Raw genomic sequence first — 62,936 nt, forward strand, 5'->3', positions numbered from 1 at the left:
CTTGTGACTAGACAAAATAAATAATAACCAAACTCTAGGAAATTGTGGCCATTTGAACTATGACTTTATCCCCATTAGATTTTGTTTGGAAGCCGAATGTTTTACGCAGATACTTTAAGTTTGATAATTCTGTTGAGGCATCTTGTGCTGAGACGAGATTATTACTTGATCTTGACTGTTATCATGGCCCTACGAATTCCAGTTTATAAGCGTGTTTTAATGTCGTTTTCAGGAGAAAAATCTCAATTCGTTGCACAGCGACACATAAAACTGAGTTAGCGGGCTTAAATAATATCTAATTTGTTCTAATACCTTTATAAATATTTCCATCTTTCTTATTGAACAGGGTAATTTTCTGTACAAGAACGTCATTTAAACTTGTTTTCACTCTTGGAGTTTGTGGTCCTGTGGTCCTGTGTTCCGGTGGTCCACGTCGAAAACGATTCGGTAACTGCCAGACAACAACTACCTCGGGCGGATCCAGGATTTAGTCAAGGGGGGTACGGAGAATTGTTCCCCTTCTGAAGGGTCCAAGATTTTGAAAATTAGGTCTTCGGAAACATAATTTCCAGCGTTCTGAGGGATAGTTTAGGGGGTCCGACCGTACCACTCGAACCACTCCTGGATCCGCCCCAGACATACGATCATGTTAGAAAAAGAACGAAAATAAACTCGTTGACAAAAACATAACAATGGAAAATTTTTCAAAAGTAAAAGTTCACTTTGTTTGGGCAACATAACTTAAGTGATTTGTGAGAGCTTTGAAATCGCTTGCGTGTCTTTTCTTTTATCCAACAACAACAACAACAACTTTATTACCCCATAATTTAGGAATTACAGTCATTTGTAAAAACTGATTTGATAAGCTTGTTTAAGGGTTACCAGCTCCCTGAAATAACTAAGTAGCTAAAAATACCAGAGAGCTGGTAAGTAAGAATCTATTTAAACTAACGTGCCGAATATACGGCCACCTCACAGTGATTAAGCTCATTGCCAATGAAAACTGCGAAGTCTCTTTTTGGCAAAACTTCCCACAAACTTCAAAACTTGAAATTAAGCCAAAAAAACATGAATTTACGCCTCCCTACTTAAAATTCCTCACACACACACACAAAAAAAAGAATGAATAAAAATACTGACGTTTTCAGCCTGACAGCCATGTAAAGCTTTTCCTAAATATCTTTAACGCCCATTCATCAAGGATTCCTCCTCAAGACTCAAGTCCTTTTAATTTAGTCCTTTTATAATTCACCGCCATGAGGAAAATTTCTCTCCCCACCAAACATTCACTCGCCTCCGGCTTGACAATATAATACATTTGAATAAATTCTTGTTCTAAGAGTTAAAGAATGCGTTGGTTTAAGATTCCACATTTTTCCTGGGAGGTGGGGCATGCCCCAGACCCCACCCTTGAGGGAAACAAGCAAAGCTTGTTCCACGAAAGAGCTTTGCTCATTCAGACTGCCTCTCCTGCTACTTCTTCCCATTCTCCTGCTACTCTGATTCTTAATGGAAACCCTGATAGCCCCCCTTAATACTCTGTTGGCGACGACTGATCCCCCCAATCGTATCCTCCTCCCTCCCCCCCCCCCCCGGTGATAAATGACGACTGTAGCGGCCGCCTTTACCGATTAGTAAAGGGACGCGAGAAAACTGTAGAGGAGCAACCACAAGTCTAACAAAATCAGGCTGGTCCGTTTATTTAAGGCTTGATAGACGGTAACTTGATAAACACGAACTAAAGATTAAAAACAGTTCGATCGAAATTCAACCATACTGACCGTTAAAGACTGTTAGGTTCCAACACAAAACACGAGCGTGTTACTCCTTAAATTCCAACTTCATAAAGATTTTTTTCACGTTCCTAAAGCGGTTCAGGGTCCACGTGCGAATCCAAAATACCCGTATAAAGAGATCACGTGACGTAACAAAACGAAAGCTGAGAAGGCGTTACAAAGACCGCTCCCTCAGATTTTTTTTCAATGATTTTCCCTTTTCCATTCTTAATCTACCTGAAAGCGCTGCTCCTGTTACTTTCCGTTTAAGGAGGGTGAAAATATAGCGTCTTCCCTTAAAAATCCTACAGCTCTTTCCTTTGCTCGCGCTCTGAACAATGTTTGAAGATAAAATACAGGGTTGTGAATGGACTAGAATTTGAAGGCCCATTATTTCTTTGGGCACTTCACTTTTTCCCTGCAGCCCACGCGGTTTTTGCGTGACACAAACCACTCATGCGCAGTTTTTCGGCATCACAAACAATAAACGGTTGTTTTAGTTGGCAATTCGTGATGGAGTCGCTTCTTAAAAACCTCAAAGAACATGTAACATGCTCGATTTGTTTGGATACTTACACCAAACCCAAGACCATTGCTTGTCTTCATACATTCTGCTGTGGATGCCTGGAGAGACATGCACTAAAGAGACAAAATCAAGGGCTTTATCCATGCCCCGAGTGTCAGGCAGAAATTCGCATCCCTGAAGGGAATCGTTTTGATAATCTGCCGAGCAGTTTTCTGCACAACAGTTTATTGAGTCTTCTTGCCGTTCGACGCAGTGGCGAAGGAAATGAGATCAGCTGTAGTACATGCCAGAAGAATAGCGCTGAGATCAACTACTGCTTTGATTGCGAGAAGTTTATCTGCCCCGACTGTGTGAAAGCACACGACGTATTTCGAAATACAATGTTTGAAGGGCACAAAGTCACACCGGTGCGACAGTTTGAAGCGGCAGACTACGAGGCCTTGTTGAAACGGCAATCATTTTGCTCAGAGAAGTACCACAAAAAAGATGTGATTCGTTTTTTTTGCGTTGACTGTCAAAGATGTGTTTGTCCAGCTTGCATCGCCACTAATCACAAAGGCCACGATGTTGTTCTGATTGAAAATGCAGCGGATGATGAGAAAGCAAAGATCCTCGCTCGAACAGAGCAGGTGAGAGAGAAGAAAATGGTTTGCCGAGATGTTATTCGTGAATTTGAGAACACAGAGGTTGAGTTGGAAGCGAACATTACCACTGCTAAAGGCAAAGTTTCTCAAGCGGTCGAACAAATGATTAGAAAGCTTAAGCAACTGGAGGGTGAAGCCATTACTGCCCTCGAGGAGGCTCGCGTGTCGAGGATTGAGAAATTACTTTCTGGAAAAGCATCGGTTGTCTCTTTGGAAAAGCAACTTGAGCAAGCAGTCGAGTTCAGTAACAATCTGGTTGAGAGAAGCTCAAGCTCAGACATAATGCAAAACAAGAAGAGTGTGGAAGAACGAATCGAAGACCTCATTAAGACTACAGTGCCAGTACTTCCGGTTAACTCGTTCGTGGAGTTTGTGTCGACGTGTGAACCAGAGAGTTTGAGTCTGGGATCTATGAACTTCAGCGAAACAAAAGTGTGGGAATCGACCGTGGAAGGACTGGATCAGAATTTCCAAGCTGGTGTGGAAGCAGAGCTGTTGATTTGTCCCAAATCAAGCGAAGGAGAAATCAGAAACACTCAGCGCACAGATCGTGTTGAAGTACACATAGACCCCGCTGATCAGGTGAGAAGTTTGGTGACAATTGAGAAAGAAGACGGACATTTCCTGGTAAAATTCATGGCGAAAGTACCAGGCGTTTGTAAAATGGAAGTAAAAATCAATGGACTTAAACTTGCCAAGAGTCCGTTTTCTCTACCGGTTAAAGCACGAGAGTTTAATGTTATAGGCAAGTTGGACTTTCAGGGGGAACTTTCCCAGGGTCCAACTGGCATTGCAGTGAACAGTAAAGGTGTTATCGCTGTGGCTGATAATAAAGGTCACTGTATCCTGGTATTCGATGAGACAGAAAAATTTGTGCGAAAACTTGGTTCCTATGGAGACAAGGATGGGCAGTTTAACAGACCAGCCGACGTCACATTCCTAAAGGATGACGAGATTCTGGTGGCAGATGAATTCAATCACCGAGTACAGCGGTTGAATGTACAGACAGGGAACTTTGTGAAAAGCTTTGGAAAGAGAGGAATTGGATACGGAGAGTTACACAATCCCACTAGTGTGTCTATTACAAGTGATGGACGTTTTATCGTTGTAGCGGATTTTAATAACAGCAGAATTCAGATGTTTACAATGGATGGTAAACCTGAGTTGAAGTTTGGAGACAAAGGTTCAAATAGGCTAGATCATCCAAACGACTGCGCTTTGTACATGGACAAGTTCATTGTAACTGACAAGAATAATGATTGTGTAAAAGTGTTTGATAGGAAAGGAAAGTTTTTGCGAAAGTTTGGAGGAAAAGGAAACGGTGATGGAGAATTGAATCGGCCGTATGACTTTTGTATGGACAAGTTTGGCAACGTGTTAGTATGTGACGCGTTGAATCATCGCATTCAACTGTTTACATTGGAAGGAACTTTCATTGGAAAGACAGCTACTGATCTAAATCTGGGATGGCCCTGGGGTGTTACCACAATGCCAGATGATCGGATTTTGGTCACAGACTACAACAGGAAAGAAGTTTACATTCTGAAATAAATGCACATTTATCAAATTAACAACGAATTCTTCGTAAGCAAAACTGAAGAGAATGTCCTCAAGCGTTGTAAGTAAAGCTTTATTCACACAGGGTAACCCATTAAGCTCTAAGGCTGGTATCCATAGGGACCCTGTTTCTTAAAAATAATTTACATCAAGATTTTCAATCATATATTATATTATATATATTATATATATGACTAGAATTTTAAAACTACATTTACAGCCTAAGACTACAAAGCCAAAACACAATTAATACCTAAAATAGTAGATAAAATATCAAAGTTAAGATAAAAAGAAATGTCTTGCTCGGCGGCAGAACGTTTGAATGTTACTAATTTTAACTCATGTGTTGTAAAAAACTCGAAGAATCGACAGATTGCGTTAAATTCCAGAGGAAAGTCTAAATATTTCTGTGGATTCATTACTTAATGACAGAAATTAATCACAGAATCGAAGCCCTGAAATGGGCTATGATCTGTTCGGCCCTCTTCACAGCCCAGCAATCAATTAGTCGTCATGTCTTGATTAATTCAAAAGAACATATTTTAAGCGCAGATTAATCGGATCGCTGGGCGTAAGAGAGTGACTGTACATGTCTGAATATTAATCAAACTTGAAATAAACATGAGATGTTACATAAATCATACAGGTGAACAGACCTCAGAAGAAAAAAATTTCACTTTTTAAGAGATGAAACATGTCAACTGCTCTAAACCCTAGGAGTATTGTGATGGCAAAATAGGTATTTTTCCTGCAAAATAACTATACGGTGGCGCTGATTAGTGTAAATTGTTGTAAATAGTTTTTACTAATCAACTTTACAGTTCTTTGAGCATGTTTAAGTAGAGCATATTTTGATAGTCCTTTTCTAAGTTTGACAACAGTCTGCTATTCGCTCGTTAGCTGGAGCATGTTTTTATATCAACACATTAAATTAAGACTTTGACAATTGTTAGCTCTATAAAAATGTAAACGCTTTGGCAACTGTGTAGTTCTAATTTGGTTGTGAAGGAATCACACTTAAAATGTGATCGTTAGAAATCGTCTTAAGACTGTGGAGTGTTTGAATGTAAGAAGGTTACCTATGTAGCTTTTGTACACTAGTGTAAATTGTTTTTAAGTAATCAAGTTTTTCAACAATTATTTAAATCAGATATTTTCGTGGATTTTTTTTGATATTTGATTACTGTGTCTAATCCTAATTCCATGAAACGAGAGAGAGTCTTATCTGAGCTCATTATAGACAACTTCACACATTTGATTATTATGAGTATTGTAGAATCCTTTAAGCCGAGTATTCGGTGAATTTAATCTAATGGTAATATGTTGGAGGTTATCCTTTCGATTTCGTTGTCATGAAAAAATGAGTTACTGTCTCTCCAAGAAGAATGCAATTAACTGTGAGAAAAAAATTTTAAAGGAGCTTTTAGCCTTCCGCTATTCTGCCCTGCATTGTAACAGCAGAGAGCATATTGTGTTTTGGCTGTCGGGTGAATTCACCACCTTTCCCTCCATGAAGAATGTCAAAGATGCTGTTATTTTCTTTAAACCAGAGTTCTTAAGGGTTAGCATTGTTCGAGACTTTAAACTATTTTCCATACCTCTGGTTAGACCTTGTGTAAATAACCGGCCCATTGTGTCGTGTTTTTGTGTTAATTCACCACCTTTTCCTACACGAAAGAGGACGTGTTTCTTTAAATCAGAGTTCTTAACGATCAACATTGTTCCAGACGTTAAACTATTTCCCGTTCCCCTGTTCTTCGTGTTTCTTCACCGTTTGCTGCTCTCATGTTCGAGTGTAGGAGATAAGATGGATCATGAACGGGGAAGGAAGAACAGTAGTTGATGCAATGAAGAGAAAATGACGTAGATTATCCTTTTGCTTACGTTTATAGCATGTTTTATTAGGTGACACAGAGTCGAGAACAACACATTCGTCACGCTCTAAAATCTGCATAATCACTCAGTGAGAGAGAAATCAGACAATAAAATGATTGATAAATTGTCACAACAAAGTTGTCTAACTCTGCGCAAAGATCACGCCATCCTAAACAGATCTAATTCACCGCTTTAAATAGAATGCTAATTTAATTTCGCTTTCTCGGAATCACAAGCAACTTCCGAGTGTGTTTTAGTCGGCAATTCGTGATTAAGTCACTTCTAAAAAACCTCAAAAAAACACGTAACATGTTCGATTTGTTTGGATACTTACACCAAACCCAAGACCATCGCTTGTCTTCATACGTTCTGCTGTGAATCTCTGGAGAGACATGCACTAAAAAGACAAAAATAAGGGTTTTATCCATGCCCAGAGTGTCAGGCACAAATTCGCCTCCCCGAAGGAAATTGTTTTGATAATCTGCCGATAATCTCGTCAAGAAATACGTCGTAAACTTTTATATTTATTTATTTACTGTGTACTGGAGTGGAGCATTACACGTTAGGACTCTATCGCATGCGACAAGCTTACCCCATGATTACAAATACAAAATACAAACAACGAGTAAAAATACTCAGCGATACTACACAACAAACCGTGTAATAAGAGATTTATTATCCAACACGTCAAATTGTTATTTCAGTGCAGACGAATCTCGCGGATATTTCTGGAGTACAACTATCGCGTGATATTTGTACTCTACGAAGCACAGTTGAATAATAAAACACCAATATCTAGCAGTCCAATCATAAGACATGTTCAGAATTCTGTTAAGAATAGTCCTTGTGATAATGTTTTAAACTGTTGAAGTCATTTTGAATTGAGTGTCGAAAGTAGTCATGGACTGCGTTGGTTTAGTCTGTTATTGGTCTGGAAAGATTACGCGGCCCTCTTGAACAAGATGAGTCTTATCAAGACCAGCACTTTTTCCAGTGCATCAGACGTTGTGCCAGTTTTTGCGTTAGTTTCTCTTATGCTTCTTGTGATATTTTCCTTTGTTTGAGCAGTTTCCAACTGTGTATCGAAAGTGGTGCAGGATTGCTTTGGACTCGCCTTTCTTCGTTCTGTGACTGGTCCAGAAAACTCGCGTCGCCATCTCAACCAATCAAATACAGAACTAAAACTAATCACGACTTGGTCGCCCTGCGTTTTTCCGCGCTTCAAGCAGGTTGCCCGTTTCTACTTTGAGCTCTTATTGGCCGATGATGATAGTTACCTTTCTGCGCTCTATGAGGAAACAGTGTTTTATATCCGAGCGTACTCATAATATAAAGTTACTAAGACCGTGTCAGAACTGATAGTAGATTAATAAACTATTTTTACCAACATTTCTCCATGTTTGTGCAGAGAATTTGTTTTATATTTAGTCGGAAGTTTAAGTGGCTTTTCTGCGAGCTTACTTAATCTGTTCTTTGCATTGGATGCTCTGAAAATATGTTTGAAAACTGTCTTTGATCTAAATGCGTAATTAGTAATTATTATAGAATAAACAGGGCATTACTTTTCCGTTAGTGGATACGAGTTTATAACATCTCTCACGAGTGTAAAGAGGCAACGAGTGAGAGATATTATCATTGATTAACACTCAACGGTGAAATTCGTAGTTACGCGCAGTTAGGTAATTCCTTCTCACGATTGGCAAAAGGTTTTGAGCAACCAGGCTGTGATACAAAGCAGGCGGCACTAAAAAGTGTTATTTCCACCAATGTCTGACGCTTTCATGCTAAAAATACGAGCCACAGGCATTCGGAATAGCTGGCACCATTTTTTAGAGTAGATGCTGAAATTTGCAGGTTGCCGACCTATTGTCACAGCCCTGTCTCCCTTAGAAAACCTCAACTAGAATTACTTCTGGTTTTACTTTTCACGTCAAGCTTTTGAAACGCCGAACAACGATATACAGGGAGTGAACTGCGCATGAGTGATTTGCGTCACGCAAAACTGCGTGAGCTGCGAGGAAAAAGCGTACTATCCCAAGATACAACGGGCTTTCAAATTCTAGGCCATTCACAGACTTGTAGTTTATTTTCAAGCATCTTCGAGCGCGAGGCAAAGAAAGAGCCGCAGGGTATTTAAAGAACACGAACTCTATCTAACCAGTTACTGACAGAAGGGGAGCTCACACCCGCTTCTGACCCTCTGATAGGCTGTTACCGAACGCTTCAAAAGAGAAAAGCTTAGTTAAGAGGGCGACTCGTCCATCTTCTACTACACGAGAGAAGTGCTCAATACAATTTGGAGTTCCAATGCCAAGAAGCCGCTTCGCCTTGAGTTATGGCGTAGACTGACTGAGTTGCAAGCTTCGCAACGGAATCCAACACACCGGGGTCGTCGAGGAGGACAACGCAAGCTGAAGCCAATCAAGGTCTGTATGGGTGGAGGGGTTCGGAAGAGCGAGCACCTTAAATGGCTTCAAGAACTCAGAACTTCAAGAAGATGATTTGCGTAATCAAGCTTGCTTTCATTAATATTCAAACAGACACCCCTGTCAGGAGCAGACCAAACAATCGCATAGTGATCGATAGTTGCGTTCGTAGAACGCAGTCATAATGCGGTCTTGATTTGAGTTTTATGGGAGTGACGTCATGGTAGGTTGCATTGAAGTTGCGCACCGACTTGGCCACCCTGCAGCAGGGGCGAAACGAATGGCATGATTGCATATGCTGTACGATTCTTTGGAGTGCGTTGTCTACGGGTCTTCATTTGGGCGATTACTGGCCAACGAATTAATGAATGCCAACTTGACTCAAAGTAACGTTTATGTATCTGCCGTCGCGCCTTGTGTTATGAACATCAATTTATTTCATGAGGCTATTGTTAGTTCGATGGGTAAGTTGAGAGCTGATAAAGCCTCTGGGCCCGAGAGAGTTGCTCCAAAACTTTTAAAGTTTGCCGGTGACTCAATTATTCCACCTTTGTTGTCTGTGTTTCAAATAAGCGCCACCTGCAACAGTGTACCGGCTACTTGGAAGGCTGCAAACATCTCAGCTCTCTATAAAAGTGACGATGAAACTCTTAAGCAAAATTACAGGCCTATTTCGCTATTAAGTGTACCGGGAAAACTGATGGAGTCTATGGTGGCGTCAACTATTACCATGCTTGTCACTGAACAAGGACTTGGGAACCCTCACCAGTGGGCGTATAAAAAAGGTCATTCCACCGAGCTGTTGTTAGTGAAGATAACAGATGACTGGAGACAAGCGATCGACAAGAAACATGTTGTAGGCGTGGTTTTTGTAGACTTTCTTGAGGCATTTTGACGCGATTCCACACTCCATTCTGCTCCTAGAACCTCAGAGTCTTGGTGTAGCTGGGGACTTATGGTGTTGGATACCCTAAGTCTCTGGAAGAACGCAAGTAACGACGATTAATGGGTGTCAATCGCAAGCTATGCCAGTTACCTTTGGTTACTCAAGCTTGTCTCCCTCTTAAACAGTAAAGTAACACTCAACGCAAAATCTACCAAATCGCTCAAATTCGCCATTTAGAACCACAGAAACGACAATACACAGCAAGTGAGGTAGGTTTACATTTATTTTGAGCCTTAACATAGACATTCCTTGATATAAGTTTACGATATTACGACTCTTCAATACTCTCCCATACATTTCTTTATATTTCGAACAAACGACCAGACACGCCGCTTGTGTGGGCCCCGTGTGCTGCGTCATTCATATTACTGAGTCTGATTTTAATAAACCTGATGGTACAATTATTTATCCTGCATCAGCTACATATCCTTTAAATATACCTCTACACCTTTCTAATAGATTACAATCTCAACCTAGCCTGAACACCTTTACATGAACGCATTCATAATCTATGATTACCTCTAGTATTAATACTACTCGAGTCACCAATCCTGTGTGGACGCCCAAAGTACCCACAATCATGCTGGCAAATATCATGTCTCTAGTTCCTAAAATGGATGAAGTCAGCAAACTTATTCTTTGCCGTAACACCAATTTAGCGTTTATTACAGAGACATGGCTGAAGGACTCTGTGTCAGATGGCGTTGTACAAATTTCCGGGTTCGCTTTGGTGCGAAAGGACTGGAAAGTAACTGATCACGGAGGTGTGTGTGCTTATATCTAAGAAGAAAATTGCAGATACAAGCAGCTAAAAGATCTTAATTGCTGGGAAGATCACGAATCCCTGTGGCTCTATCTAAGATCGAATCGTCTTCCGCGCGGGTTCTCCTGTATTATTGCGGGTATAATATATTATCCCCCAAAGGCTGACGGACCATTATTTCGCGATCATTTATTCCGGTCCCTCGCCTTAACGGAAGCACCTTATCCTAACTGTGGCCTCTTGGTAACCGGGGATTTTAACCATCTAAACATCGACAGTTTGCTAAACCACTTTCGACTGAAGCAAATAGTCAAGAAAGAAATCGAAAGCTACGCTGGACCTAATATTCACTAACATGCATGAGCATTATAGCCTCCCACAAGCGTACCCACCGTTCGGACTTGCCGATTACAACGTCGTTGTGGCAACCCCTAGGGACGGAAAGCGTGACATCAACTACAAAAAAGTTACCATGAGGCGTGACTTGCGAACAAGCAACAAGGCGGCGTTGGGTAGATATCTTACGCAGATAAACTGCCCTCTGTTTTTCACTCCTCTGGTGAGCTGTGAAGAGAAATGGCAAGTCTTCCAAGACGTCATACATTCAGGCCTTGATACCATCATGCCTGTCAAACTGGTCAAGATCTGCACGGCCGACGTTCCATGGATGAACGAGAGTTTAAAATCTCTTATTATGAAGAGACAAAAGGCCATGCATTGGCCATGACTCAGCTCAATTTAAATACTTACGTAACCCTGTCAACCGATAGAGGAAGATCTGCAGAGGGACTGATACTATGAGTCAAGGATCCAGTACCTAAAAGAGAAAACCCGAAAAGGTGGTGGGACGAAACAAAACGCCTGTGCGGCCTAAAGACCTTCCACAGTGATTTAACTAACCAGATTAACTTCGAAGGATTATCAGAACTGCCTTTCAAAGAGCAAGCCAATACCATCAATGCCGCTCTTCTCAAACCACTGGAGGAGAAACCAGTGGTCGACATCCAAAAGGAATTGAGACCGATATCCCTGACCCCCTGTATTTCTTAAGTGGCGGAAGAGCTCGTCGTGGATGGTTTCGTAAAACCTACGGTCATGAACATCCTCCATGACAACCAGTGCGGAGCAATCCCAAATTCCTCAGCTACGGTTGCTCTAATTAATATGCTGCGCAGCTGGTCCTTGGGTACGGATGGAAACGGAGCCACCGTAAGAACATTGTTATTGGACTACCGTAAAGCGTTTGATTTGATAGATCATACTATACTCGTTAGAAAGTTGCATAACCAGTATAAATTACCAGCTAGCATTATCAACTGGATAATAGATTTTTTTATCGGACAGATCTTAGCGGATTAAACTTGCGTCAGAGTGTTTTCTGAATGGGACCCAGTCTCCGCCGCGTACCACAGGGTACCAAGCTAGGCCCGTGGTTGTTCGTCCTAATGATTAACGACCTTGATACGAACGCACAGCAAGGGAAATATGTGGTCGACACTACGGTGTCTGAGGCAGTAGTTAAGGGCGGAGAAAGTCACGCGCAAGCAATAGCTAACCGAGTAATTGAGTGGTCTTTGGAGAACAGGGTCTAATTAAACGCCGATAAGTACGGAGAATTCAGGATCTCCTTTGCTAAAGAGCAAAGAGTCTTTGATTCCGTCATCTTAGAAGGAAAGGAGGTAGAGTTAGTTACTAGTACAAAGCTACCAGGCCTTACAATAGCGAACGCTCTAACATGGAACGACCATGTAACTGAGATAACTAAAAAGGCTAGCAAGAGACTCTACTTCCTAACTCAGTTAAAGAGAGCGAGAGTCCCAAAAAAAGATCTAGCACCGTTCTACCGATCGTGCGTGAGATCTTTTATTGATTATGCACCACCTGTCTTTTTTAACGGTCTCCCCCAGTACTTAAAGAAAGAGCTGGTACGGCTCGAGAAAAGAGCGATATCAATAATAACCTCAGGAAAGTGCAACTCGGCATCAGAGGTGGGGTTAAGACCCATTTTGGAGCATTATTATGTACTATGTAGCAGGCTTTTTGATAACATTGTCTGTGATCGAAACCACAAATTGAAGGCGCTCCTTCCACCAGACCATGTCAACTCACGCTATACAACCTAAGACAGCGCCTTTCTAGTATGCCAAAGCTTTGCACGAACAGAACGTTTATATATGCGTTGTCGAAACAGTCCGGGCTGTAGTATTATCCCACTTATATTCATGCTTTATATTTTTAAATATTTATATGAATACGTTGTATAGAATTTTCTAATATTATCGTAAAAAATCACTTTTCGATTTATTATCTAGGATTCATTTGTAATTTTCAAGTATTGTAAATTTTTTGTAAATAATTGCGTAATTCAGCCTTTGGCTGCGATGCAGTTTTAATAAACTATCTACCTATCTATCTATCTATCTATCTATCTATCTATCTATCCTTTCAATAGCGTAACTTTTTTCACCCTTCTCCCCCTCCGCTCCGTTTAGATTTACTGAGCCGGAGGGCTGATGTTTGAAAGTTGCAAGGTTATAAGAATAAACTGTGTGGCGCAGAAGGGTTGCAATCGAGCGTTTTTTTTTTTCTTTTTCCACTTTAACGTACATTTATTTACACGTTTACTGCAACAACTGGTTGCCTATAGCTATCTGAGCAACTGCGCACCTACCCATCTCTTAACCCAGCATCAGCCTTACAGCTCTGACATTGATCCTAGTCCCCAATCCACACCAAATGCAATACGCAAACGAACCAATATAGGTTATAACCTTTAGAGAGCTAGTGTCCGTTCTTATAGGAAAGCAGATTTTACTTTTCGTCAATCCTGATACGGATTTTCTTATCATGACAACACGTGAAAACCAAAACTGAACTCCAAAACTGAAGCTATTACATACAGCTTAAGAGAACACGAAATCTCTTCTGAAGAGATATGATTGGCCGCTTTTAATTGGATACTGATTATTTTTTGCAATAAGACAAGTTTCTCGGAATACCAAATTCGCTACACAGCAGTAAATGTAGAGAAGAGAAAATGAGGTAGGTAATCTGTTCCCAAACATTCGTAGCATGCTCTATTTCAGTGACAGACTCGAGAACGGCGTACTAGATCACGCCATGAAATCTATCTAATTACTCAGGGACAGAGAAAGAAGAGAATAAGACAATAAAGTTTTATTAATGCAAATTGGTCAACTTCCTTGCGAAGATCACGCAATCCTAGAGAGACCTGCTTCGCTGCTTAAAATAGAATGTTTCTTTTAGTTCAGTTTCTCGGAATCATAGTCACCAATTCGTGAGCGACACATTCGGTCACGCTATGAAACTCATAGAATTAATTACTGAAAGACACAGAAATCAGACAAAAAAGTCAAATAAAACTGTGAATTTATAAGGTGGTAAATTATCAATGCAAAGTTGTCAAACTCCACGCGAATATCGCGTGATCCTAAAGAGATCTGATTCACTGCTCAGATAGAATGCAAATTTCAATTTATGTTCCTCTAAAGAAACAATACGTGGAAGGTGTGTTTTTGTCTACAATTCGTTATAGAGTCGCTTCTTAAAAACCTCAAAGAACATGTAACATGTTCGATTTGTTTGGATACTTACACCAAACCCAAGACCATTGCTTGTCTTCATACGTTCTGTTGCGAATGCCTGGAGAGACATGCAGTAACGAGACAAAAACAAGGGCTTTATCCATGCCCCGGGTGTCAGGCACAAATTCGCATCCCTGATGGAAAAAGTTTTGATAATTTGCCAAGCAGTTTTCTACACAACAGTTTATTGAGTCTTCTTACGATTCGACGCGGTGGCGAAGGAGATGAAATCAGCTGTAGTACCTGCCAGAAGAAGAGCACTGAGATCAACTACTGCCTTGATTGCGAGAATTCTATGTGCCCTGACTGTATGAAAGCACACGAAGTGTTTCGAGATACTTTGTTTGAGGGACACAAAGTTACACCAGCGCGACAGCTTGAAGACACAGACTACGAGGCCTTGTTGAAAAGGCAATCATTTTGCTCCGTTAAGTATCACGAGAAAGAAGTAACAAAGTTTTTCTGTGTTGTTTGCCAAAGTTGTATTTGTCAAGTTTGCATCGTCACAGATCACAAAAGCCATGATGTTGTTCCGCTTGAAAAGGCAGCGGATGATGAGAAAGCAAACATCATTATCCGAGCCGAGCTAGTTAAGCAGAAGAAAGAGGTCTGCCGAGATGTTATTCGTGAATTTGAGAAGACGGAACTTGAGTTGGAAGCGAACATTACCACCGCTGAATTCCAAGTTTCCCAAGTAGTCGAACAGATGATAAGAAAGCTACGCCAATTGGAAAATGAAACCATAACTGCCTTCGAGAAGTCTCGCGCGTCGAGGATTGAGAAATTACATTCTGGAAAAGAATCGCTTGTCTCTTTGGAAAAGCAACTTGACCAAGTATTTGAGTTCAGTAACAACCTGGTTGAGAGAAGCTCGAGCTCAGACATAATGCAAAACAAGAAGAATGTGGAAGAACGAATCGAAGTCCTCATCAAGACTACAGTGCCAGCACTTCCGGTTAGCTCATTCGTGGAGTTTGTGTCGACATGTGAACCAGAGAGTTTGAGTCTTGGATTTACGAAATTCTGCGAAACAGATGTGCCAGCATCGACCGTGGAAGGACTGGATCAGAATTTTCAAGCTGGTGTAGAAGCAGAACTATTGATTTTTCCCAAATCAAGCGAAGGAGAAACCAAAGACAGTCAGCACACAGATCGTGTTGAAGTACACATAGAACCTGCGGATCGGGTGAGCAATTTGCTGATGAGTGAAAAAGAAGACGATAGTTTTATAGTAAAATTTGTAGCGAAAGTACCAGGTACTTATGAAATGGAAGTTAAGATAAATGGACAGGAACTTGAATTTTTGATTCCAGTTAAGGCACGACAATTACACTTTGCAGGCAAGTTAGACTTTCAGGGAGCAGTGTCCCCGGGTACAGCCGGGGTTGCAGTGAACAGTAAAGGTGTTATTGCTGTGGCTGGGTGTAAAGGTCACTGTATCCTGGTATTTGATGAGGCAGGAAAATTTGTACGAAAACCTGGTTGTCATGGAGACCAGGATGGGCAATTTAATCGGCCAATCGACGTCACATTCATAAACGATGACGAGATTCTGGTGGCGGATAATTGTAATCACCGAATACAGCGGTTGAATGTACAAACAGGGAACTTTGTGAAAAAGTTTGGAAAAGAGGGAAATGGAGACGGAGAGTTAAAGAATCCTGCTAGTGTTTGTATTACAAGCGATGGACGTTTTATTGTTGTTGCGGAGTTTGTTAACAGCAGAATTCAGGTGTTTACAATGGATGGTGAACCTGTGTTGAAGTTTGGAGACAGTGGCTCAGAGAGGCTTGATCACCCGGTCGGTTGCATTTGTTACGAGGACAATTTCATCGTAACTGACAAGAATAATAACTGTGTCAAAGAAAAAGGAAACGGTGATGGACGATTGGATTGGCCGTGTGGGTTAAGTGTTGACAAGTGTGGCAACGTTTTCTTATGCGACAGGTTGAATAATCGCATTCAACAGTTTACATTGGAAGGAACTTTCATTGGAAAGACAAGTACTGATCTGAAACTAGAACAGCCCTGGGGTATTACCACAATTTCAGATGATCGGATTTTGATTACAGAGTTCGACGGAAAAGAAGTTATCATTCTGAAATGAATGCATATTTATGAAATTAGCAATCAAACCTTCTCAAAGAAAACTTAAAAAATGAAGACATTCTCATCAGTTTTGTTTTAAGAAGATTTAATTATTAGTATTATTTTATTAAGTTACGGACATTCTTGACACACTTTATGTGAAGCAAAATAATTTGAAAGAAAAAAGCTAGAATCTGAGTTGCTCTCAAAATTCACGAAAAGAGTCCAATTGTTTTCTGTGATTCAGTAGTAGAGTGGTGTGATTGTTTTGCAGTAAAATGACTAAAAAATTCGATCACAAAAATCCCTCGGATAATCTGCCTTCAGCTTGATAAAAAGTGTTTGCTGGTAAAACGAAAAGTATTTTTACGTCGAAGAGCAGTTTGAATGCAAAAAGACATTCCCGAGGGCAAAAAAACCATTGTACACTAGCACCGATAAGTATAAATTGTTGCTGATGTGAGGCCAACTTGAAACATGCATTTTTATCAGCATACATGCATCTTAAGATGCCTTTTGTTCTTGTTTGATAACAGTCATTCACTCGCCCAGCGGAACCGTATTTTTATTTCGAATTGTCAAATATAAACATATAGACAGTAGCTAATAGGAATGAGACTTAAAAGTTATGGAAATTGCCTAGTAACTCTCTAGTATGCTTTTATCAGCATCGTAATTTCAACAAAGACTGTGTAACGATGAATTTAAGGAGAGAAGTATTTAGGTCAGTGGTTCGAGTCCCGTACAGGCTTGATTTTTTTCAAGTCTGATTTTCGCTATTGCTTAAATAGCGCTATCTACTGCGAGGATCGTGCATCATACGTATCAAATACCGCAGTTCAAAATATATGATTTTCATATATTTATTCTATCTCATTTATCACTTTCACGGGTTCATTACGAATCAACTTAACGGCCTGCTCTCAGTTGGCTTGTTAGCTCAATTGGTAAGAGCGCTGCACTAGTATCGCAGAGGTCAGTGGTTCGAGTCCCGTACAGGCCTGATTTTTTTCAGGTCTGATTTTCGCTATTGCTTAAATAGCGCTATCTACTGCGAGGATCGTGCATCATACGTACTTCCCACAAACTTCAAAACTTGAAATTAAGCCAAAAAAAACATGAATTTACGCCTCCCTACTTAAAATTCCTCACACAAAAAAAAAAAGAATGAATAAAAATACTGAAGTTTTCAGCCTGACAGCCATGTAAAGCTTTTCATAAATATCTTTAACGCCCATTCATCAAGGATTCCTCCTCAAGACTCAAGTCCTTTTAATTCACCGCCATGAGGAAAGTTTCTCTCCCCACCAAACATTCACTCGCCTCCGGCTTGACAATATACTACATTTGAATAAAGGCTGATAGTTTCTAAAGAAACTGTTCGGGGCTGCGTCGGTGGGGGTAACGAAATAATTTGAATATATCAACAAAGTTGAAATGGTAAATTGGCCACCGTTACGATTATAAAAGCTGACGTTTCAAGCGTTAGCCCTTCGACGAGGGGCTAACGCTCGAAACGTAAGCTTTTATAATCGTAACGGTGGCCAATTTACCATTTCAATTTTGTTGATATATTCAAAATATAATACATTGATAAGTTTAACCTTTAAAAGTGTTCCAAGGAAGATCTATTACGGTCGATGTAGCATTCTTTCATCTTAATAAGTGTACGTGCTGTGATAAAACAACAACTACAAGTTGTAAACTCCTTCCCAGCCTTACCCCGTGTCTGTCGAGAAAATAATTTGGCCAGCTGTCATCAGTTCTTGGTGGGTCTTCAATAAAAAACAATTGTTAGGTGCTCCAGGCCATCTTTGACTGTTAGAAATTACTAATTTACGAGCTTTTAAGGTCTTTCAGTGAAGTGAAGCTGTCAGATCACAAGGAACACCAAGATGTAAATCAACCGAGGGATTCACACGTGTTCTCTCCCCACGACTTAAAACTTAGGAACGAGGTCAGAATAAATTCACGCAGCAAGGTTCTAGAAGTTGACACTGAATTTCAATAAAGTTTTTGTAGTTTATAGTCTTACCAACTACCTGCCAGATTTTCATAATAAATATATATTTTGTTTTGCCTTTAGAAGAAATTCACTACCTACGTATTTTTTTTGCGCATCAAAAACTTCAATTCGAAAGGGAAAAAAAAGAAAGCTCTAGTAGAGAATCTAGGGTTCAAACATACTTCCTTAATTTTCTCTCATAAGTTTTTGCAGCATGCAGTGAAGAGGTTATGCTCTGCGCAAATATCAGAAAACATAAAATCAACTCAAGGTAAAGTATAAACAGCGTTCTGGGACGTTCTCTATTCTAAGTAACAAGTTCTCAAGGGGTTTGACAGAGGAATGTGTGGATGACGGCGCGGGAATTTTCTCTATTTTTGTGTCTTACAGAGGTGTCCTTCGAGAGAGACTTTTGTAGTAGAGTTGAATTCTACAGCAGGCATATAAACTTACAAACAATGTGAAGTTTGTGGTCAAAAATATATTTCATTAAATAACATCATTGTCCTTAAGAGTTCCTCTCAACAAAGACCTCTCTGAACGCCAAACAATTACCTTTGTCCACCATATTTACAATTAAGCATACTTCGATACAAAAAAATAAATTATTCTCTTTTTAAATATGTAAAATTCATCTTTCTCTGAGTCTTTCCGTCACAAGTCTTCTGTCAGCTCTTGAAAGGTCACTTGCGATAGAAAGCTACAATAGATCAAGAAAGAAAGTTGTTAAAATGATGGCGAAACTGAGGTGGCTGGGCGTAATTCTAGAGTCTTAGTGGCTGATTGCCGGGCGTTACTAGCTATTTGTTCACCATGGTTCCTCACAGAGATCTCGTGATTTGCCTGACATAGCCGTAAGTATAATTTGGTTTTATAACCCTGAGTTCATAATGGAAACTGGCCCCCATAAAACAGATTTCCGCACGGAACTCTGGGAGTGAGGTGCACGAGAAATGGAATTTTTGACGTTTGAGTGACATGGGAACGAATTAGTCTGAAATTTCTGTTTCAGAAGTTTGCGTGGTATCGTGAAAGTTTCCGATTATTTGAGTATTTCGCGGGAAAATTAAGTCTATCTTGGTCGGTCAGTCGCATGTTTGACCACTTTATTTTTTTGTGTTTGTTGTAATTTTCGTTTTCGACCTCCCTGTAAAATATCATTACAATCACTGAGTTTTTCTGGTGAAAAGTAGTGTAACGAGGTTAGTTTACCCTTTCCTTGGGGCACTGTGCTGCTGCGTTGGATGAGGAATACGTTTCCACATATTTTTTGGCCAAATCTAAAAAGTGGCCGGTTTTTAGTGATTTTTCGTATCTGGCGTAGCAAAGGTTCTTTTCGTAGAACCCTTAGCTTCACTGAACACAAGTTGAGATTGTGTCAGGATGTGTATATTGCAAGACTGACTGACTCATTCTAAATAACTTTTTCACATCGAATGTCTCACGTGAGTGTACTAAGAATATAGTACTTTTCCGATGCGCCTCACCAAAGTTATCAACTTACCCTCTCAAATGTCACATGGTCAGGAGGTAAATAACACTCCAAATGGTGGTAATGCTTCTGCCTGTACTGACGATATCCATGATCGGTGAACGAAAGAACCCACCTTAGAGTCCTGTGATTAAGACACATAGGGCCAGTTATTTACACGAGGTCGAACCCAAACCGCGGTCTTACGCAAGCAGTGGGCCATAAGTATTCTCTGTAAGAGGATGTTTTCATTAAATAAATGTCCTTCCACTGTTAGCTTTCGGCTTTCGGGCGTGAAAGGACCTCAATAGGGTAAACTGATAGCCGTTAAATGGCCTAAAACGTGAGCCGTCTGGCGTACAAATTGACAAGTTTTAATCGTTATGCGAAAGAAAAGTTAACCGTAAAAATAATTTCTGGTGACAGCCGTAAATTTGCGAAAATTTTAACCATTAGCCATAAAAGCCACCATTGAGACCCTCGTGTAATGGACCAGGCGGGTGGGGGAGGGGAAGGGGGAGCTGGTACATATTCTTAGGAACAACAAATTACCTGTTTGGAATGAGGCTGCCGCAAGTTCTGCATTGTGCTCGACCACTACGCGCATGCTCGACACCATAAGAATAATCAAAGTAGTCAGACTCCTTGAACAAAGAAGTGAAAAACAATTACATCACCCATATTCTGATTTTCAAAATAAAAATATGATCGTGTAGTCTGATGGTCATGCAAATGACTATTGTTGGTAGCGGAAGTCAACATCAAAGCCATTCAACGCTCACTGCGACTTACGCTCAGATCGTGGAAACGTCAGTCATTACCAACTACAACAGTCTTTATCTGGACTTCTCCCCCCGGGATGATCAGACCACACGATCAAACAATTTCCTGGCAAAATACGCGTAACTAATCATATTTTCACTTCAGAAAACGCACAGTACCCCAAATCAACAACTATGCAGCAAGTTATTTTTTCAGTGTGACAAAAGAAAGAACTTAGTGTACAAAAACACTTTCTGTCTCTTCTAAACAGCAAGCAGCCTACGTAACAATTCTAGTAACGTTTAGCTCTAAATACCCTTGCTGAGATATTTCGGCCCTTTCCCCAGATCCAGTCACAGTCCCTCTCGGTCTAACGACTTGTACAGAGTGGGGCTGAGAGGAGATATGAAGGATGGACTTTGACAGTTGTGTAAGATTACCAAATAGTCCAAATACAGGATGACAAAAACAACTTGAATCAACAGTACCTCTTCTGAATAATTCTCACTGTCACTACCTTCTTGATCAGATTCACTATCACTAAATTGAAAAAAGAATCAAAGCAAATTTTAAATGAAGAAATTTATGATCTATCTTACGTTTAGACAAAAAGTTGCCTTTACGAGAAAAACACAACTGAACCATGCAGCCCTGACCTGGTTGATGAGGCAGGCACAACTTTCTTTTGAGTTTTCTCTTTTGCTTCTTTGCTCATCTCCTATAAAGGAAAGTGAAATAACATTAAAAAGTACTACTGGTTAATTTTTTTCTTTTAATTTTCTTGCCAAGATCTTTGAAGATCTTTTATTTTCTTGCCAATATCTCCAAGGATCTTTCACTTTCTTGCCAAAATCTTTAAGAATCTTCTATTTTCTTGTAAAGATCTTCAAGGATCTTTTATTTTCATGCCAACATCTTTAAAGGATCTTTGAAATTCTTGACAAGACTTTTTGGAGATCCTTGAAGATCCATAGAAGAACCTCAAAGATCTTGACAAGAAAATGAAAGATCCTTGAAGATCTTGGCAAGAAAATGCAAGATCCTTGAAGATCTTGGCAAGAAATTGCCAGATCTTTGAAGATTTTGGCAAGAAAATGCAAGATCCTTGAGGATCTTTAAACAAGCATTGTGAAGATCCTCAAAGAATTCTTAGGGATATTCATGAAGAAACACAAGAGAACCTCAAAGGTCCTCATGAAGATCTTTACTGATCCTTAAATATCCTCCAAAGATTTCCACCAGGGACCCACCATTGTTCTGTTCCACTAAGGTAAATAATTGTAAGTGTATTTGCTTTACCTTTGTTTGAAAGAGAAGAAAAATGCTACAAGAAAGACATGTTTCATTTCATCAGAATTTGTCAAAGATCAAATACAAAACTTAACCTGGACAGCAAAAGTTGAAGATTTTGTTTCAAATAACGTACTGCTTACCTGAATTTTTAGATGCCTCTCTCCCAGTTCCTCTGGAGAAAGAACTTCTTCTGCTACTTTGTTTATTGTATTGTCTAGCACCTGGAGGGTCAAACAGAAAGCTCAACAATTACCCATTGTCATAACAACTAAACTCTTGTTTCTGGTCAGCAAAGTACTGGAAAGGTCACAGAAATAGAAAAAAATACTGTTTGTGTACATGTGAATAAGAATTAAGTGCAGCTCAGCATATTGAACTCACATAGAATCCCTAAGACCATGCACAAACAGAGTAGTCTTGACAGATGAGCATAAAGATCAGAAACAGTATTTTAAAAACTGCACCCCTATTCCGTGATGTCACACTTTGTCAAAACATTAAGGCTGACCGTGAGAATGTCTAATAGGATACAAGTACAACTCACTTAGACTTTCACTTAATGAGAATGTCTTATAAGATACAAGTACAATTCACTTAGACTTTCACTAGTTGGGCAAGCAAAACTGTTAAGAGAAAAAAAGGCCTGACTGACTTATGATAGACTACAAGGTTCTCCTTCCAAATTGTCATGTATTACCTGACAAAAAATAAAAAGAGAGAGAAGTTGGTGTTCCATCAAAAATAACCTTAGGGGTCTAATCTACACCTCTTTAACTGTTACCTCACCTTCACTGGTACAGCAGACTTGAGTTGAGCCTTTGCTCTACAGTTTGGACAGTCTTTTGAATGACTAACAAGAAACAGGAAAAATAACTTCAACACTTTATGGTCCCTAAACAAAATTCTAAAATGTGATTGGTTAGCACCTCAATTAAAGCACTGAACTGGGCAGTTCACACATCATGCCTTTGCAACTGAAGAGAACACAAAAACTGTGCCTTGGTTCTTTTCCTCACAGAAAACAAGTAAACAATTAAGTTTTCATGACTGACTCTGTTTTATAGCCTATGATTATTTTTATACTTCTGAATAAAAAATTTCTACTCTTACCATGCAGCGAGTGATAAAATAATGTATTGTAAAATAATTTGACATGACTACTGTAAATGGTTTACCTTAACCCTAACATCAGTGCATATTCTCCATAGATACTGCTCTCAATACATTACCTAAGGTGCTGATAAGGAGAATTTGTTCAACATTGAAGAGCTTATATCTTTTGTTTGTGATCATTTTCCTAATTCTCCTGACATTTATGTGTGATACAGGGATGATATTGTATGGAGAAAATAGATGTTAGTCACTCTTGGGGATAAAGGGTTGAGATGAATTTTGAACTGAAACCAAAAATGTTCTGTAACATGTCTTACCAAAGCCAGTCCCTGATACAACCAAAACAGAACGTGTGCGAGCAAGGCAAAGTGTGTGCCAATACCATGAGTTCATGACAGATACAGCAAAGTAACTCCTCATTTAAAGCTTTCAGGCACTTCTTTGATCTGCTGTCATCTACCAGTTAAAAGGGAAATTTAACATGAGCCCTGTTAATGCCATAAACAATTCTCCCTGTGTGTTATTTTAGAGGAATACTTGGCAATTTGGATGGAGAATATAGCATTCTATCAGAACTGAGGGGAGAATTTAACATGAGCCCTGGCTAAACAACTACTAATATATATATCCTATAATCAAGCGCAAGGGCCATACTGGGAGAATATTGGCCCGAGGTCTTGACAGTACCGACCGAGCGCAGCGAGGTCCGTACAAAAAAGACAGAGGGCCGATATTCTTCCAGTACGGTCCCAAGCAAGCTTGGTTAATAAGAGATTTATTATACAACTGAAGTTCAGAGGGACACAAGTGCAGTATCATTCGGGACCATTCAGGACAGTGCCCGGTCCAATACTGAGAGAATGTTGACCGGCAACTAGAGCATTTTGATTGGCCGTATTTAGTTATTGGCCCTCTGACTGCCCGAGTCGTGTAATAAGATGCCATAACCATTTCTCCCTGTGTTCAATTTGAGAAACACTGAGGTATCAATTTTAATGGAGAATATAGCTTTCTATCAGAACTGAGAGGAGAATGACTGAGTACTGAAGAGTTAACAGGGAAGTGTGATGAAATGCTGGGGGATAACTTTGCACTGGACTAGCATCCCATCCAGGGGGGAGTAGTGATACTCCTAGTTGCGTCATGCTAAGGAAACCACGATAATCTCCCACTGGGTGGGCCACTTGGCTCCAGTACAGACTTAATCTACCTTTTTTTACCATAAATGACACTAAGGGCTTTTTTCCACATATTCCTTCATTATACAGAATGCCTTCTGAGGAGAGTTGCATTATACATCATGAAGTTGTGTTTAATTCACCTCTTGGAGTTCAATGTACCTTTGTCCATTTTAACTTCTTCCTGTGGATCAGCCTTTTGATCACCTTCCAAAACCTGAAAAATATATCAATGATCATGATAGTCACCAAAAACACTGTGCAGTATAAACAGATACCTTAAAGAATGAATAATTTTAATTAATAAATGTACAATTTATCTCTTTTAAAGGAGAAGAATGCTCCTCAAACCACATATCTCTACCATAAAGGTTTCAAATGTGCTTCCAAAAAAAAGCAAAAACAGCTGTTTCCCTCACTGCCCTCACTGTTAACATTGATTGCCAAAAGATGACAAAAACAGTATCCAGACTTAACTGAACAACACATTACTGTCCTGAACAACACTTAACTGGCATCTATGATCATAGCATTTAAACAACACTGAGAGAAAACTTTCAGAAGGCTAGATTAGTCTTCCTATTTCAATACCGCGACAGGTAGCATCATAATTTCAAATGTCTTAAATTTCAATATTGAGATAGTAACATGTCAATTTCAATTCAATTCAATTTCAATTTATTTATTTGTTAGCAATACAATATTATCACAGTCCTAGGTGACCCGCAATTAGCAAGCTATTCTAGGCGGGCCACCCTTCTAAAACAAGTGCTGTCTCTGCTAATGATCACATGCCGATACAATTAAACAAAGATTATCATTAAATAAAAATACAATTGTTAAATAAAATAATTTAAAATTAAGTCCGTTGAATAATTAAATAATCAATTGCAAAGTTATCAAGATATATAATACAATTGAAACAAGACTTAAACGAAGAGTTACTTTATCAAGAGATATTTACAAATTTCTGAGCAGCGTATATCAACATTCATCTCCTCATTTTCCAAAAGTTTTAACAGGCGATTTTTAAGTTCACGCTTAAACGGGGTTCTATTTTTAATACGAAGTTCTTTTGGGATGCTATTCCACAATCTTACACCTATTCTAGCAAAAGAAAATAAAAGTTGGTTAGTTCTAGACGCTTTAACGTATAGATTAGCCGTTGCTGAGAATCTTGTGAAATGGTGATGAACCTGCTCGGAGTGGAGAAAGAGCATAGAAATATTAGACGGGGCACGGTGATTATCAATGTCATGCATCAAAGAGGAAACCAAATGAGAATAGAGCATAGTTATTGGTAAGATTCTGGAGTTAACAAATAGCGGGGCACTATGAGTTTTGCTATCCGCAAAATACATTAGTCGTAGAGCACGTTTTTGTAAAATGAGAACCTTATTTAAATGAGTGTTAGCAGCTTGTCCCCAGGCAATAAGACCATAAGAGATATAAGGTTCAATTAAGGAGCGGTAGATGTTAAGAAGTGTGGCAAATGGGACAAGATGTCTTAACCTGGCAATTATACCAATTCCTTTACTAACTTTAGATGAGATATAATCAATATGATACTTCCAAGAGAGGTTATTATCTATCAGAATTCCTAGATATTTCACAAAAGTTTTTTGTTCTAGAGATACACTTTTTTTAAGATCGTTATTATAAATTTTCAAGTGAACTATGTAGTCCAATTTGCGTTGGTAAGGATGGAAAATAACAAAGTTAGATTTACTAGTGTTAAGAGGAAGTTTGTTTGCGTCCAACCAGTCACCCACTTTTGCGAGTTCATCATTAACAACTTTTTCAAGATCCTTAAGATCTTTGTTTGAATAAAGCAAGTTAGTATCGTCAGCAAATAGGTAAAACTCAAAAATCTGGGAGCAACGGTAAATGTCGTTAACATAAATCAAAAAGAGAAGGGGGCCAAGTACAGACCCTTGAGGGACACCACAAACTATCTCTTCTATATTCGATACGGTTGAACCAATTTGAGTCGACTGGTTCCTGTTCAACAAGTACGAAGAGAACCAGTTATTAATTATTCCTCTGACTCCATAATGATATAATTTGTGCAGTAAGATTGAGTGATCCACCGTATCAAATGCCTTTTTTAGGTCAATAAAAATACCACAAGAGAATAACTTTGCATCAATATTAGTTTGAATTTTGCTTAAGATATCTAAAATTGCATGTTGGGTTGAACACTTGTCTCTAAATCCATATTGAGAAGTAAAAAAGATACCATTTTTTCGCAATGTGATTTAAGACGTTTAGCCATCAATTTCTCAAATAATCGATTGAAGACAGAAAGGAGGGAAATTGGGCGGTAATTACATGGATCAGTTTCGTCTCCCGATTTGTAGATAGGAATTACTTTGGCATGCTTCAAAAGATGGGGATAAATACCCGTTGAGATAGACTTATTCATCATGGCAGCTAAGAGTGAAGAAAGGATATGGCGCCCAGATTTTAGAAGATGAACCGGGCAAGAATATAGGCCATATACTTTATTACTGGGTATAGCCAAGATTTCCAAGTCCACCTCGGATGGAACGACAGGATCAAAAAAGAAAGACTTAAAGTGATTAGTGCTGACAAGGTAGTCCTGGAAATTTATCCTAGAAGGTGATATATTGCGTGCAAGCCGCGGTCCAATAGACGCAAAGTACTGATTAAAGATATTGGTTATTTCAGACGGATTTTGTGTTACTCCAGAGTTGTTAGAGCGTTGAAGGGCTGATACTGTTTTTTTGTTACATGTACTTTTCTGGAGTATAAAACTGAACTTCCTCCTTATGATTTGTAATTTATTAAATATCTGCTATAAATTAAAAATTAAGATTTTACAGTATCATTATTTTGTATTTAAAAATGATGCCTTTTAATTATAAAAAGTCAAGAATTGACCTGCTTGCATCCCATGCTGCCTTTTGCCTTCTTTACATGAGAAGAACTGAAAATCATTAAAACACAACTCAACCTTTTACATGTTTCACACCTATGTATACATAACAACTGTAAGTAGTGCAGTCAATTATGCGATTCAAGGAAATTCCATCTCGTCACTCATGAATTCTGCCTTCAATTGCACTTGAAACCCAATGTAACTGAGTAACACGTAATAGTTAAGAGTGTTTACGTAACTTCCGTTGTCACGCAAGGAACATTAGCTACTCAGATCAAATTGGCCTTTTCCATAACCACATCCGATCAGAACGAACGGAGCAAAGGATAAAAGACTTAAAGAATAAGAGTTAAGATTGGAGAAAGAGGTATAATTTGTAGATTATTGTGCATGCTTGTTGATTAAGTTACATTTGGGTTTGATATTATTGCCGGTATCACTAGTGATTTGAAATATTTAGTAATTTTCTAGTATTGTGATACGCCCCCTGTTTCATATTATTACCTGTAGTAATATCCCTTTCTTTATACTTATCTTTTCAGTTTTTAGCTGAATCAAGCACGTAATTAAAGAAAAGTTGATAGATAGAAAGACTGGCTTGGTTCCTAGTAATATTCTTATCCAACCCTATCGTGTTCAGAGCACCAATGGAGTGTAAGACTATGTTAGAAGACCTCCGTCCATTACACCCAATATGGCGTCGGCTTTTTTTAGTGCAATTTAATGTAGAATTCCCTAGAAAAGTAATAAATTAATTTCCTATAAAATTGCTTGAAATTCTTTAAAATTCAACAGGTGGAAGAATACTCCTCAGGTTTGGAACTTTATTTCACCTGTCATGCTCAACATAAAAGAGAAAACACAGTATACCGTAGCTGCTACTTTCTCTAAGAAGATGCTCCATTGCAATTCAGTTCCTTTCCCCTCCCCCCTCAGTAGTTCATCAAGTTCCCCTGACAGCTTTGTCTGTTAGCCATTCACACTCTTGGGTGGGGAGAGGAACTGTGAGAGCACAATGTGTCATGTCCTCAAACACAAGAAAATTGCCTCTCTGTGGGCAACTTGTAAACAGGTACCCTTCTTATAGTACATGAATTCTTCTCCCCTTATTTCCATATGACTTCTTATAAGAATTCATTATTCTAGCATATTTCTAGGATCTAAAAGCAGACAGCCCCCCCTTTAAAATTTTTCACCTCTCTTTCTAGTTCGCACTCCTTCCCTTGGGTCCAGTAGCCCTGCTAACACTTTTCAAAGTACCCCTACCTCTCTGTTATGTATCCATACCTCTGTAGTTCACTTGGTGATACAGGCTTTTTCCGTTTGCTTCGCCTTTGCACACTCCCATCGCTAGTTCCTTCTCCAAAGGAGCCCACTTCTTCAGAATCATTTTGGCAGACCTCACTAAAAACATAAACAAGTTCCGAATCGTAAGCTGACAAACTCTGTCCTTCTTTCGTTTTAGCTCCTGCACCTCCGAAGACAACTACATCACCATCGCAAAGGACAGCAGAACCACGCTTTGTTTTGTTTACTAGTAGCCCGTTCAGTCCTTGACAATTAATCCTGAACCTTCCATCGTTGAAATGAATTTCAGCGTGAACACGACTAATCATTAAAGGACACATGGCACTGTCCATAACAACATCCGAGTTTTCACGACTGCGTCCGAGACGAGTGACAGTCGGTTTTAGCAAAATTTTTTTCGGTTGCAGAGATGGATCATAGGATTTCCCTTCGACTTTCTGCAAACAAAGCATTTTTCTACTCTGATTTCAGCGTGCAAAAGCCTCTAATAACAGTTCAAGATTCTTGCAGCGTTCTTGGAGAACTGCAAGGGGCGATTTTGATAAACAGACAACTACGACACGAATGTCGGAAATCAATCGGGCAAGATCGGACAAGCTCGGATAAAAATTCTCGCCGGTAAAATCAGGAACGAGAATAGGAAATGGGGAATGAGGAATGGAAATGAAAGTGATGTTTTGCCTTTGCGCGGACCTCACTCGCACTCACATTCCTCGCCGGATCGAAACACGAGAGCCACGCCGATCAGCATACTAAGTTTTGAGCTGGTAATGAAATTTAGATGCTTCGGAATCCAGAAAGTCTCCCTCGCAGCCGTTTCTTTGGATGTCACGCAACGCTCCCCCAAAAGAACTGTTGTTGACATCCGAACTACATTCCTTTCTCATTTTCCTTGCGGTTTGTTCGCGGTCTATTGAACAGACCAATCACATACCAGAAAATCTGGATGACGGAAGGTTTCACGCGAAAATGTGGATGTGGCAGATGATCTAGCTATCATGTCGGGAGAAACACTGAAGAAATTTGTCAATGAGAGCTCAAAATGTTTCACATGTTCATCGTTGTGCCCTGGTAAAGAAAGAGTATATATTTTTGGAAAAACTTCTCACAATTTCGTTGAAATTATAGAATCTACGCTTAACATAGACGTCAACTGCTACGCCAACGACACGAACGCTAGATTGTTTGAGCGATTGTTAAAGTTTCAGCGAGCAACTGAGAAAGTAGAAGCTAAAAGCTGAACTGAAACTCTTTATTCGCACTACTTCAAGAGGTTACTACAGAATATATAAGAAACAGTAAATTGCTTCAATAATCAAAATGAAATACAAGACGCATTTCAATCGAGGCCAAGGGCCAAACGCTTGCTTCGACCTGCAGATGGAGATCAGGAGGAAAAAAGCGCGTGCTTGCCGTCAACAAACCGGGCGAAGGCTCTGATAACACTAAAATTTAGGTCGGCCAAAGTCTCCTACACTACTTGTACTTCTTCATTTGCCAGTCCGCTGCTAGCTGGAGTGAACCCGATTAGTTATGTTTCAGTTGCATGCAGAAATGGCACTCTGGCGGCCGAAGAAACGCTAACAAGAAGAACCAAGGCAAAGACGAAGCCGTTCATCTTTTGTATAGAATAGAGAGCTTTAGATTCGAGTGCGAGAACGAGTACGAGTACGAGTTTTAACCGCGCGAGATCTGGAACTAGTACCTCGTACTCGTAGTCGTGCTGACGAAAATTGTAACTTTAGATTCTAAACAAATGTATCGATCCGAGTGCGAGGGTTTTACTGTAACAATCTCGCCATGTTTAGCCAAAAAAAACTATCCTATTAGCATCCGTTTACCTCCTTTGCGATTTATGAAATCACAACGATGGGAGGCAACATCCTTACAAGCAGTATGAAAGGATTGACGATGTTTTTGACGCCATTTCTCTTGAAGAGTTTGCAGCCGAGCTCAGGTTTGTCATCACAGGATTGCCTCTCCTTCTTCGGGGATTAGCAATTCCAGAAATGTTTACTTGTGCCAATGGCACGGTATGTTCAGGAACGAAAGGGCTGTTGATTTTATTGAAACTTTCTTCTTACCCATGTCGTCTCTCGGATATGATTCCTCGCTTTGTTCAGTGCCCGAGCTAAGCTTAATCTTCAACGAGGTGATCAGCTTTACTTACACAAACCATGGATACTTGCTCAGAGATCTCGATCAACCCTGGCTGAGTAGCCAACATCTGGAAGACTTTGCTCTCGCTGTCCATGGAGAGGGAACAGCTCTTGAGAATTGCTAGGGGTTTGTAGACCTGACAGTTCGCCCAATTTGTCGCCCAGGAGAGAACCAGCGTGTACCCAGTGGGCACAAAAGGGTACATGCCCTAAGGTTTCAATCATTTGTTGCGCCAAATGGTTTAATAGCCAATTTGCATGGACCAGTTGGTAAGCTAATACGATTATTTGCATCGTTCTGCTGTAATGCCTCCCCTTATTTAAGCCCCCAAATTTGAAACTGAATTGAAGTGTCACCACCGTAAATCCTCGAATAAGCACCCCCCTTCGTATAAGTGCCCCTCCTATCGACCAAAAATTTAAAATAAGTACCCCCCTCAAATAAGTGCCCCCTCCCCTCCCCTCATTTTGTGGATGAGTAGTGAGACAGCAAAGGATGCATGGTTTTCATCGTGTAGTATTAGATTTGTACATTGCACTAATGGTGAGTTAAACTCTGGGATCAGTTTTTTACGTCAATAAATAGTTAATTTTGTTTATGTGTAGATGATGTATTAAAAAAATGGTCATGTCAGGCCACCATTTGGGAAAAATTAAATAAGCGCATTTTCCCATAAATTTGAATTAAGCTCCCTGGGCGCTAATTGATTTGAGGATCTACGGTATCTACACCTAGAGGAGTGGGCTGGAAAGATCAAAGCTATCAGGAAACATTTTCGGTAGTCAGCCCCTTGGTAAGAGCTTCATTAAATGTAGCCTACTCTTGAATCCTTACACAAATATCTATAACCCAGCCCCTACTAAATCAAAATGGCTATTAACCAATTAACTTGGAAAATCGAAAAAAAAATTAAATCACAATTTGTAACTCAACAGTTACCTGCAGCTACAAGAGTGTTATAACACTAGCTACTGATATAAATCCAAGTATGTTTACTCTATAAATTTTCATTTCAGAGGGTAAAAGGCATGATGCTGGTATGTTAAGAATGTTTGGCCTCCTTCATAACCTTCAGCAGCTGTATAGTTAGCAATGAAAGGAGTAATTGATGAATATGGGATGTGGATCCATGGCCATCAATTTTTTTTCCTTTATGGAGAATTTTCAAATCTAAATTAATTTACTTGAGAAAATCAAAATTGTAAATATGTATAATTTTTAATTTCAAAACAGCTGAACTGACTTTGTAATAATAATACAGTACATTTATATGATACAACTAAAAAAGATGTAAAAATAATGTATTCAGATATTTTACCATACAAACTCTTCCTTAGTTTTCATTTCATAAATATAATGGTTTTAATATGACAATAATTAATGAGAAGCTAATAAAATGTTTCAGTGTTCAAGGTTTTATTATAGTGTTCGGCGATTTTCGTCCAAGATATACCTCTCTCTTTTGAATCTGGTCAGTACTTGTGAGGCTCTTCAACCAGTACTTCTCTGAGAAGCATAGTTTCGTGTTTCCTTTCCAAATAAAAAGTTCTCGTTTCGCTATCGCTACGAATTGAAGAAAGTCGGGAAAGTGTCAACCACATCACAACAATTCACTGTTTATATCCCTCATGTATGGTTAAAATTCAAAGGGTGAAAGTGCTTTTTAAGGCTCTCATTTTTCAATTTAAATTTATTCGACTGGCGATATGTTGTTTGCATGTGAAGACCTCAGAATTTCGTGAAAATAGGTCGACCAAAAAGTATCAAATACGAATGAAATCAGGGTTTGTAATAACATTCAATTCGATAAAACCTCTGTATGCGGCTTTAAGTTTGCTTTTGCTGACTTAGAAAAAGACTAGGGTAAGTTTAAAATACAAAATACTCACCTTTCGAAACTCGTTCTCTAGAGGACGACTTCTGGTCAAAATCTCGTTGTCGACGAGCGGCGGACGACGAGTTTCACGCTTCCGTGACAGTGTCACGCAGAGCTACGCATGCGCAATGTGAGCACGCTAGTAAACTCCTACTCGTACTCGTTCTCGTACTCGAATCTAAAGCTCTCTAATAACTGTACCACTACAAGATCAAACGCGGGGTATTTTCTTGCCAAAGTCGAGGTGAAGACTGAGCAGGCCTCTTTTGTCGGACTTTTAGAAATTTTTTGACAAAAACGTTTGCATGAAAAGTAAAGTATTTGAATATGGTCGTGCTTATGTTCAAGTTTTGCAGATAACAACTAATCAACAATCATTTATTCTGTGCACAGCCCGCCATTTTTATTGATAAGTGCGTTTATTATCGATTTATAGTTGTGTTAGCAGTGTAAAAACAATGCGCATCTTTAAAGGTATAGAAGTTGAATCAAGTGGGCTTTTGTTCTGGTTTAGTAGACTGTGACCAATCCACTATTTTCTATTAGAACATAGCTAGCAGAGTCGCGCAATTAAATTCATTATACGTGAGCGTGCTCAAAATCCCGATAGTGCACGCTGATAGCGTCAGCAAATCCGACTTCGCCAGAACTTTTTTTTTCGCGCGAGCGGCCATTGTTAGCGCGGGGAAAAATAATATATTTCGAGACAATAATGGATACAAACAGAAACTCGGCCTACTAGTCCGAAAACGAAGACAATGTTTCGACCTTTTCCCTTGGGCTAGAGCTCTTAAATCAGGCAGAAAGAGAGAAAAACAAAGGAAAAGGAGACTCGGAAACAGCGCCGTCACGATTCGCTTCAACTGATATTGTTGTCCGTTTTTCGCGTCGGATTTGATGCACAATTCCACCGGCTATGTTCTAAAACAATTGGTTCATGCTTTCAGCTGTGCACTATCGAGTTATGGAGCACGTGGGAAGTTTGGAGAGCACTCAAGAAGCTAGAGTTTCCCTCGGCTATCGCCTCGGGCAACTCTTACGCTTCTTTCGCGCTCTCCAAACTTCCCGCGTGCTCCATAACTCGATAGTGCACGCTAAAGCATGAACCAATTGTTAATTATCTGTACAGTTCAGCGTGCAAAGTCCGCTATTTTTATTATCGATCAATTTTTCCAACCAGTTTTGTTGCTCATGTGTTCTTCTGCGTCTGTTTAATCCAGCTTTATAAGCCTTTTTGAAGATATGATACATTTTATTCACCTAGCTTTAGGTAAACTTAGCCCATTTAGAAAAAGGAAAAATTCTTCTGTAATTTTGATTCACCCAGATATTTCGCGCCCTATAACATGCTTAAGTGATCATTTACAAAGCCTTTGTAATGTAAAGGACATCTTAAGTAGGCAAGAAAGAAAATTGGAATTATTGGACAGGTGCTTTTGTTCTGGTTTAGCAGACTACAACTAATACACAACTACAGGAGCCACCACCCTGGCTCGATTTTTTAACATTATTAGATCTGTCTTTGTCTTGCTCCGGCTGTGTCCATAAATTATTTAGATCCTACCGTGTGACTGCAACTGCTCAGCCATGAAAGGTCTGTTACGAGCATTAAGATAGTATCGTTCCCAACACCTTTCATGTTACAGTTACAAGGAAGGACCTGGGTACAAGATCAACACTACCCAAACATACTCACGTACGATACCTGCAGAACTGAAATGTCCTACCACTAAATCCCACTTGGTGGACCGAGTCCCCACTTTGGGATTTGAACTCTTTCTGATATAAATTTCTCTTTTGTTCCAATAATTTGGAACAGTTGGCAATCACGTGAGTGAAAGCGATCTATTATCTGATAATTGCTTAATGTTTTAAAAATAGAGGCATTATAATGGACATCACGAGATGAACACGCCTCGCTGATTTGGATAACGTTAGGTTAATCTTCGCGTTTCTGCCGAAGATTGCGGAACTTGACAACTTTTCTTCTGTTTACTGAGAATTTGGAAGCTCGATTCGTCAGGGTCCTAAACTTCTAAAGCGGTAAGTTCCATTAATTTTTATAAGGTCTCAAGAAAAAAACCAAAGAACGCTAGGACGCTTTTGGAAAAATACTTTCCATTGTTTAAAAGTGGTCCTTTATGTTTGTCTGTTCAAACTTCGAATATTAAAACTGACACATTCATCCTTTCAAAAAACTCCCATATCTCGTTCTTTGTCAATTTAAAGGGCAAAAGCTGATTTTTCCTTAAAAGTAGACTGGAGAAAAGTAGAATTCGAGTTGTTTCGCTTTTAATCAAATATGCTAACTGTTCTCTCGTTGCAACTGACTGCGTTGCAAATATATAGTAGATTCCATTTTTCGATTCAGTCGAAAAACTATGTATTGCTTCCTCAACACGGTAGAACCCCACTATTGTTAACTCGAACAGGATCCGACTTCCCTTGGATTTGAAGTCAGTTAACGCAACAAATTTTACTTTTCCTTGGCTCAAATTTACCCTGATAACGTCGTTCGATAAACGTCAAAGTGTCAGATCATAGCTGATTGACACGGCCCATCCTGTAATCGCGCTTTTTATGAAAGTAGTAACTTGTATGTGAACGGGACACACCTTGATGAACTATCTAGTTTGAACGTTCCTATTCAACAAACTTAATGTACGAAAATTGAGCACGATCGAATCGTATTTTCGAATTCATGATTCTTCATAAATTATGAAAAGAATGATTGGAATTTCAACACGAGTAAAGATAACTCGGACCTCCTCTAGCTTGAACCGTTTTTTCGTTTCTTTTGGGAGCTCGAATTACCACAGCTCTACTGCAGATTGGTAACTGGAACAGTAGGTAGACATATGTGTATGAAATCACGCGGTTATTTAATTGATTCATCATTACTGATGTAAGTTACATGCTATGATGATTCGAGCAAAGAAATTGTAAACAAGATCTCACCAGTGCAAATTTATAAAAAGAAATATCAAATTACCGCCTGATACATAATTATCAAATATGATAAATCGGATTCAAAAACGATTCATGTAGTTTGAGGCCGACTATTATATCTGTTGGTTCTCAAAACATTCGTCACAGATTATCCATCGCTGATTATGGGCTTGATAGGGTCAGTGATGCAGAAATCGAAGAAAGGAACATTGAACCACTGTATTATATGTGACGAGTTAAATTGCTCTTACAAACTTTTCTTCTCTTTAAGCGTTTTTAGAAATTTGAATTGTCATCTTAGTAAATTACTCTATAACTTGACAATTTAAAACATATGCTTTCTGATTTATATTTGCCTTTTTCAATTGTGGGTCTCACAGAGATTATAAGCTTAAAGTTGACCAAAGTTTTTTATCCGATATGGAAATACCAGGATATTCAGTTTGCTTTCAGTTACCCAGTCTTTCAAATGCTGGAGGAGTTGACTTATTTTAAGAAGGATCAATTATTCACAACCAGACCTGATCTTACATTTTCAACTAATGATTTTGAGACACTTTGGGTAGAAATGCAAAATGGATCTCCATGTAACATGCTAATGTGGTGTGATTTACCGGCATCCACATGGTAACATGCAAAACTTTATGGATTTTCTTAACTCTACTATTGAAAAGATTGATAGGGAAAATAAATTCTGCATCATCTTAGGAGACTTTAATCTTGACCTGCTTAGACTAGATTCTCCCTCTGATACAGATAAGTTCTTAAATACTTTGGCGTCCTTTAAATATCAACCACATATTTCACAACCTACTCGAATCATTGACCACCCCAAACTTTAATTGACAACACTTTCTTTAATTCTTGGAAACACCTCGCCTTAAGTGGGAATATTATTTATGATCTTACTGATCATTTACCTAGTTTCCTTATTATCCAAAAATTAACCTCTTTGCCTCACAAGGTTAAGACCTACAAAAGAGATTATTCTAATTTTGATAAATCTGCTATAATTCAAGACATCCATTCAGTTGATTGAGAAGGTGTGCTGCATGCCTGAGTGCTAATCCCGATCCTGATGATATATTTAATTCTTTCTACACCAGCATCTCTGATATAGTTGATGTTCATTTCCCTCTTATACAACTCTCTAAACGTGAATTGAGAATGAAATCTAAGCCATGGATAACCCCTGCTTTAGACGCTTTTAAAGGGTCTCAATCAATATAAAAAACAAACTTTTTAAAAGATACATTTCAACTATTTATAAGTCTGCTTATTATCACACTAAATTCAAACTCTATACTGAGAAATAAAATTAATCACCTATGAAAGGTATCTAAAAACTATTATTATAATTACTATTTCTATACTAATATGACTGATTCTAAGAAAGTCTGGAAGGGGATAAGACAACTTATTAATCTTAAATCCAGATCTGGCTCTACTCCCACTAAATTACTTGTTGAAGATGTTGAAATTAATGCTTCAAAGTCTAATTGACAGATGCTTTTAACAGTTTTTTTGCTAATATTGGACGTAATCTGACAAAGAAGATTCCTACTGTAAACAAATCGCCTCTTCAGTATCTTGCAGTTCCACCCAATGACAGTTTCTTTCTGTTTCCCACACCAACAGTTAAAATTGAAAATGAAATTACTAGGCTAAATGTCAATAAGTTTACAGGACCTTACAGCATACCAGTTGCCATTTTAAAAATTACCAAACAAGTTATATCTACACCTCTAGAAATTATATTTAATGTCTCCTTTTCCACTGGAATTGTCTCAGATCTATTTAAAATAGCTAAAGTTACCCCTTTTTTCAAAAAGGGTGAGCAAGCAAGTTTAAATAATTATCATCCCATTTCTACTCTCTCAATATTCAATAAACTGCTAGAAAAGCAAATGCACAAGAGAATATTAGATTTCTTGGACAAGAATAAATTAATTTATTGCGAGCAGTTTGGCTTCTGAGCAAATCACTCAACTGATCATGCTATTATGTAAGTATCACTGATTTGTCATGCAATTGACTGCCAGGAATTTTCTTGTGGTATATTCTTGGATTTCGGTAAAAGCCTTTGATACTATAAATCATAATATCTTGATTGAAAAACTAGACTACTATATGGCATTCGTGGAGTAACAAAAGACTGGTTCATCTCTCATCTTGCCAACAGATATCAATATGTTTCCTTGGGGCAAACTAAGTCTGAACTGCAATCTGTCTCTTGTGGTGTTCCTCAAGGTTCAGTTCTGCGACCCTCACTATTTCTTATCTATATCAATGATTTTAGTAACTGCTCTGAAATTCTAGATTTTCTTGTATTTGCAGATGATACCAATCTATTTTATAAACATAACTATCTTAAGATCCTTGAATCCATAGTAAATAATGAACTAGTAAATATTCATACTTGGTTAAGTGCTAACAAACTTTCACTTAATATTGACAAGTCAAATTTTATCACCTTTCACCCTCCACAAACAAAGTTACCCTTTCATGTCAACCTCCGTCTTTAAATGGAATGAACTTAAACCAAGAGTCTTCAATAAAATACCTAGGTATTGTAATTGATTCTCATTTATCATGGAAAAGTCAAGTAAGCTATATTGCTTTAAGATCAAGCGAAATATTGAGATTCTTTCTAAACTTCGTTATTATGTGAATTTAGACATTTTGTTAAACTCATTATTTGTGTGAATTTAGACACTTTGATTAAACTAACTTTATGTGAATTTAGACACTTTGATTGAACCTAAGCAAGAATGTTCTTTATGATAGCATACTAGTTATTTTTACAGGTCGGTTGGTCTTCGGAAATTACTTCCACCTAGAAAATATTTTTTTGACCTCTCAACTTGTGTTGCGTTATTTGTAAGTTGCAAATAGTTTTTAAAATGTTTAATTTATCGTTCGAGCTACCATATCACTTCACTGGCTTGCTTTGCGTCTTAGTTGTTTCGCCTCAATACACGGCACTTAGGATAGGCCGATACGGATTTTCCGAATCGATACGTTACCGTGTAAGGTATTGGACGTTTTTCTTCGATATCGATATTGTGACGTCATTGAGTCAAATGGTAGTTCCAGTAATTTCATTGGTAAAAATATAGGGCTATCTTGCACTGTTAAACTACGTAGTGTTCAGTGCTTTAGAGAAGTGTCAATAAGACAATTAAAAGTTTAAAACCAGATTAAGGACTCAATGCTTCATGCTCAATGCCCGACCCCTTGTCAGGGGTTGGTCGCTGACAATTTCCTACAGTCCGTCACTCGTGTGCACTGTTGTTTATTCCTCATAACATTGTAAAAGTAAGAAATCTTGACCCGAAATCTAAAACCCTGGGTCATTACTTTCTAGGAATTTCTTGTCAAGCGTACAACCTCGCTGGTTTTTTATTTCACCAGTGGTATATGCTGATCACCTGGTTGTATTTTGCGGTCTCACTTTTCGTGGATATTTAAGGTAAAAATTTTATGTTTTCTTTTTATGTTTCTTTCTTGTCAGTTAGAGTAAAGGGCTTCTTAATTATTTAACTCCCATGAGTGATCAAGACAGAACTTCTCCCTACCATACCAATACACTATCAAGCAGACACGTTATAGTCATTTAGAGGACTATTAGTTGATCCAATATCAAATTCTCCCAACTGACATCGTAAGAATTGTGCAGCAGAGAGTAAAGAGAATTGCTAATGAGATCTTGGGAATGAAAGGATTAAGTGATCTCTACATGGTTAAGAGCGCCGAACTTTTCATCAACGAACCTTATACCTCGGCTCCAATAGTTCATATGCTCATTGAAAATTCGCCCCAAGCCTCTTTTCCACTAAAGTTTTAAGGAATCTGGAACGACTGATTTCAACTCTGATGGAAAGGCTTTTGTGCTGAAGCAAAAGCAATTCTTTTAAGGATTTAGGAAGCAGTTTTCCTGGAACTGTCGAGAGAACTGCTTTGGAACACTACTTAATATCAGCGCCTGTATAAACAGGCCTACTGATTATACACTTAATGAATGGTCCCGAGGAAAACAGTTAATTTTGTTTCCCCAAGAGTCCTTATTTTTTCCTCGACCTCTTTTCGGGAAACATCAGGACTCGAGGGAAAACAAAGCTAACTGGTAGAGAGGCATGGTACGTTATTGATCATGAACAAGTCTATGAAATCAAGTTCATAGAGAAAGATGCTTTAATTCAGGTTAGTTTATGACTTTATAGCGTGTCCAGGTTACTGTGCAGCTTAAACATCTTGCGGGAATTATCTTGTGGATTGGCCTTTTTGCTTTTCGATTTGTTCTTTAAGTTTTGTTCGCTGGTTTTTATTCTCGTGATTTTTTCGTTTGTTTCTTTCCTATTTACTTTGAATGACATTTATTACCAAAGGGCATAAATTCATTTATGCAGTGCGCCACGACTTATCATTATCCCGGATGGGTTACATCCGGAACTTATAATAGGAGATACTTAAACATCCGAATATTTGATTTCGGGCCTCTTTTAGTTAAGCTTCGGTGCAGGGCAAACATTCCCCACCCTATTAACCCGCCCAATGTTTTCGAGCATTCTCAGAAGTGCGTTGAGTCCTCTTTCGATGGGTGTTTGCCCTCACTTTTGCTGGGATTAGGTTTTTATTTCCGGTTTCACTGTAATTCGATTTGGTATTAATGATAAACGGCCACTCAACTGAGTGGCCAAATTACGGCAAATAAAGGTTGTCCGTTTAATTCTCCCAGCAAACCGTGCTCGTCCCTAGCAATGCACAGTGTAAAACACTTGGTTATTGGCAAGCGAGCAAGAGGCATAAATGAGTTTTACAGGAGTTTTTCTTAATTGATCGTGGTACAGAGATTACTATTATTAAAGGAACAAAACCTTGTAGCAATGATAAAACTGCGGCTATGATTTAATAAAAGAACCTTTGAAAAGATCTAATAATTTTATATCCCTAGTCCGCAATGGGAAAGTTGTTTCAGGGACATATGGTTCTGATTGAAGATTAACGCTAAATATATCGTAGAATGTATATGAGCACGATCCTTCGCAGTAAAGCACTATTTGAGCAATAGTGAAAATCAGACCTGAAAAAAAATTTCAGGCCTGTACGGGATTCGAACCACTGACCTCTGCGATACTAGTGCAGCGCTCTACCAATTGAGCTAACAAGCCAACTGGGAGCAGGCCATCAAATTAATTCGACATAAACCCGTAGATGATAAATCTACGGGTTTGTTGTTGTTTGATTTATCATCTACGGGTTTATGTCGAATTAATTTGATGGCCTGCTCCCAGTTGGCTTGTTAGCTCAATTGGTAGAGCGCTGCACTAGTATCGCAGAGGTCAGTGGTTCGAATCCCGTACAGGCCTGAAATTTTTTTCAGGTCTGATTTTCACTATTGCTCAAATAGTGCTTTACTGCGAAGGATCGTGCTCATATACGTCTCATAACCGCAGTTCACACATATGTTTCATATGTTTGTTGTTGTTTGATTTATCATCTACGGGTTTATGTCGAATTAATTTGATGGCCTGCTCCCAGTTGGCTTGTTAGCTCAATTGGTAGAGCGCTGCACTAGTATCGCAGAGGTCAGTGGTTCGAATCCCGTACAGGCCTGAAATTTTTTTCAGGTCTGATTTTCACTATTGCTCAAATAGTGCTTTACTGCGAAGGATCGTGCTCATATACGTCTCATAACCGCAGTTCACACATATGTTTCATATGTTTGTTGTTGTTTATATCGTAGAATGCAAAAAAAAAATCGATATTTCATTAAAAAATTGTATGTTAGGATAAATTAGGCAGAGACTTTCACTTTTACTAAAGAGACCTTCACCAGCATATCACACAATATCTCTTAATTGTTCCCTCTTCTCACTCGGAAGAGATATTATTAAACTCGGATCCGCCAACGGACAAGAAGTGTTCTGTATATTCCATAGGTACTGAATACCTATTTCAAAGCGAAGACAATTTTAAAACACATTTTCAGAACATCAAATGCAGAGAACACTAGCGCATAGAATAAGCTCGCAAAAAAGCTACTTCAACTTTCGACTAAATATTAACATTCAAGTTCTCAATACAATGTACATCAAAGGTTGGTATAAATAGTTGATTAATCTACTTGCAGTTCTGACATTGTCGTAGTAACTTTGTTTCATATGTACACAAGGATATAAAACACTCTCTTCTCACAGAGCATGTGTCAATTGCAAGTGAGTTCAATTGCAAATGAGTTTGATGTAACTGTGTTGGTTTAATCCAATTTTATGAGCCTTTTTGAAGATCTGATATATTTTATTCACCTAGCATGAGGTAAACTCAGCCCATTTACAAAAATGAAAAATTTGTCTGATTTTGATTCACAAAGATATTTCGCGCGCAAAAACATGTTTATCCTACTGAGTGGTCGTTTACTATGCCTTCGTAATGTAAAGGACGTCTTGAATAGGTAAGAAAAATAACGAAAATCATTGGTGCTTTTCTTCAGGTTTTAGCAGACTACGACAAATCGACACATTTTAATTAGTAACACACTAACAGAGGGCCTGGTTACATAAGCCGGGCTGGCTCGATTTTACCGAGATCTTGGCGCGTTTGTAATCAACTTTTTGATTCCAAGTCAAACGAGCCAGCCTGGTTAGCCGTAATCCTGGTTTTGAGATATAAAGGATTTAGCGGATGGGAGGGAGGTTCAGAAAATCAGAAAATTTGAACCATAAGAATCTCATAGAACCCTAGCAAGGCCTTAGGTAAGTTTTACTGTTATACAAACAACATCCTTCAACCCCCCTCTCCCCCCCCCCCATTCTTGTAGGCGACAAATAATGACCATTCCTTAAAAAGCATTCACCCCCCTCTTCAAAAAAGAAAACAAAAAAGGAGGCAAAAATATTTCTCTTCGGACAATAATGTTACCATACTGTGTCGTTTATCGATTCGGGGATTTATTTCCAAGAGTTTTCTTTTTTTTTTTCTATTTTTTACTTATATTCTTTAAGGTATTTCGATGCTTATTTGCCACAGTGGTGGAACAAAAGGGTGCGAGGGCAAAAATTAGCATAATTCTCCCGCGTGTGAGTGTTTGCTGGGCGTTCTCATCATAAAATAATTTCAGTGGTTAAATAGTTAGAAAAGTAATTGGAAGATTTGAAGTTCATAAAGCAACAAATGAACAGCTTTCCAACTTTCGGTCTTTCTTCCAAAGATGGTGATTCAGTTTAAGGCATATTTAACAAGAGATTATTCAGGTTTATAATCTCTTGGACATAACAAACTCCTCTTCTGAGTTTTCTCGAAGAATAGCTTTAAACAAATGTAACTTTATAAAATTCATTTCATTAAACGAGTAGATTTCTAAAATCTCCTGATTACGCAATAAGTCACTTTCATGAAGAAGTAAACTGTCTGTTGAATTATTGGGCAGTTTCAGATGTGTCTTTGTTTTGCTGCAGCGGTGGCCACATGTTATCCCTATCTTAATCTGGTACCCAGATCCCACTGTGTGACTGTAACCTCTTGGCCATGAATGGTCTGGGTACGAGGATTGAGATACTATATCGTACACAGACCTTTTACATTAAATTTACACCATAGCATCTGGGTACAAGATTAACCCACTCTCACATAGATACCCGTAGAACTGAGCGGGCAGAGGAAATGTCCAACCCCTAACTCCCACTTAGTGAACGAGGACGGCGCTCTGAGATTTGAACTCTTCTGATATAAATTTCTCTTGTGTTCCAATAAATTTGTATGGCTCTTATCGCGTGAGTGAAAGCAATCTATTGTATTAACCATCTCCTGATAATTACTTAAAGTTTTAATAATAGAGGCATTGTAATGAACATCACGAGATGAACACGGCTCGCTGATTTTGAAATATTTGGTTTACCTTCGCGATTCTACCGAAGATTGCGGAATTCAACTACTTTTCTTCTGTTAATTGAGATTTTGGGAGTTCAACTCGTCAGTTCCCAAAACCTGTGATCCGGTAAGTTTCGTCGATTCTTATTTTTTCTCAAGGATTTGAATGGAACGCTCGGACAATTTTGGCATACTTTGTATCATTAAATTCAATAGTCGATTTGAGCTCGGTTGACTCAAACTGATGATACTTTCCCTTGGCTCAAATTTACCCTAATAACTCTAACTTTAGGTAATAAAATAATCTGGATATATCAACAAAGTTGAAATGGTAAATTGGCCACCGTAACGATTACTAAAGCTAACGTTTCGAGCGTTAGCCCTTCGTCGGAGCGAATAGAGGAATTGTGGGTTGTGTGTGCTTTTAAAGGCAGAAAATGGAGGTACGTTAACTTTAGGTAGGTGTCTGAACAGAGCTGATTGACACGTCCCAACCTTTACTCGTGATCGATAAGAACGTGGTAACATTTATGAAAACGTGACACATTTAGCTAATCCTTCTAAAGTCAACGTTCTTATACGGAAGAAACTAAATGTGCGAAACGACTCTCGATCGTGCAAGAAGTGTATACATGATTCGTTATTAATTATGATAGAACAACTGCAATTCAACTCCAGTCCCGATACCTCGAACCTTCGCTAACCCGAATCCATTTACGTCTCCCCGAATTACGAGGATACTACTGTAGATTGGTAACTGAAATAGTGGTTAGATGTAGATATACATACAGTTACTTTATTCATCATTACGGATGCAAGTTACATGCTCTGCTGGGTCAAGTAAACAAATTACAAACAACATCTCCCAAGGGCTACTTTATAGAAGAAATTTCAAATTAGTACTCGATAGTTACTGGATATGATAAATAAAATTCAGAAACGATTTCTGCAGACTAGTGCCGGCTGTTATTTGTTGTTTTTCAAGACAATTTTGCAGATAAGATATTGATGATAATTGCCTCGGTATGATCACTGATGCGCGGAAAGGAAGAAAAGATCGATGAACCACTGTTATATGTGACGACTTAAATTGCTCTTAATAGCTTTTTCTTACATTAAAATATTTTAAAAGCTTTGTTCGCAATTTTTTTTTTTTAATTTGAATTTGAACATTCTAGGAAATGTAAATCGTATTCAACTGATGTCATTTGAAGAATGTCGATTCCATTAAATTAATTAATGGTAATGAGTTGCCAGTAATTACTCGACTTGGCTAAGACTGCGTCCAAATGATTGCTGGGATCGGCCGAGCCAGTACCAGGTCGCTCAAGCGGCATGTTGTCTCGCGCGGCCTCGATCTTTGGTGTATGAAATAGACCACTTTCATAAATGGCTGCCGAATTAATATTCTTTTGTTTGAATTTAAATTAGCCCTACTGGCCTCGTTCTCCAGTGCAAAATTCAAAAGAATACATTATCTCAAGCGAGGCCAGTAGGGCTAATTTAAATTTAAACAAAAGAATATTTATACGGCAGCCATTTATGAAAGTGGTCTATGCAGAGACAGAAAAGCTTCCCTAATTTTCCTAAAGTTGTGTTTTCAAACCTTTCTTCTTTCCGTGATGGGCCGAGGAAATCGTTGATCTGTGTGGGAATGTGAAAATGACCGTATTGTATCACAATAAAATTTACCTTATCCCCGCATAAAGCTTTAAAATATTCTTATGATCCCCACTCCCCACATCAGCGAGTAACTGGAAGTCAATTTTATATAGCCCTCCCTTCATACTCTTTCGGAACCCTTTCAAAAACTAAATTTTGTGACTATAAATTCACAATTAGGTGTTTCTTAGAGTATAAGTATGTAACGATAGTTTCAATTTGGTCTAATTCATCTGTATAGGCCCGTTAAATGCATGGTTTCAACATCTGCTTCGACATGCACTTAACACTTTGTTGAACCAGATGTTCGGTGCGTTTGAACAGGTCTTCCAACATTGTTGAAAACGTAAAAAGTGTTAAAACCTTGTTAAAAGCGCGTTGAATCAAGTTTAAATCAGTTCAAACTTTCATTCAACATCGACTCAACTTTTCCTTTATAAAACCATTTGAAGAACTTTTAAGGGCCTCTGAAAGGCCTCCGCACAAATTTGTTTTTGCGTTCAACATTTGCTCAACATCCGTTCAACATTTGTGGAACGAATGTTAGTGAAATGTTAAAACCGTTTAAACGGGCCTTAAATCTCGCATCTGTTTGGTTCAATGTGAGCAACTTCGAGGTTACCCCTCCCCCTCCCCCCCAATGAACCTTACAGTCACCCTTACTTGTTACGAGTTGACTGTTGCTGGGAAGGGTGGGTGTGCAGTTTCTGTAATTCCGTTACTCGCACGAAATATGGTTTACACTTCATAACATTGTAAAAGTAAGAAATCATGACCCGAGATTTAAACCCGGGGTAACTTTTTTTCTAATTAAGCGTTTACTTGATTGGATTCTGCGGTTTCACTTTACGTTAATAAAGGTTAAATATTTCTCTTTCTGTGCTTGTCAATTAGAGTAAAGGGCTTTTTAAACATTTAACTCCCATGAGTGATGAAGACAGAATTTCTCCATACAAAATCAATACACTATCAAGCAGACACGTAATAGGCATTTAGGGGACTATTAGTTGATTCAATGCCAAATTCTCTCAACTTACATCGTAAGAATTGTATGGCAGATAGTAAGGAGAATTACAAATGAGATCTTGGGAATGAAAGGATTAAGCGATCTCTACACGGTTAAGAGCTCCGACCTTTTTATCAGCGAATCTAATACCTCGGCTCCAATAGTTCATATACTATACTTAAAATTCGCCCTAAGATTTTTTTCACTAAATTTTTCATGAATCTCGAACAACTGATTTCGACTCTGATGGAAATGCTTTGGTGCTGAAGCAGAAGCAATTCTTTTAAGGATTTAGGAAGCAGTTTTCCAGGAACTGTTGAGAGAACTGCTTTGGGACATTACTTAATATCGGCGCCTGCATAAAAAGGCCTACATTACACACTTACTGTATTGTCCCGAGAGAAACAGTTACTTAGGTATACAAAACTAGGGAAACAGGGAAACAGTCAGCTAGGTGAAAAAACTAACTAGTTTCCTGAGGGACCATACATAATTGTTATGTTATATATTTAGACTTTCCCATATGGCAAAAACGTACAAATACAAATTGTATCCCGGTCGGGATACATTTTTATTACACGACTCGGGCAGTCAGAGGGCCAATAACTAAAATCAACCGATCAAAAGGCTCTATTGCCGGTCAATATTCTCTCAGTATTGAACCAGGCACTGTCCCGAATGGTCCCGAATGATACCGCACTTGTCTCCCTTTGAACTTCAATCGTATAATAAATCTCTTTCTAATTCTATATATGTATTTCATATGTTTGTTGTTTAACAAATCTCTTATTAACCAAGTTTGCTCGGGACCGTACTGGAAGAATATCGGCCCTCGGTCTTTTTTGTACGGACCTCGCTACGCTCAGTCCGTACTGTCAAAACCTCGGGCCGATATTCTCCCAGTTCAGCCCTCGCGCTTGGTTAACAAGATATATGTATTTGATCAGGGGCACGTTGACCAAGAATCAACCAATCACAGTGTCGTTGCCGGACGACAACTGTACTCGGTTGATTCGATATTTAAATAATTTTCATACGTAACAACACCGCTCACGTTGCTCCCAACTCAACTTGTTTTTATCTCTTGCTACAACAACAACAACAACAACAACAACAACAAAGTCTTTATTCGCACTATTTCAAGAGGTTACTACAGATTATAAAAGTCATAATATATAAGAAACAGTAAATTACATCAATAATCAAAAGTAAAATGTGCACAGGGACCAAAGTAGCATAGCTTTCGAGTTGGCCACTGTCTCGTGTAATTAACTGGTGTATCTTAACATTTACACCTGACTTACTTTACTTTAATTCTATATTTACACTAACCAAGGTATTTATACAAAGTTAATATTATAAACAAAGAGAAAAGAGAAATGAGTAAACAAGTAAATAAATACATAAAAATTAAATTAAGTTTAAAAGAAGGAGAACTAATTTTTTTTTTTACATTGCAGTTATATAAGTACTCATGGTAAAGGTGCTAAAGTAACAAATATTGGTAGATACGTGAATTTTAATGAATCAAAACAACAAAGACTAAGAACAAAGAAACTAAAGTAAACTGAATCAATGCATTCTAAGAAGCAGATTGCGAATTTAGAAGATATAGCTTAAATTATTTGGAGAAGCGATATTAACATAATTTTTTTAGATGCAGTGGAATAGCCTCTCATATTTTCGATGCAATGAAAGTAAAAGTAGAAGCTCCATAACTGTTATGTATTAGAGGCCTACGGAAGTTAAGGTTAGATACAAATCTAGTGTAATGGCTATCGAAGTCAGAAGCTAGAGGTAGAGTTCAAGAAAAAACTTGCCGGGATGCCTGTTGGATTGTTAATTATTTTATGTGCAAAGAGTGCTACACGAGCACGCGGCCCATAGCCACGCGCTGATATGTCAATTTACAACATAGTAACGGCTAAACGTTTAGGAAGCGGGAGGGACACACAGTGCTCGTTTTGTTGAGTGAAAGTCTAGGTATATAACAATATTTAATATTTCTCGTAAAAAGTTTGGTGTCTAAACATGACCCTTAATATGCGATGTTATCTTTTTGTGAGAGAAAGGTTTCTCGCTAGCTGTAGTGTCGGTTATTATTTGTCGTTTTTCAAGACAATTTCGCAGATTACATATTGATGATAACGACCTCGGTATGATCACTAATGCGGAAACGGAAGAAAAGAACGATGAACCACTACCTCGTTTTATGTGACGACTTAAATTGCTCTTACAAGCTTTTTCTTACCTTAAAATATTTTAAAAGTTTTGTTCAGATTTTTTAAATTCGAATTTCAGCACTCTTGGAAACTTGAATCGTATTCGATTGACGCCAGTTAAAGACTGTTGAATCAATTAAATGAATTAGTGGTAACGAGTTGCCAATACACGAATTGGCTAATACTGCGTCTGAATGAACGCTGGGATTGGCCGAGCCAGTACCAGGTCGCTTAAGGGGTATGTTGTTCCGCGGCCTCGATCTTTGTCATTGTTGTATGAGATGCAAAGCCAGAAAAGTTTGGTAAACTCACAGAAATTGTGTGTTTGCAAACCGTTCTTCTTTTCATGATGGGTTGGGGAAATCTTTTATCTGTGTGGGAATGTGAAAATGACCGTATTTTATCATAGTACAATTTACTTTATCCCCCCAGAAGGCTCTGGCAGTGAGTTTTCTACAGTCCCACTTCCCTCCCCTCCCCTCTTTTGTACTCTATCGGAGACGAAAGAGTATAAAGGGAGAGCACAAACTTACCAGTTAACAAATGCATACTACCATTTTCAGTTGAGTGAGAAGCGACGAAAGTTTGGCGACCAAGTTTTGAGGTTAAAATATTATTTTTGTTTTTGTTGTTTTTGATATAGGCGAAGTGTTGTTTGACTTTTTTTCCAAGATGGGAGTCACGTTGACGGTTAACGGTTTAAAAGAAGCCCTTTTGACAGTTGACGATTAAATTTGAGGTCATATAACGGTGAACGGTTAATTTTTTGGAAAGTCGTTTATAAGACCAACTAAACGCGCAAATTGGGCTGTCAAATCGAGCTGTCATTTTCATAATGACGTAGTTGTTTAGAACTGTTAATTTGTAACACCTATTTGTTAGAGATGACTATCGTTTTCCGACACCGGAAGTGTTTCCACAACGGAAGTCAGTTTGGTCGCGGAGTTAAAGGACTTACGTAAATGTATAAACAACAGATGTTGACCCCAGTTTAGGCAATCGTTTAGTTCTTAGTTAAGGATATCTGAGACATTTGACGGCTAACATTGGCTTGCTTATTTTGACGGTTGACGATAGAAATATTGAGTTTTTGACGGTTGACGGTTGATATTTTGGCCATTTCACGGTTGACGGTTAACCCCATTGAGACCCCCTTCCAAGTTTGACAGTTGGCGACGCACAGCTTTTGAGATTTGGTTACCAAACGAATAAAATTGCCCCTGACAACCTTATGGTCAAATCCCCGTCCCAAAAGCTTGTCCGTGTCTCACCCAACTTAATCGTAGTAAATGTTTAGACAAGTTTAAAAATTCTTAGTCCTAAGAAAAGATAAACAAAGTGATATAACTAACTGACTTGACTAATGGCGACATTGCTTTTGAAAGGGACTGATTGAATATGGCTGCTCCAATGGAATATACTGAGGAGCAATTGAATTACTACAGGATCTGTTACATTGTCACTGATGTACTAGCTGAAGGCCTTCGAACAATCTTCAAACAAGAATGGGACAATCGCTACAAGGCAACCCTGGGAGAATGGAAAGATGCACCGAAAAATGGAATGGACTTTGAGAGCCATGAATCCCCACGAAACAGAGGAAGAAACGCCCTTCTCTTGAAAACTATGATCAATGGTGACAGAGCGGAATGGGATTGTACCACGCTGTTTTATGCCATTCTTTATTCCGATTGCATCTGCAGTCTCCATCCAGCTGTTCAGTCAAATGTGGATGATCTCAGAAAATTTCGTAATGAAGACTTTGCGCATAGACCACAAGGCTTCCTATCCAGCGGAGATTTTCGAGATGCGATTTTAAAGGTGCATACTGCGTTTAAAGCACTCGGTCTCCCCACTCTACAAATCCGTGCAATCCAAACTCAGACAAGTTTCCCCACGAAAGAGTTAAGAAATGTTCTGAAGAAAGTTGACAACCTTCAACAAATGGTTATAGAGAAGGAAGCAAAACTTGAAGAAAAAGAGAATCAACGACAGACCCTTGAAGAACAGTTGCAAACCAAAGTCTTCCCATTTTGTATTCTCCCTCCTGGACCTACACATGACGTCTTCCCTCGCAGATCGGAGGTTGATAAAATCACACAACACCTCATAGAACTCAAAGATGCCAACAAAGACAGCTTAAGCACCTTGTACTTATCCGGAAACCCTGGAAGTGGAAAATCTCAGCTGGCCCGTTTAGCAGCCAAGCGATTTTTCGATGAGAGCAAAGAAACTCCCTCTGCGATTTCATTTGTCATGACGCTTAATGCAGAAAGTTCAGAAACACTTTTGGAATCGTATGTCTCCTTCGCTCGACATTGTAAATGTCCAGATTACTCAGTTACAGACACGCGTAATTCCAAAGATCTGAGTACAGACGAAAAAATTGCGAGTCTCAAGACGCTAATAAGCGCAAAAATTGAGCTTTACACGTCGTGGTTGCTGGTAGTTGATAATGTCACTAGTTTGTCTCATGTACATACGTATTTGCCAGGTCCAGAAAACCAACAGTGGGCGAGGGGCCAGTCGCTGATAACAACACAAGACACCAAGTCTATTCCTCTAAAAAGCTTCTTCACTCAGCACATCTCAGTAAGCAAAGGAATGCTACCTGATGATGCCTGCTCCTTGTTAAGGCTCCTTTCTGGTGTCACTGATAACGAAGTAGAAAAAGACATTGCACGAACTTTGGACTACCAGCCATTGGCCTTGGCCAGCGCCGCCATATATGTAAAACAGGTTCGAGAAAGTAAAATAGCTTCAAAATTCCGCTGGACTGACTTTCTGAAGAAACTTGAAAAAGGCCAGCGAGATACAATTGAGAACATTCTTGCCGAAACAAACCCGAGTTACCCAAAAACAATGACCACAGCGACAACACTCGCCTTGGAAAAGGTAATGAAATCCGACAGAGTTCTAGATCACTTGTTCATTTTTCTCTCTCATTGTGTACCACACCCAATACTAAAAGATATTGTCGTCGACTACATCATGGAAATGGAAAAGGAAAAGGAATTGGAAGATGAAGATGCGATTGGGGTAAAGATAAGTCGATGCCCACTGTTGTTGTTTGACGAAGAGGAGAGCGGTGTTTACATTCGAGTGCATGGAGTCGTCCATTACGTTGTTAATTCAGTAAGAAAGAAATCTGCAAAGGATAAGCAACTTAAATGCATACTAAGAGCTGCTTCATCCTTCTCCAAATTCAAGGATCAAGATTCTTTAGTCGTTGGCACAAAAACTGTTCCTCACCTGGCAAAACTGATTACAGACTTTGAAGATTTTTCTGCTGAAGAAAGAATATCTCAAATGGCTCAAATTGATAACCTGACTTCCCAGGACTATTCTAAAGTCTTTACAACCCTCGGAACGATGTGCAGCGAGCACTCTCAATATCCAGCGGCAAGAAGCTACTTTTCAGCAGTCCTAGAAATCGCCGAGTTAAGAAACCCAAGTGATGAATTACAAAAAACAGTTATTTATAATAACCTGGGCCTTGAGCTCGGACATGAGCACGTTGATGTCGCAACGTCTTACAATAACCTGGGCCTTGTCCACAGGCAGCTGGGTGACCTAAAGCAGGCAAAAGATTGTCACGAGCGAGCGCTGGATGTTCGGCTGAACAAGCTCGGACCTGAGCATGTTCATGTCGCAACGTCTTATAATAACCTGGGCGCTGTCCACTGGCAGCTGGGTGACCTAAAGCAGGCAAAAGACTGTCACGAGCGAGCGCTGGATGTTTGGCTGAAAAAGCTCGGACCTGAGCATGTTCATGTCGCAACGTGTTACAGTAACCTGGGCCTTGTCCACGAGCAGCTGGGTGACCTAAAGCAGGCAAAAGACTGTCACGAGCGAGCGCTGGATGTTCTACTGAAAAAGCTCGGACCTGAGCATGTTCATGTCGCAACGTCTTATAATAACCTGGGCCTTGTCCACGAGCAGCTGGGTGACCTAAAGCAGGCAAAAGACTGTCACGAGCGAGCGCTGGATGTTTGGCTGAAAAAGCTCGGACCTGAGCATGTTCATGTCGCAACGTCTTATAATAACCTGGGCCTTGTCCACGGGCAGCTGGGTGACCTAAAGCAGGCAAAAGACTGTCACGAGCGAGCGCTGGATATTACGCTGAAAAAGCTCGGACCTGAGCATGTTGCTGTTGCATCGTCTTATAATAACCTGGGCCTTGTCCACAAGCAGCTGGGTGACCTAAAGCAGGCAAAAGACTGTCACGAGCGAGCGCTGGATGTTTGGCTGAAAAAGCTCGGACCTGAGCATGTTCATGTCGCAACGTCTTATAATAACCTGGGCCTTGTCCACGGGCAGCTGGGTGACCTAAAGCAGGCAAAAGACTGTCACGAGCGAGCGCTGGATATTAAGCTGAAAAAGCTCGGACCTGAGCATGTTGCTGTTGCATCGTCTTATAATAACCTGGGCCTTGTCCACAAGCAGCTGGGTGACCTAAAGCAGGCAAAAGACTGTCTCGAGCGAGCGCTGGATGTTCGGCTGAAAAAGCTCGGACCTCAGCATGTTGATGTCGCAACATCTTGTGATAACCTGGGCCTTGTCGACGGGCAGCTGGGTGACCTAAAGCAGGCAAAAGACTGTCACGAGCGAGCGCTGGATGTTCGGCTGTAAAAGCTCGGACCTGAGCATGTTCATGTCGCAACGTCTTACAATAACCTGGGCGCTGTCCACGAGCAGCTGGGTGACCTAAAGCAGGCAAAAGACTGTCACGAGCGAGCGCTGGATCTTCGGCTGAAAAAGCTCGGACCTGAGCATGTTCATGTCGCAACGTCTTATAATAACGTGGGCCTTCTCCACGAGCACCTGAATGACCTAAAGCAGGCAAAAGACTGTCACGAGCGAGCGCTGGATATTAAGCTGAAAAAGCTCGGACCTGAGCATGTTGCTGTTGCATCGTCTTATAATAACCTGGGCCTTGTCCACGAGCAGCTGGGTGACCAAAAGCAGGCAAAAGACTGTCACGAGCGAGCGCTGGATGTTCGGCTGAAAAAGCTCGGACCTGAGCATGTTCATGTCGCAACGTCTTACAATAACCTGGGCGCTGTCCACGAGCAGCTGGGTGACCTAAAGCAGGCAAAAGACTGTCACGAGCGAGCGCTGGATGTTTGGCTGAAAAAGCTCGGACCTGAGCATGTTCATGTCGCAACGTCTTATAATAACCTGGGCCTTGTCCACGGGCAGCTGGGTGACCTAAAGCAGGCAAAAGACTGTCACGAGCGAGCGCTGGATGTTTGGCTGAAAAAGGTCGGACCTGAGCATGTCAATGTCGCAACGTCTTACAATAACCTGGGCGCTGTCCACTGGCAGCTGGGTGACCTAAAGCAGGCAAAAGATTGTCACGAGCGAGTGCTGGATGTTCGGCTGAAAAAGCTCGGACCTGAGCATGTTGATGTCGCAACGTCTTACAGTAACCTGGGCACTCTCCACAGTCAGCTGGGTGACCTAAAGCAGGCCAAAGACTGTCACGAGCGAGCGCTGGATATTCGCCTTAAGATATTCGGTCCGGAACACGTCAAGGTAGCAGATACTTATATAAACATGGGGGATGTGCACATTTATCTCGGTCTCAGCCAAGAAGCAAAAGGGTGTTATGATCTTGCGCTGGCGATTTATGTCAAGAACTTTGGCCCTGAAGATGAGAAAGTGAGATTTGTTCAGAATGCACTTGCTCAGCTACGTACAGCAGAACTGAATATTGGTAACACATAAAGTTCAATAATCATAAATTCGTAATTCTTTAAAACGTTAGGCTTGTTACTCGTAGATCAGCGAGGATCAAATCGGAATTGAGAGTTCAAACAAAGATACAAAGACTTCAACTTACAGCATACTTATACAGATTAAGTCAAGGAACACCTGACTGTGGTGCATTGTAATGTAGAAAATTTAAGAAACAACAGAAAATTTCCCTGTAAGCCAGACTTTTAGCGATCAACATTACAAGTTAAAGAGCCAGTCAGAGTGCAGTCAGTTGCGTTTGACACGTGCCGCAACCGATCTATAAAAGGCAGAGCTAAAAACCCCATTCAAATCTCAAGAACTTTTGCAGGCTCACTCTTGAAACCATAGCAACATTAGACTAAAAATGGCAGAATATTCAAAAAATTGAAACGCCCTGTGGTTTTTTCCCCCTAGATCACGACACTAGTAGAGAAATTACGCTTCAAACTTTCACCTCAGATGTCTCTCTTCATCCTTGCTGATATTAACCGGTCTATCATCGAAGTTCGATCGTCAAAATGCATTTGGAGTAAGTTCGGCTACGTTGATCTCGACACGTCAGCTGGACGGTCCTCAGCGATAGTTTTATCATATTTTGCTTTAAAAAAAGTGGTTTTGAAGTAGCAAGGATTAATCCTTTCAATTGTTTTAAAAATTGCACCAGATCAAATATTATTAAAAACTAGATCGTTGGATAATGCAATTCAAGACTTTATGGGCTTAGCCATTATGATATAGGAGCCAATATACCATAATCTACAAATATGATAAGTGTACGTGTTGGCTTAAAATTAAAAGGGAGTTAAAAAGAAGAGAAGAGAAGATTTGTCTAATATCGCGGTGGTGTTTTTAATAAAACAATTATTCCACTCGCGCTTGTTGGATATGAGATGAATATGGCTAACTCGGTGCTACGCGCCTCGTTGGCTATCTATCATCTCATATCCAACAAGCGCGAGTGGAATAATTGTTAAATACATACTGTTGCTATGGATTTATAGGCGTCTATATGACATGCGCAGATGTTATTCAACTTTGTCTATGTAATATAGAATTAGACCCTGTCACTGGCTGTCAGGATTTTAAAATATCGTCTGTGACTTTATTGCAATGAACGTTGGACTTTTCTCGGAGTATGGTTCCTCTAGAGCCTATTAAGTTTAATTTCTAGTTTTGACATCGAAGTAATCCTTCAAAATTTGAAAATTGTTCATAGTTTAAATCATCACAACCATAGTAACTTATGGCGTGCTGTACGTATTGTAATCTTTAACTAAGTAGGCTAATTATTAAAGGAGTTAAGTAATGGCACTTCTGCAATTGATGGTGTTGCGTTTTGGTGGTTGAAAATATTGGTTGTTAGAACAATAGCTAAAACCTATAGTTCCGTTTGGCAAAAACCGCGCGAATGCACAGAATCCGCATGGCTCTAATCATACTCCATTTGTCAGTCATTTTCGCGGTGTGAACACGAGCTTGATGATACACAAAATGGAGCAGCAGTGTAGGCCAGTTTACGTAAGGAGCACAGAATTCGAATGCGTGAAATCCTAGCTACGCCACTACTTGCCAACCTAAAAAGCCCTTGTTTCCATAAGCATCAAAAAAGCTCTTTGCTATATTCGATGCCCAATCAACCAAGATAATGGTTTGAGAATTTGTGTAATGCTCTACAAAGCAAATCTGCTTTTGTTTGAGGGGAACAGAGCCTGGCACCATGGGAGGTCGGTTAGAGCTCGAAAGACGATTGTCGCGTGTGGTTCGCAGCATCCTCCTGCACGCATGTCTCGTGTTTGCCTCCGCTGGCCTGAAAATGCCACGTCTCCTTCGCAGCCGTTCTTTAGCTAATAGCTCCTTCGTAACGAACAGTATTCCTTTCCCTTTGTTTGAGGGTATAGACCCTTACAGATTGCGCTAGTAAAAGTGGCACATTATTATTATTTTTCAAATTTTTTTTTTGCTCGAGTTCCTTTGCAGTAAATGGCTTGAACCCGGGGGTAACATGTGAAGGTGTAGTCTGATCGTCCGGGTGAGTGTAGTCCTGAGAAGGACTGTTGTCGGTGGTAGTGACTGACGTTTCGACAACCTGTGCGGAAGTCATCATCAGAGTCAAGTGAACGATTGTTGTCAGTAGAATGTTCTTATTCCAGTTCGTGTGAAATGATCGGTTGGTTTTGCCGTGATGCTATTGGTTGTAAGACTCAAGTGACGTAAGTCGGTCGTGATTGGTCTGTTTCGATCTGTCGGTAAAGTTAGGTCGTTCTTTTTCGGTCGTTTGTGATGTTTATGTCGTAAATGAGTCGTTTGTATGGAGCGGGTAAGTGTTGACATCTGTTTAGGGGAGTCTGTTCTAAGTTAGTAAACCAGCTTTCCAGAGTCAGTCGTTGAAAATAGTCAGTGCTGTAGGTTAGGCATTGCGCAGAGTCCCAGTCAATGTTGTGGTTGGTAAGTCGATGGTGTTCAGCAATGTGATTGCTGACATCACCTTTCCTCGTCGCCCGTCTGTGCTCAGTCAGTCTTGTTTCGTCGGATGAAGTCGTTGTTGTAGTTGTTCTTCGTAAAAACATGGTGAAGGTATTTGTTCTCGTCGGATAAGCTGTCTGTCGAGTCGCATACTAGTTGTGCGCGTCGTGTTAGAGTTCTGATAGTTGTAACTTTGTGTGATGTAGGGTTGTAGGATGACTCGTCTAGTAATCCGTCGGTGTGTGTCGGTTTCCTGTAAACTGTCGTCCGTAATGAGTTGTTGTTGTGGCTTACCAGGCAGTCTAGAGAAGGAAGTTTGCCATTTTCTTCGACTTCTCTTGTAAACTGTATGTCACTGTTTTGTTCGTTAAGGTGGTGGTGGAATACGTCAATTTCGTCGTGTCGAACGACGGTGAATGTGTCGTCAACGTATCGTAACCAAAGCCACAACTATCAGAACTCTAACACGAAGCGCACAACTAGTATGCGACTCGACAGACAGCTTATCCGACGAGAACAAATACCTTCACCGTGTTTTTACGAAGAACAACTACAACAACGTTTTCATCCGACGAAACACTCACCGACCCACTACCACTACCGAAACAAACGACACCGCAACCCCTACGACTACAGCAACCATACCGTACATAAAAGGCATGTCTGAAAACATCTCGCGCATCTTACTACCCTTCAATATCCGCGTCGCCCACAAACCCATCACCACACTACGTCAGTTACTAACCAACGTTAACCGAACAGAACGACCGAACAGAACGACCTAACTTTACCGACGGATCGAAACAGACCAATCACGACAGTCTTACGCCACTTGAGTCTTACAGCCAATAACATCACGGCAAAACTGACCCATCATTTTACACGAACTGAAATAAGAACACTCTACTGACAACAACTATTCACTTGACTCTGATGATGACTTCCGCATAGGTTGTCGAAACGTCAGTCACTACCACCGACAACAGTCCTTCTCAGGACTACACTCACCCGGACGATCAGACTACACCTTCACTTAAGTTCCTTTGTTTACTGGAAAGTCTGAAATTAAGTGGAGTGCTGGTGCTTTAATCATGTTAAAACCGTGTCTTGTGAAATTCACATCATGCTCAACAAGATATTATGCCAGTCTACACTAAGTTTGAGTTAGATTCTGGACGCTTTATTCAGGTTAACATTGCACTTATCGCATTTCTGGTTTTCTTGCTTTGGAAAAAGGTCTTCAGATTTCTACTCTCTTACTTAAAAATTTTTCAAGAAGTTATCTTTGTCTTTACTCTCATTGTTTCCTTCCCTTTTTTAATCCTGTCATTTTGTCTTTTTTCGCATAACATATGAGTAACTCTTCGTAGACACAACCACAGTTCACTGCAGCAAAAAGTATCATTAGCAAAAATCACACCGACCCTTGTCGAAATGTCATTTAGATGACAAACAGTGAGGTAACGGAATGATTGATTTGCATTGCAAATATGTTTTCACTCGATGAAGCAATAATTGTCTTTGTTCTGTCAGGAACTTCGAACATAGAGCTCCGAGCTTCGATTACCTATTTAGCTTAAAATTGCGACTTTTTGGTACGACAAATAGTTTCATAACATGTGTCAGGTAATTCTAAAGCCGGACAGCCGGCGACCGGACAGAGACCACATACCAACTGAGTAGGACGTGAAGTAACAGAAGGTCATGTCTTTCAAGAGCTCAAGTAAGTTATCTAGTTTCATTCTCCTACACTCAATAATTATGTTACCAACAATTTGGAGCCCTTTACTGGAGCCTCGGCTAAATATTAAAAGAAATAATGCATCGATGGGCCTGTCTCGCCCATGATCCATTTCTTCTAATTTATCGGTGAAACAAACAGTGTGCGGAAACTTGTCACGGGTATAATTTATGTGAACACTGAATGAAATTGAAAGCTGCAATATTCCATAAATCTAATTCACTGCGTTTTGCATGCGCAAGTTTTTGTCCGAAAGGAAATTCAATACTAATTAGGGCAATTTGAAAATAATCGTAATCTAGCGACACCTAATCACCACAAAGATTCCATAACTGAACCCTTTCATGCATCAGCTTTGTCGGGAGAAATATCGATCTCCAGCACATGAAAACGTTATTGCTCAGCGAATGATATCAGCAAACATTTAAAACTTCGGTTTCTAAGGGACCACTCATTAGTTATCTAACATTATTTACTCTAATAATCGCGCCTTGCCATCTTCTCGCACTTTGAGCCTAGGTTTAATTTTCTCCTCTTTTCCCTTGTACGGCAGCTGCGCATTGGCAAAGGAACTGCTTTAGCTTTATAATAGAGCATCAAAAACTTCAATATAGAATTAAAAAAAATACTGGAAATTGACCGCCCATTAGTGGGGGTATCGTTAGAATAAAAAAAGGCCTTAAGGTGGGGAGGAGGGGAGAGAGATTGTTTTAATGTGACACAACCAAAATACTCCGAACCCCCCTCCCTTTTGATAAATAATAGGGAGTTTAAGCAAATCACTACGGCTGGCGCTGCTACGGCTACCGGAAGTAAAATTGTCCAGAAACGAGTCATTACGCATGTCAGTGGTTCCCATCCAGCCGTAGCGGGAAATCCTTCTACGCGAGTGGGAAGGGTTCGGCGTAGTCTGTGGTACGTGAACTTATCTCGCTTCTTTCTTCGCTTTATACATTCTCCTGAGCAATTTTAACTATTGAAATACACTTAACATCTTTAAAAATAGCTTATCGGGAATATTTATCAAGCTTGCTGTCCCTTACCGAGGGAATCTGCCTTTATTTTTGCGGCCGGGTTTGTCGAAGGATCGAAGCAGTGTGTACATGGAGAACGCAGCGAACGCAAAGTGAAATGCGTAGGTAGAAAGTCTAACTTTTCCTTTTCAAACCTCAAAGACTAATTGAAATTCAAATAGCTGAAGCCAAGGAATGACGAGGGTTATGAGGGACCGTGTAGAAACTTTGCTTTGGTGTTTATAAGCTCCAAACTGGCAATTTTACAACACGTAAGCTCAAATATTTTAATTCATTCATTCACTGTGCACAGGATCGCTTACAATTTTTTTTTCCAAACATTGGAATCCCTCGTCCCTTTCAACGAAGTCATTTTGAGTTTTTAGACGTGCAATAAACTACCGCGAAGACGCTTAATTTATTGGTTTTACACTTCTCAGCCGTACTAGGTTTGTAGTTCGCGTTGCTTAAAGTTGAATTTTGGCGGGCTACGGCGACGTACTCTCCCCAAGCCTCGTCAACCACGATAGCCGTAGCAGCGTCAGCCGTAGTCATTTGCTTAAACTCCCTATTGACCGATCCCTGAACAAGGATTATGATCTAATTTACTTTAACAATCGCACTTTGCTGTGTTCTCACACTTTGAACTCATGTTCGGAAAGAGTTCCATATAACCCCAGCATTAATTATGCATTCCATTTCATAAAGACTAAATATAAAGGTTTCTTTGCAACACTCTATGCATAATTAATGTATGGGGTTCTATGGAACTCTTACCCCCATGTTCAATTTCCTACTATTTTTCCTTGTACGGCGGCCCTGCTTTGGCAAGGGAACTGTTTTTAGCTTTTTAACACTGAGTCAGAATCTTTCATTTAGAATTCAAAGGACTGAAATACAATAAATACGGCTGTCTGCATTTTTCATATCACTTATGGACCATACCAGTTTTCTTAACTCCTAGCAAGTTGTTAAACCATGCTGTTTTAGATCTCTTATTCAGGAACCAGAGTCATTAGTTATAGACTGAAGGGGGAGGGGGTGCAGGATTATGGGCGATCATTTGGTCTGTAGGGAGAACAGAGAGGGAACTAGTCGTCGCCGACTGAGTATTAAAGGGGAGAACTATAGAAAAATGACTGCCAGCCAATTATTTTTCAATGATGGGGGGGAGGGGGATCATAAGAATGTTACAAAGCATTACCGGGGATCAGATAAATGTAATTATGACAGTCAAGATTCTCTGACCCCCTCCTCCCCCTCAGGCGATAAATAATGGCCGGTCCCTGATTTCATTCCTCTGAAACCTGCTCTGAGATTTTTTGTGAAACTTTACTTTTTGTTTGTTTATCTTATAGGAGCGAAAATTTGAAAATAAAAAAGGGGAAAGTTTTGAAATAAAGAAAGGGGTGAAATTTTGAAATAAAAAAGGGAGAGGGGGGTCCCGGGGCTCGTTTAGGAACTGTAGTACTCATATAATTCCTATAATATCATAACAATTAAATTTACGAGTACTGGCTAAATTTGCGTTTCCGAAAATTGATCCTTTTCCTTCGCCGAGAGTTGGAGTTTAAACTTATTTCAGGGGAAGAATGACATTGCTCATTTCTGAGAAATAGAAAAAAGGCAATAGTTTACCGTGCTGAAAAAACCGCAATCGTTGATGTGCGTGTGCTATTTATGTGTCGAATCAGTTATGCGCTGGAAGGATATTCCATGCAATGGTTTGGCATGTCTTTCAAACAGTTTTTCTCGAGGAAAGAGAGACTACCACAGAGGTACAATAGTTATATTGTACCTATAGCTATCCTGACTCATCTATAGGAAATTACTACTTCTCGAAGAGGAAATGGATTTAAGTCGTACCCAAAGAACATTGGAATAACTTTCGAAGGTTCTTTAGTCCCAATCGAAGATATGGTGATAGAAACCCGTATATTTCTCCACTTCCCTCCGATCCCCCATAATCCCCCCATATCCCCTTTCCCCCTTCCCCTCCTGATCCCCCCTCCCCGAACTAATCTGCATCGTTCTTTCTTTCAACGTTACAGTTACACTGTTGTAATTTTCTTCATGTGTATCACCCACCAGACGATCAAGAAAGAAGAGAGGCATGGTACGTTATTGATCATGAATAAGTTTATAAAATCAAGTTCATTGAGAAAGATGCTGTTAATTCAGGTGAGTTTATGATTTTATAGCATGTTTTGCAGGTTTCTGTGCAGCTTAAACATCTTGCGGGAATTATCTTGTGGATTCGCCTTTTTGCTTTCCGTTTTGTTCTTTAAGTTTTGTTTGCTGGTTTTTATTTTCGTGATTATTTTGTTTGTTTGTTTCTTTTTTACTTTAAATGAGTTTTTTTTCTTCATAGAAAAAATCTTCAGTGGAGTATAACTGAAACTTTCGTTAGGAAGTTATTAAATCGATTTTCTGCTAATCAGTCAAACATAAACGAGAAACGACAAAACGCCACATGAGTAAAATTTCAAATTTACCAAATTATGCAGAGGGGAGCAACTCAATCAAGCCGGTCAATCAGTGAGGGATATTTAGAATTTAGAATGTGTCAAATTCGAGTAATGAGAAAGTTCGAAGCGAACTCGGCGGTGGTAACCATTTCTGAGGTCGATGTTTTGACCGCAATCAGAAAGTTGAACCCCCGCAAGGCTGCGGGTCCCGATGGGATACCTAGTTGGGTGTTTAGGGGATATGCTGACTTTATAGCTCAGCCAGTGACTTCCATCCTTAATTGTAGCTTTACTGAGCAAGAACTTCCCCCATCTTGGAAGCTGGCGGATGTGGTACCCATTCCTAAACAGAAACCTGTCGAAGTCATCAACAAGCACTTACGACCCATTTCCCTCACACCAATAATTTCCAAATTAGCCGAAGACTTCGTGGTATCTGCGTTCATCGGTCCGGCTGTGTTGAAAATGATCGATCCCGACCAGTTTGGAGCCTTACCGAAATCCTCCACGGCCCTAGCCATGACGTCCATGCTCCATCACTGGACGCGCGCAACTGATGGCACGGGATCTGCAGTCAGGGTGGTCCAGTTTGACTACCACAAAGCTTTTGACTACATTGACCATCAACTGCTCACTCATAAAATTTACAGTCTTGATATGCCTCGGGCTGTAGCACGTTGGGTTGTCGACTTCTTAGTGCATCGCTACCAACGCATAAAATTATCTGCTGATTGTTTCTCTGAGTGGGGCGCCGTACCAGCTGGTGTACCTCAGGGGACAAAATTGGGGCCATGGCTCTTCTTGCTAATGATAAACTATCTAAGAATTTCCCAGGTTCAAACTTGGAAGTACGTTGATGACACGACGGTGGCAGAGATCGTCCCGCGTAACGCATTAGGTGACGCCCAAACCGCTGTTAAAGTGGTGGAGGATTGGTCCAAAGCACAGAAGATGCAGGTTAACGCTGACAAATGCAAAGTTATGGTGATCGACTGCAAAAGGCAGAAACACCATTTCATTCCCCTCTTGGTAGATGGCAAAGAATTAGAGACGGTAGAGTCGGCTAGGATCCTAGGCGTGACTATTTCGTGTAACCTTAAGTGGAACGACCACTTTGTTTAAATTTAAATTAGCCTTTCTGGCCTCGCTTGAGATAATGTATTCTTTTGAATTTTGTACTGGAGAACGAGGCCAGAAAGGCTAATTAAATTTAAACAAAAGAATATTAATCCAGCAGCCATTTATGAAAGTGGTATATGAGCTGTGCGCTTAAAAATTTTAAACCAGTTTGAAAATTCTAAACCAGTTTAAAATTTTTAAATCAGTTCAAAAAAAATTAAACCAAAGGTAAAATTTGAACCACAACATATACCTCTCATTGTTTGCATTTATACAAGTCATAGCTTGAGTTTGCTCATTCTTGTGTTCAGCAGTATTATAAAGTTTCCCCTGATTTTAGATTTTCATTTGACATGGTCGATAATGAATTTACCCTTGCACTCCCAGTAGTGATTAACATGAAACTTCT

General features: G+C 39.5%; 3 protein-coding genes, 2 long non-coding RNA genes and 3 pseudogenes across 6 annotated transcripts; 6 read left to right on the forward strand and 2 right to left on the reverse strand.

Annotated features, from left to right (window-relative positions):
* Window positions 1–2,262: 2,262 nt before the first annotated feature.
* LOC111342693 (E3 ubiquitin-protein ligase TRIM45) lies at window positions 2,263–4,906 on the forward strand. Its single transcript, XM_022949795.2, has one exon. It carries the CDS (start codon window positions 2,289–2,291, stop codon window positions 4,494–4,496), a length of 2,208 nt encoding a protein of 735 aa, XP_022805530.2. The 5' UTR covers window positions 2,263–2,288; the 3' UTR covers window positions 4,497–4,906.
* A 5,438-nt stretch (window positions 4,907–10,344) lies between these two features.
* On the forward strand, window positions 10,345–11,239 carry LOC148730250 (uncharacterized; annotated as a pseudogene).
* A 718-nt stretch (window positions 11,240–11,957) lies between these two features.
* On the forward strand, window positions 11,958–12,715 carry LOC148730251 (uncharacterized; annotated as a pseudogene).
* A 1,549-nt stretch (window positions 12,716–14,264) lies between these two features.
* On the forward strand, window positions 14,265–17,403 carry LOC148730252 (E3 ubiquitin-protein ligase TRIM71-like). The gene has a single exon (XM_088761449.1). The coding sequence runs from the start codon at window positions 14,413–14,415 to the stop codon at window positions 16,222–16,224; it is 1,812 nt and encodes a 603-aa protein (XP_088617575.1). The 5' UTR covers window positions 14,265–14,412; the 3' UTR covers window positions 16,225–17,403.
* A 1,079-nt stretch (window positions 17,404–18,482) lies between these two features.
* Window positions 18,483–28,720, reverse strand: LOC148730253 (uncharacterized). The gene is made up of 11 exons (XM_088761585.1): window positions 28,217–28,720; window positions 26,932–26,977; window positions 24,190–24,244; window positions 23,167–23,305; window positions 22,523–22,586; window positions 21,877–21,957; window positions 21,100–21,161; window positions 20,932–20,983; window positions 20,234–20,325; window positions 19,715–19,826; window positions 18,483–18,910 (listed from the first exon to the last, which is right to left on the reverse strand). Exons 1-11 carry the CDS (start codon window positions 28,687–28,689, stop codon window positions 18,842–18,844), a joined length of 1,245 nt encoding a protein of 414 aa, XP_088617711.1. The 5' UTR covers window positions 28,690–28,720; the 3' UTR covers window positions 18,483–18,841.
* Window positions 28,721–29,711: 991 nt separating this feature from the next.
* Window positions 29,712–31,809, forward strand: LOC148730254 (uncharacterized). Its single transcript, XR_016002135.1, has 2 exons — window positions 29,712–30,666; window positions 31,414–31,809. It is a non-coding gene; the product is annotated as an uncharacterized LOC148730254 (long non-coding RNA).
* LOC148730255 (uncharacterized) lies at window positions 31,597–32,441 on the reverse strand. Its single transcript, XR_016002134.1, has 2 exons — window positions 32,287–32,441; window positions 31,597–31,960 (listed from the first exon to the last, which is right to left on the reverse strand). It is a non-coding gene; the product is annotated as an uncharacterized LOC148730255 (long non-coding RNA).
* A 6,151-nt stretch (window positions 32,442–38,592) lies between these two features.
* On the forward strand, window positions 38,593–55,043 carry LOC148730256 (uncharacterized; annotated as a pseudogene). The gene is made up of 2 exons (XR_016001622.1): window positions 38,593–38,694; window positions 49,367–55,043. The product of XR_016001622.1 is annotated as an uncharacterized LOC148730256 (transcript).
* The last annotated feature ends 7,893 nt before the right edge of the window (window positions 55,044–62,936 follow it).

This window comes from Stylophora pistillata, chromosome 5, assembly GCF_964205215.1.
Source record: "Stylophora pistillata chromosome 5, jaStyPist1.2, whole genome shotgun sequence".
Lineage (NCBI taxonomy): Eukaryota > Metazoa > Cnidaria > Anthozoa > Scleractinia > Pocilloporidae > Stylophora > Stylophora pistillata.

Coding starts and splice junctions, on each gene's coding strand:
- LOC111342693 (XM_022949795.2), top strand. CDS start 2,289: ATGGAGTCGCTTCTTAAAAACCTCAAAGAACATGTAACATGCTCGATT.
- LOC148730253 (XM_088761585.1), bottom strand. CDS start 28,689: ATGCTTTGTTTGCAGAAAGTCGAAGGGAAATCCTATGATCCATCTCTG. Junction 23,306..24,189: donor AGAAGTTAAAATGGACAAAG/GTACATTGAACT, acceptor TTTAACTGGTAG/ATGACAGCAGATCAAAGAAG. Junction 18,911..19,714: donor ACCATGTGACATTTGAGAGG/GTAAGTTGATAA, acceptor GATCTATTGTAG/CTTTCTATCGCAAGTGACCT.
- LOC148730252 (XM_088761449.1), top strand. CDS start 14,413: ATGTGCCCTGACTGTATGAAAGCACACGAAGTGTTTCGAGATACTTTG.